Raw genomic sequence first — 72,089 nt, 5'->3', positions numbered from 1 at the left:
ATTATTGGGTGCGTGTATGGCACAAAAAGTGTCATACCCCAAACTCCAATCTCACATTTGGCTCGTTCGACTCTTTAGCGCCCGAATAGAAGAATTTCAACATATGTGATCCACACCGGCAAAGCTTTGTATGCGTCTGATAGTTAAATGGAAGATTTGAGTAACATGTCGATGTAATCCGATCAAAAGCGGTGAGTGGTTCAAACAATTACACCTAGGCTATATGATCCCCGACAAATAATGCTCGACAAATAAAGATAGAAAGTAAAATCATTGCATCTATGGTCTCTTGGGGCCTGCAAGACCGAATACATGCTCTAAGGCGGTATATATCAGGAGAGTCATATATCTGAGGAAATTAATGATAGAGAGTAAAATTTGTTGACTTTAGCTCTACTTTTAAGGGGATAGGGGAGCCATTGAGTATGCCATCCTCTAGGCTTAAAAGAGAAGCATCGGTTTTTGTGTTAAATAGGTTGTTAGATTCAAATATCAAATGAGAGCTTCCTGAACACGCCACGGGAATGGATAGGACAGATAAGTTTAGGTATTTGTTACTGACGGACCCCAATTTGTGTTGGGCGGACTCCCAAAGCAAAACTATTATTACAAGTATGCCATTGGTCTCAAAAATCTAAAAAACAATTATTACAAGTATGCCATTAGTCCAAAAAGTTGAATCGAAAACCCAAACTTAAACGACTTCGGCTAGGTCGTTTGGAATAAGTCCCAAACGGTGTGGCCAAGTCGTTTGGGACTTAGTCCAAACGACCCGTCCGGGTCATTTGGACTAACGGTTGAGTTAGAAGACATGCTCAAATATTAATTAATAAATGCAGAAAACTTCTAGGCATTGAGAGAACATCTTGAGAGAATATAGGTATTTGTTACTGACGGACCCCAATTTATGTTGGGCAGACTCCCACAAAAAAAACTATTATTACAAGTGTGCCATTGGTCCCAAAAAATCTAAAAAAAAACAATTATTACAAGTATGCCATTGGTCCCCAAAAAATGAATTCGAAACCCCAAACTTAAGGCTCCAAACTTAAACGACCGGTCTAGGTCGTTTGGACTAAGTCCCAAACGACTTGGCCACACCGTTTGGGACTTAGTCCAAACGACCCGGCCACACCGGTAACGAGCCCAAAAAACAGAACTTTATATTTTTTCAAAGTCCAAATCCCAAACGACATGGCCACACTGTTTCAGTCCAGACAGTGTGGCCATGTCGTTTGGGATTTGGACTTTGAAAAAAATGGCCACACCGTTTGGACTTAGAAAAATCCCCAACGATATGGCCACACCATTTGGACTAAGTCTAAATCCCAAACCACATGGCCACATCGTTTGAGATTTAGTCCAGACGGTGTGGCCATGTCGTTTGGGATTTGAACTTTGAAAAAAATATAAAGTTATGTTTTTTGGGCTCTTAACCGGTGTGGCCGGGTCGTTTTGGACTATGTCCCAAACGGTGTGGACAAGTCGTTTGGGACTTAGTCCAAACGACCTGGACACATCGTTTGAGATTTAGTCCAGACGGTGTGGCCATGTCGTTTGGTTTAGGGTCCTTTTGGGGGACCTTGATTTGAATTGATTGAGCTTAACCACTGCGTGGCTGTTGTTGTTTAGTCGTTTCTGAACTCCATCTCTGGTATCCGACCTGACATTGTGATGTCTTAAGCCGGGCTGCGTAGTGTGAAATGCAAGGTGCTCATGTAAAGAAAAAAAAAATGATAGCTGCACATAAAATGTTGATGAGATTTCATTCATATCGACTTATGTACTTGGAGAAAAACTTATTGATAAAAGCGTTTGAGGAGAGCTGTATTCCAAGGTCGGGGAAGCCTATCACCGAGCTGGGTTTTGATCCAATATGCGCCATTTCGAACGACTTCGTCAACAATGTAGGGGTCCTCCCATGTTGGGTCGAGCTAGCTTGGCTGGTGCTAAAGTGTTTTTGAGGAATAGGTCGCCAGCTTGGAAAGATCTTGGGACGACCCTCTTGTTGTAAGAACGTTGGATCGTTTGGTGGTACCGAGCTAGGGATATTACGGCAGTTCATACCTATTGTAAAGTATGAGCAATGATTGTTCATACCTACTGATACCTACTAGAGTATGAACAAAGCGTGTTCATCCCCATTGGAGCTATGAACAATGGTTGTTCATATCTCATGACTACGAATAATCCTTGTTCATAGTCCAATTGTGGTATGAACGTAGAATATTCATAGCTCATGACTATGAACTATGAACAATCACTGTTCATAGTCTAGTTGCGATATGAACAAAGAATGTTCATAGCTAATGACTATGAACAATCATTGTTTAGAGTCCAATTGTTCTAGAGTTTGGTCGATCGGTTGATTATCATATCAAAGACTAAAAATCTGTTTTGATTATCATAATATCGAAACACGGTAACAAACTGACAAACCTGTTTTTCGGGAGATTGTTCATAATATCAAAATCTGTTTTGATTATCAAATATTGTGAAGAAAAATAGATTAATATTTATGGACAAGATTGAATACAAATCTAGTTATTAGTTACATCACAAACCACACGAAAATGGAGTGTAATCTTTGAGACTGTATTTGTGTAAATTAAGTGTTGCAGGCTCAAGAGAATTAGAGTGATGAAAAGGAGTCGTGATGTTGCAAGTTGGGTCCTGCAATGAGGGCTTGAAGTACCTAGAGTTTATTGCTCAAGTTTTTCTTTTGGCCATGGATATTGAAACATGTTAATGGACTAGGCAGTAGTAAATACAAAATGAGTAACAGAGTTGGTTGTTCGAAGAATCGAAGGTGGAAGTTGTAGTTGCAGAGAATGGTAGATATGCACTTATTATGCTACTCTTTGTTTCTTCTAAGAAAGTAGGCACTAGGAAACAAAATATTCTAACAAAATATCATGGGATCTTGTTGTAAACCTCTCTCCACACCCCATTATAATTCAAACGAGCTCTTCACCGTGATTTTACTACTCCACGAACACTCCTACCACTCATGCTCTCAGAAATTTCTCCCCCTCCCTCTGTTGTTCTCTTAGGTTAGTCTTGAGTCACCCACAAAATTGTTGTTATTCCCACCAAATTTTCACTTTAAGAATGGACTCATGTGCTGGAAGCAACGTTCAAGATAAATTCTCCGCCAAAATCAAAATGATAACTTTGATTAGTGTTAAAATGACATGGAGTCGGCTTTAACAACTGCTGCAATCAAATTATTATTCGATGATGAACTTTACAACAATGTTGAAATTAGCTATCCCGATATGACCGAATCATTTACAACAATTGAGGTAATAATGTAATTTAAAAGCTTGTATTTTTATTTATTTTATCAATAACTTAGCAAAAACAATTTTCGTCAATAGTATCTAAGATCAAGGGTTTACGTAGGGTCTTGAAGATCGTCACTCGTTGATCCGATGGTGTTAAACAGGTTGGTATGATTTGTTGGAGTTGTGGTTGTGATATCAAGGTCGATAATTCGGGACTTGAAGACCTAGAGTTTTCTTGAGTTGCGAAAAGGAGTGGAAAATTTAGACCATCCGTAAAAGCCGAAAATATTGAACAAAAAACCAAAGAATATAGGCAATCCAGTTCGAAGAAATGTGGTCGCCCATTTGTGTTGAAAAGGGAATTCTGAAACGAAGGTGGATGGATCTTGAGTGTTATGTGTGGAACTCATAATCATACTATTGGGGAGCATCTTACAGTCGTGCATTAAGGCCGGAAGGTTAAAAGTGAAGAAAAATTGATTGTTCAGATTTGTCTTTGAGTGGTGTTAAACCGCGTGAAATTTTTACCCTCTTGAAAACAGAGAGATGACAATAATTTGTCAAACAAAAGCACTTTATACAATTATCGTCACAAGAATCAGTTGGTTCGGTTGAGTGGAAGAAACCAAATGCAAGAATTTCTAAGAAATTTAGAAGAATTTGGGTACACAGAGTTTCATAGGGATAATCCAGTAACAGGTGAATGTAGAGATTTGTTGTTTGCACATCCCCAATCAATTCATTTGGCAAAGTGTTTTATCGAGGTCATTGTCATGGATTGCACGTACAAGATGAATGTCTTCAAGATGCCATTGTTTGAAGTTGTTGGGTTCACATCCACGATGAAGACATTCATAGTCCATACTGTACGTACTACGAACAATCAATGCTCATAGTCATGAGCTATGAATATTCTTTGTTCATACCACAATTCGACTATGAACAATGATTGTTCATAGTTCTGTAGCTATGAACACTCAATGCTATGAACAATGAGTGTTGAGCTATGAACAATGAGTGTTCATACCACAACTGACTATGAACAATCTATGAACAATGATTGTTCATAGTCATGAGCTATGAACATTCGTTGTTCATACCACAATTGGACTATAGACATAACAGAAGGTTGGAGCGCTTGCAGAGGAATATGTCATATGTTAACATAACATTCTAGTATGACCAATATAGTGTTATATTTATTTGTGATTCTTATGATATACTACCAAACGAATATATTATAAAAACTGACATAACATTCGAGTATGACATATATAGTGTCATATCTATCAGCGATTCTAGCGCTAATAATACTACCAAAAGTATAAAACTCTTATTAGCATATATAATAAATAGTGACATAACATTTGAGTATGATATATATAGTGTCATATATATGTGATTCAACTACCGAACGTATAAATATCTAATTCACATTTATTATAAAAAGAGACATAACATATCATTGAATTATGTTATAAAAAGTGACATAACATTAGAGTATGACATATATAGTGTCATATATATCATATAAAACTCTTACTAGCATATATTATAATATCATATATTATAGTAACATAATATTCGAGTTATGACATATATAGTGTCATATCTATCTGTGATTAGACCCAACATATAAAACTCTTATTGACATATTGATAAGAGCCCAAAACTGTAGTTTTAACCCTGTAACAGTCATACTTTTAGACCAATTATGTGAGTAATAATTAAGAGTTAACATTGATTACGTGTTTTTATGCATTTCAGGCTTCAAAGTCCATTATGTGCAGAAATGTGCCACTTTAGCGAGATAAAGGAGCAAAGGTCGGTTGCTAAGGAGTTCTGTGATTAAAATCCAAGATTCAAGAAGACAAAGCCTCTGTAAAGCCCGGTCAAAAGATGAAAAGTCAAAGTCCACGGGGGTAAAATTGCACAAAGTCAACAGAACTTCCGAAGACCATATCTTTGGACTCAGACTTCGGAATTGGGCCTACCTTACGTCAAAACGACCGGCTCAGAAAGAGCTTTCCAATGGTCTAAGCCTTGGACAAATCAGAGGAGGAGAAGTGGACGAAACGTTTGTCGAAGTCAACTGCAGCTGAAGAGGCCTTTTTGGACTGAAAGTATTGGGTTTTGGGCCTGATTCTCTGGCCCAAAACATGGCTCCAAGCCCATGCACGATTTTTGGATCTGAAAGTATAAAAACCAAAGCTTAACTCTTTGTTAGGGGTAGATATTTAGACCTAGATTAGAAATTAGATTAGTAGCCTCCATTAATTAGTTTTAGATCTTAGTTTTAGAATTTCATACCCTGTTTTAGATTAAAACTTTAAATCATTGTTCTTTATTGATTAGATAAATAAAATAGTTATTCTTGTCAATTTCGATTTTTGTCATTTACAATTTATTAGATCTAATTTCAATTCTTGTTATCATTCAATTCTTAGTTATTAATTAGATTTCGATTATTGTTTAGTTAAATTTCATAAAGTTAGAATCTTTGTAATATGTTGTATTCAATTTCAATGGGAAATGATGGTTTGATGAATCAAGGCTAAAACCTCCATTAGAGGGGTTGATGAAGCCTTGATGAAACTTTAGTTGTATAGTGTAGAAGCGTTGTAGAGTCTATTCCATTCTAGAAGGTCGTACAAACGCCATGAGAATGGGTGGGCGACTCACATGCTAGTTATAATTGGTAGAAATGCCATGTTAATTAGGGATTAGATAAGCAATTCTTACCGTGAAGAACGTAAGAATTGGATTACAACAGTCTATTCTAGGTGATTAAGTCGGATTCGAGGTGGATTCAATTCCCCTCTAATTCTTTATCTAGATTCAAGAACATTAGTATTTCCATATATTTCGTAGCGACATTCAACATAATGCTTTTCATATTGCATCGTAGTATAATTCCCCCTCGTAAACCTCTCATTAGACTTAAAACTGACTAATTAGATTAGAAAACATTTCATGCTAGAGCACTAGGAGTGGAACGAATTTCATACTCCACTCTATTTCGATAGAATTGAGAGTAGAACTTTGATAAGCAATCTAGGTGATCCAAAGGCAACTTTCAGGCGAGAGCCTCGGGTCAACACCAATGTGAGGGGTAGGCCACCTGGAATAAAAATTGGTGTGAAGACTTGTAAAGATAAAAGGGACACAAAGAGAGAGCCTTCAGCTTTTGAGTATGCACAAACAGTTGAGGAACAAATTGTAACTCAAGAAAGCAAGAATAGTAAAGCCAAGAAGTTGGTACCATGCAAAAGAAAACCAAGAAGAACTCATATTCAAGTGTTTGTAGATTTACCTGAAATTGGGTCTAAATGGGATGATGGGCTATGTGACTTAAATCCATTGATACGAGACTTCATTGTGGATTGGCAAGATGTTGAACCGAATGGACATTGTAGATTTAGCGCGATTGCATGATGCTTAGGGTCTAATGGAGGTGATGCATGGATTCTTGCGGAGGGCTCTTATGTTGATGAGTTGATTTCCCATGAGGCAGATTATACTTCAATGATGGGTGGAGAAGAATGAAAAGAAGCGATCAAGACAAATCTACGATGTACAGTTCCATATAAGATGAACCCCAAAGAATGGTTTGAACTTCCTTCAATGGGATTTTTAGCCGCTAATACTTTTCAGTGTGTCCTTGTCGTCATTGGAGAGAAAGAATGTATGTCATACTTTCCTTTGTGGACTACTCCCTGATCCAACTTCGTGTCGGATAAGCGGCAATAGGCCACATTGGAGGAGGCACACATTTTGTGAAACTCGTGCTTGAAGATGATAGTCCTATTCCGCCACTTGCTCAAGGGTGGGAGTCATTTGCATGGACAGAAGCTTGGGATTGGGCAAATATAATGGAACCAAGGATCGTGAAGTGGTATAAAAGGGTTCCAAAAAATGTTATGGATTTAGACCTTTCGTAACTATCCTTATCTTGTGAGGGTTTTTGGCTTTAATATCTATTTTGTGTATGTGTATATACTGTCATAAATTGCAGAATGTATTAGAATATGTCAGAAATGGTATTAACTAGTTTTTGTTAAGTGCTCTGTAAATAGCTTTAAAATGCAAGAATATGGTAAGTGCTTTGTCAGTTTAAGGTAGGAACCAAAGCCGTGATCGAGCTTCGGGCGGTGAGCTTTATCACTTGTGTTGTGACAAAAGAACACCACTGCCTTTTACAAACACAAAGTGAGCGAGGGACTGATGGGTTCTAGAACAAGCTATCTTAATTCGTGATAAGAATTCAGGATGGCGAACTAGCAAGGATATTCTGTCATCATACAAGAAATGCAAAGAGATTTTTTTTTTTTTCTCTTGTAAAACACAAGTCGAGTATGTTTATGATGCTCTGCAGTGTACTATGAATCTGTTTTATAGCTAATTTTGGCACTTGTTTGAACTTGCATTAATTTAGTGAATTGGCAATGGAACGAGCAACCCGTGAGTCCAATACACATCTTAATCTCGACAAATGTTTCTTAATCACGTTTTGCACAAACTTTTGTTTTTCAAACATTCTCTTATAACATTTTTATAAAGTTTGGGACATCATATGTAGCAATGACTTCATGGAGATTACAATTATCATTAAACCCTAACTATCAATGTTCTAAACCGTCATTTTAAACATGCCTCCACGAACACGAGGAGGATCAAGCACCCAAACCCGAAAAAGAAAATGTATCGAAGTGCCACCAATTCCCATTGTTGACAACTCCTCCACTAGAAATTTCATTGCCAACCATCGTAGGCTTAGAGTAGGTTCATCTCTATTTCATTTTGATTTAGTTATGACATTTTTAGTGCTTGTTGAATGTTCTTAGAATTTGTTGTTCTCTGCCAAAAATTTGTAACCGGGTGAAATATATTTTATGGCTATACCCTTTATCTTATCTTCACTCTCTTATCTTATCTTCAATGCTACTCTATTGTCCTCCATACTACATAGTGGAATTTAAGTGTTCATACTCCTAGTGGCTCAAACAGGGGGTATCTCAAATTAACCCATGAACATTCGGTGTTCATACTCCTAGTGGACTATTTACACTGAATGTTCATACTCTTGTTGGACTATGAACATTCAGTGTTCATAGTTGACGCAGTATAGTTTGCCAATGCATATGTCAATGAACTTGGCATATGATGCATATGTCAATAATTAACTGGAAAAGCGGGCAACAAAGTCGGAAAGACATGGACGCGGCCATATTTGATTGGAAACGTCAAAATAAGCATAACCCATGGCGAAGCATCCATCGTTTAGGCCTTCAAAATCACGATTTTGCCGTTTTAGGAAAGTTTTGTTTTTTCTATATCTTTTGATAAGAGAGTCCATTTTTTGATTAGTAGTTTCTTAATATGTGGTTATCCCAAAACTTTCCATTTTTGGAAAATTTTGAGTTTTGTGGTAATTAGGGTATTCCGCCTATACAAAAGCTGGTAGTCCGTATTAGGGTTTTCCGTTTTGGTTAGAGTTAATAATATTAAGAGTTACTTCTCTTGTTTCCATTGTTTGGTATTCCTTGTGTGTGAATCCACAAACCTTGAAGCAATTAATCCCTGGTATTTTACAAGAAATCAACAGGCTTTAGTGTAGGTTGTGAAAATCTGCAACTTATAAGTTCTTCTCTACATCAATAATCCTATTGGACTACGAAAAATGAATGTTCATACTCTTGTTTGACTATAAACATTCAGTGTTCATACCATTGAATTATGAACAGTGAATGTTCATACTCTTGTTGGACTATGAACAGTGAATGTTGCAAAAACCCTTACCTGCACAAACCTCGAAAACTGACAAAACCTTTCATTCCATTCCCATGACAAAGAATGATAACTTAAACAAACGCCGCACATTTTCAAAACCTAATTAAACAAACCAGCTGTCCAACAAGTGTTCCAAAACTTTATTTTACCCTTCCTTTTTTCCACAACAGCTGTCCAAAGAACGGATAAAAGGGGGCTGTGTAAGTACCCTCCGTTCTACACCCAGTACACATGTCCACACATCAGGTCGTGTTCTACCAGTTCGTACCAACTCATCAGGTCGTTGTCCCCTAAACACCAAACCTCTACAATTGATTAGGCTATTTCATTATGACTGCTATTTGATTAGGACTGCTACAAACAAAAAAATTGATTATGTTCTCTTTTAACTGCAGTATAACCATACTACATTGGCGTATAACCAAACTACATTGTTTATTTAAAGAACAAGCATCGATTGTAAGAACTAGAAAGATTGATTATGTTCTCGTTTTTCCAAAACTGTTGTTGGGAACTGCTGACGTATCCAACTAATCAAGGCTCGAGAAGATCGCTTTCGAGCGATCCGCGCCATTTCCCAAAAAGGTAATGATGGCGGTTCAATCTTATCTCCTCGTACATAAGAGAGATGGTGAGAGAACTTGCATTATCTCTTCTGCTACTTTTTTCTACATACTGAACCTTTTGATCTCCCGTTAGGGTTTGGCCAAAGCTTGAAACTTTTCATCTTTCTTGACCATGAACCACTGCTGGTCACTTGTAAACTTCGGAGATCTTTCCTCCCTGGACTTGATCCGCTCAAAATTTCACATCCCTAAAGATGTTGGTCTGGAGTGGGGGAGGTTATCTGATGAGTTGGCCTACAAGGAAGTGGCGCTCATCACCAATTGGTCAACTTAGGGCCGGACTCACTCTTCCCCCCATCCATTGCTACGAGAGTGTCTGATTCACTTTAATCTTGCTCTTGGTCAGGCAGCACCCATGTTTTACCGAACTGTTATGTATTCTGCCCTTCTTGCCAAGAGACTTGGATTCGCTCTGAACCGTTGGGTGTTTGGTTATTTTTATGAGGTCCGGCGTATTCGAGGTTAGTTCTTCTACTATCTCAAGACAAGAGACAATAACTCTCCGATCGTTTTTTTTGATGGAAAGCAGTATGACAAAGGCTGGACTGACCACCTACTCCATGTGTTGGGTAATGCGTGGGTCGTTCGTCCTTCTGATGATGATGGTGAGCCTGTGGGAATTCCTGTTCCCAGTAAGTTTTCTTACTCAGGTACTATATAACTTGATAGAAGAGTCTTTTGCCTGAACTTCTTTGCTATTATTCCTTAGATGACTCTTCCTGAAAACAATTAAAAGCAAACCGACGATCTTTACGGTGAAGTTTATCAAGAAGATCCCCAGGGAACAACGGATGCCTTGGGTGATAGTTCCTGATCCCACCCGTCTTTCTGAATACTTCAACATGTCTACTGAAGAATTGCTGCAACTTGTTCCTGGCTTTTCCCCTTTTGGGATATGTACTGTGCATTCTGGGCGAACAATACTTCCCCCTCCTGTGGATCAGGGTGCTGGATTTCTTCCTCCTTAGTTACTAGAAGAGGAGGAAACCGCAAGGAGAAGAGTTCTGTGGCCGCCTCTAGTGATACTGCGGCATTGGGCCCAATTCAGGAGCCTGCTGTCGGTGATGATAGTGTAATCACTGGTGGGAGAGGCCCTGAACTGCTGGCTTATAGTAATTTTAAAATGGAGGTGCGCGTCGCCCAATCGTCATAAGTAAAGAAGAGCTGATTCTGCCGATATTGCCCCATCTGGTAAGAAAATGAGATTTCCTCCTCTTATCGTGTATGAAGAAACACCTTTTAAGGTTCCTGCTACTATTCCCCCACCTGTTAAGTCTTGTAAGAACATAGCTGTACCCCTTCTAGTTCCGGATCCTACTACAGGTTCTGGTCAAACTGGTGAGAATGTCCCTGTAACTGTTGACCATTCCCTCCCTGATAATCGCAAGGGGCAGGGTATTGCTATGACCACTGCTGTAACTGTTGCTCTCCCTCCTCCTCGATCCAGTGATAGGAGGGGGGTGAGTGACGACATTCCCTTTTCACCAAGATCTCCAGATTCCCCTGAGAGGGAGATGATTGTGGAGATCTTGGCGGGACGACTAACCGATAAACTACATTTACCAACAAGCACTCTGTTAAAGATGTTGATATCGCTTGGAGTTCGAAGGCTGCTGGCGTCTTCTGTTGACAAAGTTGAAGCCAACATAGTGGGACCTTGGACCGATCCTATTGTCAATCTCTTTGTTCACCTTGCCAAGGTAAGACTTTTCTTCTCGTTCAATGTTAGGTTTCTCTTATTGTGTTACTTACACATCCTATATTCTTTTCGGTTAGTGAATAACTTTTTGGCCATGAAAGATCCCATCTTTCGCCACCGCCGATACATCCACCGATACATCCATGGCTACCGGTGAACATTGCGGGCAAAAGCTGGCGAGAAGAGGCTGCGGAGCTGCAGATCCGGGTTGACCAGCTCTCGCGAAAAAGAAGAAATCGATAATTGGCTTCAAGAAAATGAAAGATACTATCTCCAACCTTAGGGAGCTCTGCGAGAAAGCCCACGAGGAGGGCTGCCGATCTCGGCACTTGGAAAGTGAAGTTCTTGAACTGGCCAGTTCACCACCCATCAAGCAAAACTTGACCAGTCCAAATGGAGCTTCACGGAGGGACACCGAGATGAAGACCCTTGGTCAAGCCATTGCCCATTCAAATGAGGTCATGTCGGACTATGAGGCCATTGCCCATTCAAATGTGGCCATGTGAGGAAGTTGAGGGATATGGCAACCATCTTGACGACCCGACAAAAGGAATTTGGATGCCGCCAAAGAGGCCTATGACAATTTGGTGGCTCGCAAAAGTTTGGAGGGTTTCGGGAGGGCTCGTGCATGATCCGGCTGGGGATGTGGCCTTGTTGCGACCTGCTCTAGATGCTTCAAAGCTAGAGACTTCAAAGATCGGGCTGGTGAGTTGTAAAGGCAATGTGGATTTGCTGAAAAAAGGTCGCCGTGATAAAACGACGGGTTGATTCTTTGGAGAATGGGGATGAGTGCGTTCGATAGATGATTTTATGGAGTGGATCGTAAAGTACAACGCCTCGAAAAGATCCTGTCGAAAGTGGAGTTCAGATGGTTTGAGTTCAAGTTTGTGTTTGCGGGTTCTTTGAAGTTTGAACAATATTTAAACATTTGTGTTTTGAGCCTTGTGTTTTGTTATTGATGGGGATACCGAGGGTCGGTTTCCCGAGAATAATCTGGGGGCCTCTAGTATCCATCCTAATTTGTATTTAAGTAGCAATATTTAAATTACTTACTTGGCTCGAGATTGTTCTTGATGTTTGCATGTAGATGACGCTTTTTCTGTTTTTGATTTGTTGTATGACGACTGTGTTCCGAATTTGATGAAACTGTTGGACTTTGCTAGGTCGCTCTATTTGTATGTAATCGTGGAGCATTCGTGTATGACTACGATATATTTGCGTAGTTGACACCTAGGCTTTCTAATGCCCTCGGTGTTTAATTTAGCCGAAGTCGTTCCTTCTTGGGGAACTTCTTATCTAAATTCTAAAATACTTTAATTCTCGCGACCACCATTTCTGATGCAATAGTGATTTAATATTTTTTAATCTATCTCTAAAACTCATTGTCTTTTTGTATGGCAAAAATTGTTAATATCGTCGACTACAGGGGCAATCACTACGTCCTTTTGTCTTTTGGTATGGCAAAATCGTTAATATCATCCACCACAGGGGCAATCACTTCGTCCTTTTATCTTTTTGTTTCCAAAGTCAACAGTAGCTGCGTAAAGTAGAGAGACGTGAGAGAGAAAAAGAAAGACGGTAAAACAGAGAGAGAAAGAGAGACACGTGCGTAGCACGTGCCACTGACTAGTTGATATAATTAGCCTTTGACCGACCATTATACTTGAGTCTAAACTTAAACCATGACGAGGTCCTAAGCTGGCTTGGGGTCCTTTTGGAGGACCCCTGGATGGTATTTTGTCCGATAATTGGCATTTGAGTGGCAATTCTGGATGAATCATGCTTAACCAGGCGTTGGTATTAAGTTGATTTAGGGTCCTTTTGGGGACCTTGGGTTGAATTGTTTGATAACTAACCACTGCGTGGTTGTTGTAGTTGAGTCGTTCTTGACTTTGCCTTTGATGTACGACTTGACATTGTGATATTCTTTGTTCATACCACAATTGGACTATGAACAATGATTGTTCATAAGACGTTTCAAGACGGACTATGAACACTCATTGTTCAGTATGGACTATGAACACTCATCAATTTATGATGAAGGGGTGGGTGGTTTATTATGTTCGAAGGATTCTATCTACTTTTGTCTTAAATATTGACAAGTTATCGCGAAGTGTAAATTCAATTGTTTTCACCTCATTTGTTGTTAAGCTCAAATGTTGATTTTGTAGAATGCGGACATGGATACTACTAACGATTAAATGCAGACGGTCGAGTGCTCATTACAAAATTGGCTTAAAAGCCGAGTGTGGGTAGAGATAGTATGTCTTGTTACATCAATTTGATTTGCAATAAAGGTAAGAGGATCTTGGTGAACTTTTAAACATGTGAGGAATGAATCCATAACTAAAAGTAGGCTTTACACCGCTTTGCACATTACGGGGTAAGAGTATAAAGGAAAAATAAACGATATTCCCTCGTGAAAAAGAAAGGGTTATGTATCAAACAATGATTGGCTAAAGAAAGTGAGTACGAAGCATTGGCTAACGAAAGTTCTAGATTGACATAAGGTTACTTGTTTGAAACTTTCCACTATTTAGAGTGTGTAGTGTTCACTCACACTTATTTGTACTAATTGTATCCTTATTTTCTTCATCTATTAATTAGCTACTGTGCACGTGGTACTCACGTAGGATCTATAGATTTTTTTTTTTAAATTTATAAATGTTAAATTACTGTTTCATCTCTTAAAAATTAAAAATAATAAAAAAATGTGAAATGACCAAAATTCCCTCACGTCTACACACACATTCACTATTCACTTGACCCCTCGTTTTTCTATGTATTAAAGATAGGGCCAGTCGCGGAGAAGCTGAAAAGGTTGATGATGGTGACAACCGTGATGATCTTGATAACGAAAATATTTGTTTAAAAGTGGAGCACTTTTAAGTTTTAAGTATGCATTATAATGTACTTCCCAAATGCAATTATAATTACGGATCCTTATATTTAAGAGTAAACATTACATTATAAATAGAGAGCTCGCTTTAATTGTGGAGAAAAAAGATGGACTAATTTTAAACTTTTTAAATTGAATAAGCATTTAATTATTAATTAGAAAATAATGAGAATGCTCTAATTCTTTGGTTAACGCCCAAAAAATCGCGTAACTCGGCCCGTGCCCCCGAATCCAGCCAACCGGTTCCGTACATTCCCTAAATCCTAAATTCAAAACAAAGCAATTTGTCCGGACCGTGCTTTCGAACTTTACTTTTTAAACCGTTCTTGTTCCACGCATGACGGTATCCAAAGAAAGAACATAAAGGGGCGTGTAAGTACCCTCCGTTCTACACTTCTGAAGCGCGTGTCCACAAAGCGGGGCGTCTCACTCCGGCTCGTCCCCACAACACGAGATCATACCAGCGACCCTATCCGGAGCTCCGGTCAGCGCAACAATCAAGGAGACATTTACTTTGTAACATTATAGTCGTAGTCCCAAAATAAGCAACATCTACGGTCATTAGCATATATGTACCACTCTCTTCATTGATTGCTCCCCGGCCGATATTAGGTGCTTTCGACTAGTTAGGGGAGTCTAGAATGACAACCTCCTACGTTGGGGTGCAAAAGGCGATATAAACACTTGAATGTTCATTGTCATTATGTCTCAAACGACATAATTTAGGGTCTTTTAACTAAATAACAATGATTGTTCATAGTCCATAATGTACCTACTAGAGTATGAACAAAGCGTGTTCATCCCTTTTGGAGCTATGAACAATGGATGTTCATATCTCGTGACTCTGAACAATCATTGTTCATAGTCCAATTATGGTATGAACATAGAATATTCATAGTTCATGACTATGAACATTGATTGTTCATAATGCGGTATGGACTATGAACAATCCTTTGTTCATAGTCGATTCGCGATATGAACAAAGAATGTTCATAGGCGATGACTATGAACAATCATTGTTGAGTCCAATTGTTTAAATTTTGGAACAACGTGATTTCAATTTTCCAAAATTTAAATCCGATTTAAACCACAGAAATTTGGGTTGAAATGTTGGTTGAAAAGTTGACTTCAATTTTCATTTGGAAAAGCAATTGTTTTCCACATTCGACAAAGATGAAACCAAACATTTCAAAAAGTTTCCATTTGGTTTTCTCCTTGATATGAATTCAGTTGATGTGGAAGGCGGTGAGAAAACTCATTTGGTTACCCACCCAAATTTGATTGTTGAGGTTTTGGAAAAGAAGATTTTGGCAATGACTTTCAACATTGGAAACCGATATTTGACTATGAGTGAGTGAGTGCGTCAGTATTCTGTATATATATCAGTTGTTATGAAAGACAAATAAAAAATCCATATATTTGTTTATCAGTTGTTATGAAAGTGTAATATCTATAATACAAATAGGTTGTTGAAGTAGGTAATAAGCATTACCACTGACACAGAAACCAACATAAACCTACAAAGAATAAATTCCGAAGGTAACATGAACATCAACGCTTGCATAAACTAGAAAGATTGATGTCACCCTAAATATATGTAGTACATTGCAAGATATTACTTAATTTTAAATAAAAATATAAGCTCCGATAAATATAACATGAATGGTGACATCAACTATGGGTTAAACCGAAGTTGCGATTGAAGTCGACATGAATGGGAGAATGGAGTGATTGTTGAAGGTTGGGATTTTTTGACAAATACCAACTTCTAGACTGAAATCGTACCAAAGGATCCTGCCGTTACATTCAAAACTGCAATATTTTTACGAGTAGGTCGTGAAATACGGGTGGCGGTAATTGTAGTGGTAGTATGGGGGCCGAAGTATCGAGGGAGGATCGCCGAGTCGGCGAAAGGTATTGAGCTGCGCGTCTGAGGATCAGTGCTAAGGCACATGGTGTGATCTGGAAACCCTACTTGGAGGAGAGAAGGAGACCACGAGATGGAGGGACAGTGGAGGGCACGGATGGAGTAAGAAACCGATATAAAGAGAAAGAGGAAGAGGAGAGAGAGGAGGAAGAAAAGAAAACGAGAAAAGAGGGAGAGCGGCCATCGAGAAGAAGAGGGGAATAGTGCTTTAAGATCTAGTGAATAGTGACAACAACAAGGTGTGAAGTGCGTAGGCAACGAATTGGTGCAGCCGATCAAAATATAGAGTGAATTTGAATAAAGTTAGAACATTATCGAGATTGGGCGGTAATGTGGTTGTAACAAATGGCGTAGATGCTGTAGGGGACCCGATTTCAAACATCTAGCCGTCAAGTTCTAATAACAGCTCACTACTATTCACTACTATTCGGTCATCATGTCCAATATGGAGTGATCAAACCCATCAAAAACTAGCCCAACACTCACTTGGTGATGATCGACAAAATCCACTATCCCGTCTTAGTTTCCATAATCGGCGGACATTTCATACCCATCTTCACTTTAAACCTTTTTTTGAATCAAAGCGTGTCGGTACATCTTGGCATTGTAGATTTATCCTTTTAATAAATCCAAGCAATTTGTTTTAAAGCGTGTTGGACCGATTAGTCTTTATATTGACGGTTATGTCAATTTATGTGAAGCTGGTTGAGTTTATTTAGATGTATGGGGTGAACCCGAGATTATGAAGAAAATGGAAGTGAACAACCAAGTTTATACAAGCTTCCACAACATTCTATCATTTGATTTGTCCATACAATTTCGACAACATTTTATTACTATATTTGTCCATATTCTTAAATATGTGAAAATCTAGAAAAAGTCAACATTTCATAGTCAACGTCAATGGTCAAAGTCAACCCACATTGTCAAAGTCAAACTGCTATTTCCATGTTCAATGTTCAGTGGTCATAGCCATGGTTCATGGCTAAGGGCAAAAAGGTCATGGGTTCATGGGGTCATGGTTAAGGTCATGGTTCGACCCACTAGCCAAGCCCAAACCCCAAACCTTATAACCCAAAAAGTCTAAATGTTGAAAGACCCATTTGATCTCTATTAAGTCCTATGGACTGGCCCCAAACAATATTAGAAATTGGCCCCAACACTTAAACTAACTGCCCAACAACTTAAACTAATGTGGACCGCCCAAACAAAACAATCTAATGTTGGCCCAAACAACTAAAAACTAAAAGTCCAAAAACTGAAACCGCCCAAGGCCCAAATCATCTTCCCATCAGCTACCACCAAAACCAACCACCAACCAGTAAACCACCAAATCGACCACCATCAAGTTCCAATGCCCCACCCATTTCATCCAACCGATTTTAACCCCCATAAAAACCCCCTACAACTTTAACAAAACCAAAACCTCAAATCATTCAATTCATATACTTCATCAAAACTAGATCTAGAATTCACGCCGCCATTAATCCACTTCCACAGGCCCCTCGATAGCCCACACCCAATCCTGCATTTCAATCATACATCAACCAACCATACCACAACAAAAAAAGAGAGTTCAAACAATAATCCGGACGGTTTGATCTTCAAGGCATATTACACCCTTTTTAAAGCTTCAAATGTAGCCCACCCATTCAAACCTCCATAACCAAACATAAAACCCTTTACCCCCGACATCAATCAATAAATTCCAAACCACAAAGAAAGAAAAAGTTCAAATGTACAAACATGCCGATTTCTTTTTGTTGGGCTTTAACCGCCATTAACGCCATAAAGCTTCTCATAATCAATACAACATAGTTTCAGATTTAACTGGTATGAGATTGATCCTCTGTAGTTCTGTAGATTGACACATCTCAATTCCTCTACACACACACAATATCTCGGAGCAGCACACACATGATATCGAGGCACACACACACATCTCGGATTCGATCAATCGGCGAGATAACATTCATGAGATGATCTCATCCTCGTTATAGATCTCGAGTCCAATTTAAAAATATAACCACTCACCTTTAAAATATATAACCACTCACCAGTATTAAAAGCTCGGAATTTAATCCTCCTATCCGAATCGTCAAGGCCTCCAACGCCTAGCCAACAAGCTTTTATCTCCCTCTTTTTTATTTTATTTTATTTTTCTAAGAACCCTATTATCCGAAAAGTATGAATATATATCTTTGGGTTTGAAACCCAAGCCTAACACAGATTTCGGGCCCATAAATCAGCCCACGATCCCAAATCCAATTTAGCTAATTTTTAAATAAATAATCAAATTAATTAATTAATAAATAAATACATATTTTTTGATCAAGATTTCTTTGATGCAATACACCCTCACCTCTGGTGTGAGGGCCCGTGATGTGAGGGCTGTACCATACATCTCACAAGACAATAGATTTTAGCCATTTTAAATACCTAAGCTTTACATAAACTCACTTTCATTTTGGGTTCTTAATTACTCACGTGAGAAGGCTAAAAAGGTGGACATTTATGTTTTGAGGTCAGTGCGATGCAGTTACATCCGACTTCCGATTTCTAGTTAACTATTTTTTGAGGTTATTTCAATGTATTTGCATCCAATTTCTAATTTCCCGTTAGTTAATCTCTGATTTTAGTTTAATACAGTTGCATCCAGTTTTTTATTTTCTATTAATTATTCTTTGAGGCTAGTTCAATGCAGTTGCATCCAATTTCCGATTTAATGTTAATTGTTCTCTGAGGTTAGTTTAATGCATTTGCATCAAGTTTCCGATTTCCCGTTAATTATTTTTTGAGGTTCGTTCAATGTAGTTACATCAAATTTATAATTTCCCATTAATTATTCATTTAGGTTAGTTCAATGCAGTTTCATCCATTTTTCAATGTTTCGTTAATTAGTCTTTGAGATTAGTTCATTGCATTTGGATCCAGCCTCGATTTCCGGTAATAACTTTTTTAGGCTAAATCTATGGTGCAGGCGGATGTATGGTGTGCCATCACATCTGGGCCACTCATACACAGGCCAAAAGTGTATTGCAATGCAAAAGTATCGATCCAAAGGCCCATACGGACCTGCAAGACTAAAGACATGCTCAACTTTTAAGGTTAGTTCAATAGATCTGCATCTAGTTTCGATTATTTATGATTTGAGGTTAGTTCGATACAATTATATCCGGCTTTTGATTTTCCCGTTAACTATTCTTTTGAGGTTATTTAAATGCATTTGCATTTAGTTTCCTGATTCCCCACCAATTATTCTATGAGGTTAGTTCAATGCAGTTGCATTCGGTTTTAATTTTCTATTAATTATTTTTTTTGAGTTAAGTTTAATACATTTGTATCCAATTTCCGCTTCCCATTAATTATTATTTGAAGTTTGTTTGATGTATTTGCATACCGCTTCCGATTTCCGTTAAATATTTTTCAAGGATTTGCATCCAATTTAAGATTTCCGTTAGTTATTCTCCTCGACGTTAGTTTAATGCAATTGCATCCAGCTTCCGATTTCTAGTTAATTATTTTTGAGTTTAGTTTATTGTATTGCATTTGCATAAAGTTTCCGGATTTCCGTTAATACTCTTTGAGCTTAGTTATGTATTTGAATCGAAGCCTCCGATTTCTTATAATTATCCAATGTGGTGTGTAATACCAACTTCTACTAATCCATTTGTAGTGCATGCCCTTGCAAACATGACATAAAAATTAAATTATGCTTAATTTACTACTATGTGGGATCATCAAGATTATCCAGCCCCCGATTTTCCGTTAATTATTCTTTAAATTATGCATGGCTCGCTATGTGGAATCTTCAAATATTATCTACAAACGGGTGTTGTTATATTAATTATTCTAAAAAATATTTGCAAATATGCATAACTATTATATATTAATATTATATTGATTACTCAACCAAATTTCTTATAACGTGAAAATCTCACTCTCCATTAAAAAAAAAAAAATCACCTTTGATAAAACCCCTCAACTTCATTTTGTTGTTTAATAATAGAAGTTTGATTAAAGTTTTGTGAGATTACCTAATAACGCGAAGTTCATATATATTGAAGCTACTTGAATAGCAAGGATATCCCAATCATACGGAAAGAGATAAGATAAACACCATTTTAAATGCAAAACTATACTTATCGAGATATTCCCACAACATATAACCCAACTATGTTTTGAGGTTAGTTCAATGTATTTGCATCCAGTTTCTGATTTTCCGTCGCTATTTATATTTTGATGTTAGTTCAATGCAGTTGCATCCAATTTCCAATTCCTCAAGTATTTATTTTTTGAGAGCAGCTCAATGCAGCTTGCATCAAATTTATGATTTCTAATTATTCTTTTTTCGGTTAGTTTAATACATTTGCATCCAATTTTCAATTTCATGTTAATTGTTCTTCGAGGTCAGTTCCATGCATTTGCATCCAGATAACTATTGTATTAATCCAAATTCAATAAATGTAAATTATTATTTGAGGTTAGTTATTGTTTGAGGTTAGTTCAATTAATTTGCAACCAGTTTCCGATTTCCCATTAATTACTTCTTGAGGTTTTGCATCCACTGTATTTTTTTAGATTAGTTCAGTGCAGTTGCATCCGGTTTCTGATTTCCCGTTAATTATTTTATGGCTAAATCTATGGTGCGCGAGATGTATCGTGTCGTAGATACATCTGGCCACTGATCACACACACAGGGTGGGTGTATTTCATCAAAGAAGTATCGATCCAAAGGCCCATAATCGCATGCATACCATACAAAGATATGACTGAAGACTAACTAACTTTATTTTATAAGATTAGTTCCACACATTTGCATTATATGTTTCCAATTTATAATTAATTTTTCTTTGAGGTTAGTTCAATGCAGTTGCAAACCAGTTCTCGATTTTCCTAATTTTAATCTTCGAGGGTTAGCAGCTTAGCTCAATGCATTTGCATCCAATTTTTCGATTTTCCAACAATTATTTTTTCATGTTAGTTTGATGTATTTCCATCCAAGTTTTGATTTCATGTTAATTATTCTTTAAGGTTAGTTTAATGTAGTTGTATCCATATTCCATTTTATATTAATTACTTTTAAGATTAGTTTAATGCTTGCATTTGCATCCAGCCTCCAATTTATCGTTAAATATTATTTGAGGTTAGTTCGATACATTTGCATCCAGTTTTTATTCCCCATTAATTGTTTTTGACGCTAGTTTCATTTAGAATACATATTTTAAAAATATTTGTCATTATTGTTTTGTTGTTATTTTGTGATGTTATTTTTTGTATAATAACTATGTTTTGAGGCCATGTTAAGGATATATTCACAATATGTCGGTGCTTTATCATAGACATTAAAATTATATGATTTGTAATAGGGAATTAGTTTCTACAAATCACCTAATTTATAGTATTTTTTTTATTTGATCAAATATATAAGAATTGGAACACTAAAAGTGTTTGATTCGTAATAGGAAATTACCTTCTACAAATCACATATTATCTAGTATTTTTTTTTATTTAATCAAATAGATAAGAATTGGAAATACACTCAAACTCTCTAAATATAAAAATTGGAAATATACTCAAACCTTCCAAAGAGATCCCATGTACGTGGGATTGTAGGATAGAAAATACAATAGGTCTCCGCTTTAGTATATAGATAGTAGATTGCTTTAGATATATCTACTTATATTTGCATATCAAACAAGGGAGGGTTCTAGGGACATTTTTAGCTTAACACGTAAAACAAACTCAAAATCGTTAGGGCATTTATAAGTTTTGAATTAGGCTAATTTTTTGTTGATATGATCTCCTAACTATTCTAAACATTTTCACAAATAATAAAAAAATTCAAAAATTCAAAACTTGTTTAATGTAGTTAACAATTTACAAAATTTGGCTAATTGTATACCATTCATTTTCACCATTGTTGATATTGTATTTAGCAAGTTTATAATATATATATATATTTAAATATTTGTGACAATGTTTAAAATAGTTAGAAAATCATATCCACAAAAAATTAGCCTAATCCAAAACTTATAAATGCCCTAACAATTTTGAGTTTGTTTAAGTGTTAAGATAAGATATGTACCTTGAACCCCTCCCATCAAACAATGTAAAATGTCCCCAAAGATGGGGATATATCCACGATACATATCAAGAAATTGAGTATCGATAAACACTCATATCCCCGATATTTTGTACTATGGTTTGAAGTTTGAACCGCCTGATTCAAGTTATATGAACCGGTGAACCGTCAACTCGTTGTTCAAATGTTAAAAATGTGTTTAACTTTGGAGTTTTCAATTAACCCGGCCGTTGATTCAACCAAATACTTCCTTTAGTTGCCTCAATTATAAATTGAGCCATTATAATTACAGTTATATAATCATATCGCTAAATCTACGATGTGTCGTGGTGCGGGCTGTACCAAAACTAATGGCGCGATTTTTCTCTAACAAAGAACCGCTCCGGTTTTTATTTGAACTAGTGGTCTAACCTCGATCCGTCAAAACCCAGGTTTTAACTTTGACCCAAATCGGGTAAGGTTGACGAAATTTAGTCAAATTTCCATCGATTCTGACTTCTGATACTCAAATTTCATAGGGTCATACTAGTCAATGCAAATTTCAAAATTTTGCGAAAGAGGGAAACCAAAGCAACCCGAAAATTTGGCGAAATTTGGAAACCAAAAAATCTCGCTCTATCATTATTTTGAATCCTTTTGGAAACCTCAATATCCCCGCCAATCGCTTCATATATGAGGAAACAAAACCTCCCTTTCTCTCTCTCTCCCTCACTACACCTCACCGGGCTAGTACACACCTTTTCTAACTGTCATTGTAGGCGATATTCTAAACTAGCTAGGGTAAGTAGAATACTCCACTCATCTCTCCATTAATTGTTAACAAATTGTTTTTCATCTCTCTTTAATTTATGGTTTTTCGCTTCGTTGCTTAGATTTTGCTTTGCATTGATTCTCTTTTTGATTTTCTTGCTTCAAAGGTATGTTTTACTTTAGGATGTTTTATATTTTGTTAGTTATTGATGTGAATTTAATATATCGATACTATTCGGTTTTGCTTGGTTTGAAGATACTTTTATTTTATCTTATTTATTTGAAATTAGTATCTTCATAATTGCTATAATTTTGGTTGGTTCAAGGGTGTTTACTTCACAATGATTTTATTTCGCTTTGAAATTATGGGGTGTTTCAATTTCCGCATAAACTCTAAAAAAATAATAGAGCTAAAAAAAAAAGTCTTGTTTCTTGAGTAAATTGGACGTATTTTCAAGTGAGCGACGAATGATCTAGGTCGGGGGTTACGCTGACAAAAGGGAGTTTGGTTGGTTTCTCGTCCATCCTCAAGCCGTCCCACTTTGGAGCATTGGTACTGAACGGACCTATTCACTCACAAGAACGAGGCCTCAAGATAGTAGAACCAAATACTTATTCACTTTGCAACCCATGGTAAAGAAAAAATGTATAGCTATATTAAAATGTGTCGTATTTAAGTTAGTTAAAATTCACCATCCGACCAAATCATGTCATATACATTCTACATATTTGGTACAAAAAGGTTTAAATTCCAAGAAAACTAGATAAATTTGTCCAAAGTATACATAGCAAAAATAAATATGCAACCCGCGATAGGGTACTACCAAAAATATCTACAATATTTAGCCAATAATTAAAAAAAAAACTATATATATGCGCAGATCGAGTCCGATGCGCACTAGGACTACTTCACTTGGTCATCTATGTTTGCTTAGTGGGTTTACACTTAGGTGTTCATTCTGTGTCCCACCATACTTCTCAGAATTAGAGTAGGACTACATTAAATATTCCGATCGTGTATAATTTTGTTGTTGTTCATCATGTATTTTGGACAATTTGTAGTTTCTTTAAGTTTGTTATATATATTAACTTGTGTAAATGGCACCACACGATGAAGCAGTGGTGTTTAGTTTTGTTACAAAGCTTTCGCACTTGTGTTATCTTTTGTGTTGTGGCCTTGTGGGTGGCAACTTGGCTTGTTCGGAGGACTCGCCATCGAGTCACCACAAAAGCGCTCCAATAACTAGTATGCCCCAAAGGGGACCCTGATAACTTTTTCTATATAAATGATGCATAAATTGCTTAGGCTTAAGAGTCATGGAAAATAAATAGATTGTTCCATGTTATGTGATTTCATTGCTACAGCTGACCCAATCCCCATATGTTGACCGGATTGGTACACATCGGTTATGTCATGGTGTTATATCCATGTCAGGATACAATACCACTCTCGCACCAAACATTTTATACTAGGTGCACGGGATGTGTTGCATTGCATATAGCCACGTCTCAAGTTTGTGAAGGTGAGATTAGGTTTGTTTACTTGTCTTGTTAGTGAGTTGTCTCTTTTGAGAGAAAGAAAAGAATGTGGGAGACGGAGCAATTGAGACAGACCTGGGATGGTTGACCCAATTATGGTTGGATATAATATCCCCATTTGTTTGAATTGTATCTAAATTTCTTGATTTTGATGTACATTCTCTTTAACTTAAGTTACTTTTTTTCTTTTCTTTTTTAATCCTTGGGCAGTTCCTAGTATCTCATACCCATCATTTGGGATACGTGGCTAACTTACTAGAGTAGTTAGGGTTTCAAATAGACTTAAAAAGGTAAATTGATGATATTGAGGATAGTGTTTTGGGAACAATGCTAGGTCGGGCTTTTGCTTGGTATAGCTTTAACTAAAGGCAAGTGATTCTACATTGGTAGAAAATGGGTATTAAAACAATAAGCTTTAATGCTCTATTGTCATGCTGCTAAACTATCAAATACTCAATATTGCTTATAAATGCAAAGGGGAGCTGGGAGTGAGCTGAGATGTGGAGAGAGAGAGAGAGAGAGAGAGAATTGGGTGATGCAGGGAGAGGGAGAGATGGGTGAAGGAGAAAGAGAAAAATGAGAGAGAAGTGAGATAGATTACGTAAAACCAACCAAGTTGGTTTTTGTCCGCATAGCCCCCTTTAAAAAATCATTAAATATTGACATCTTCCATATCGCTCATCTCTTTTTCAATTTGTAATGTATTTGAGTATGCCCTGGGATGCAATTTTGTACTCTACTCTCCACTCAATGAAAGCCTACAAAGTTGTATCAGGGGAAAAGACTGCCTTGGGATACAACTCATTGAATGCAAGTTTTGGGTCAATGCCTCAACCCCTAACCTTTTCATAACAAAAAGAACAAAAACATTACATTTACTCGCATTCACACTTCTTAAACAAGTCATTGAGCTTGCTGTGGTGCTCGATTTGCAGTTTTTAGTTAACTATAAGAAAATAAGAGGTCGATCTCTTAACACCGATTTTGACTAAGCCTTTCCCATTTACCGCCTCAACGTAATTTAATTGCTTGCACGAAAGTGTTCTTTTGCATCATAGCATTGTACTTGATTACCTCCATCTCTATGGAATCGTAAAAACTTGAAATGCTTATTACTTGCATCTTTCCTTGCATTACCTTTGTTACTTATAATAAGGATATTTAGGTCATTCTGTAAGGGTATTGTAATCAACTCCAGGGGCATATATTTGGGGTATGTATATATTTGTATTAGGTTTCTAGGGTTATTGAACAAGTCAATAGAATGTAGCCTTTAGATTTGTAATACCTTAACACTATTGTCTTTGCATCGGTGTTGGTGAGCTCTTACTATTGATTCTAAACATGCACATTTCATATGTTCTTCTAAATGTTGATTTGCTAAACCGTAGACCTACTAGGGCATTAGATCTAGCTCAAGACTCTTCTTCAGGAATTTCCATGGTTATGACTTCAATTAGTTACCCGGAGTAAAGTATTTTACTTAGTTCATGTTCAAGAATTAATATGTTGCAAAACGCTGCGCACTAGTGATAGGTAGAGCAATAAAAACAAAGGAGATAATGATTGTAAACAAAAAATCGATAAGTAAGATTAACTACTAATTGTTTACTTGGACTCGAGATTAGATGCCATTACTTGGGATTTCATTGCTTCTCTTTTTCGGATTCCACTATTTTCTTCAAATTTCCTAAGAATCATATGAAACGAAAATTTGAACCAACTAACAAAATCCATATTCAACCAAATACTATATTTTGGAATTATTTATGTTCCGAAGTTACACACTTATCCAAAAAGCTTGGTGCCTAAGTATCATCTAAAATAGATCATCATATTTGTCCATCACTATCCAAAATGCTATTGTGTAGCTATTGGACTCCACCCTACTAGAAAATTTTCCTAACTCGTACCATTCATTATGTGTGCTGTGTGCAACATTCATTCCTCCAAGGCTCCATGGAAGCTGCAAAATCCTAGCTCACTTCATTAACACTCAAAACTCACAAAGCATTATACATAGTAAAGTATGCCATTAAAAACGCTTCACTAAAAATTAGTATATACAAATAATTGTCTATATCAATATGTTTGACATACATGATAGTATGTCATATGAATAGTCATATCCAAGAAAGTATGTCATGAGTATCAAATCATACTCCTAGGGTTAGATTCTTTATAAAATCCCATGGAATGTTGGTGAATTCAATGGAACCATTATGTTTCGACTGCCAGATCCCAAATTCAACTCTGTAAGGCCTACCCGAGCAGATAAAACGAAGCTATCTCGCATCAAGTATGTTGAATTGTTTGATTCCCGAAGTTTGGAATGGAGAAGGTTGAACGACTTGGACTTGGCATTTTATGATGAACGCATCAGGAAGCAGCCCGCGGTGGCTGCAAAAGGATATCTTCACTGGTCTCTTTATGAGGAAGGCATATTGGTATTTAACATTGCCCTCGAATCTTGGACGAGGATTGGGCTACCGTAGACTAAATCCCCACCAAAGTCGCATAAACCGCTTCAGTTTAATGGTACTATTGCTATTATGTTCGTGTTCGGGGTGAGGAGAACAATGCTACCGAAATTAGAATTTAGGGTTTTACATGATTATGACAACAGGTTGTGGAGTGAACGAGGACGATTCGTTGGACAAATTGTATTCACTATTCACTACATTACCGTCACCCATTTTTCGTTGACCTTCCCACGTAAAAAATATTGCAGTTTTTGAATGCAACGACAATATCCTTAGATGCGATTTCAAAGAAGAGAAGTTGTTATTTGTCAAAAGAATCCCAACCATCGGCAATCACTCCATTCTCCCATCATGTCGACACATCAATCTTTCTAGTTTATTATCGATTCTGGTTTCTTATGCTTGTTCTTTAAATAAACAATGTAGCTTCGTTATACGCCAATGTAGTACGGTTATACTGCAATTAAACGAGAACATAATCAATTTGTTTGTTTGTAGCAGTCCTAATCAAATAGCAGTCATAATGAAATAGCCTAATCAATTGTACAGGTTTGGTGTTTAGGGACAACGACCCGATGACTTGGTACGAACCGGTGGAACACGACCTGATGTGTGGACCGTGTACTGGGGGTGTAGAACGGAGAGTACTTACACAAGCTCCCTTTATTTTAGGGCTAAATCTACTGTGCGCGAGATGTATGGTACGCCCTCACATCTGGGCCACTCATCCACAGGGGTTGTGTGTGTATTGCATCACGAAGTACTGATCCAAAGGCCCTCACATCCTGCGCACGATACATCTTAGAGACCATAGATGCAGTACTTCGTGATGCAATACACGCTCACCCCTTGTGTGTGAGTGGCCCAGATGTGAGGGCGCACGATACATCTCGCGCACAGTAGATTTAGCCTAAAATAAAGTTTTGGAACACGTGTTGGACAGGTTTGTGGGCGAGTTATCATTGCTGTCATGGGAATGCGAAAGGTTTTGTCAGTTTTCGAGGTTTGTGCAGGTAAGGGTTTTTGCCTTTACGGTTTGTGAAAGGTTTTCGTCCCTTCATTCTTCAATCAAAGGAAAGGCAGAGCGCTAGAAAGAAAGAAAATTTTTCCATCCTTTGCTATCAAGTGCGTGCTTTTAATAAAAATTTGATCTTTCTTCTTCTTTTTATTTTGCAATGTCAATGACCAGTGATAGTTTGAGTGGGGAAGTTTATGTTGATCGCTGGATTGAGAGAACTTTTGAGTGATGAAGATGTTAGGGTTCAGTAGTGGAGGTGAGGCTTCATCGTCTTTACCATTGGTACTAATCGTGCAAGTCCTCATCCTACGAGGAGGAACCAGCCAGTATATATTCACAATAATTTTAGATCTTCCGAACTCCTGGATTAAATCAAGAATCAAAAATTCTAGGTAAATTTTCTTCCATTAACCAACGCAGATTTCCCCACCAAATTCTCGACGACATGATAATTTCGCAAAATTTCCTTCCCTCAAATCGAAATTTCACTCCTCTCTCTCTCCCCACCACGCCACCAAACTTAAGTAATATATCATTTTGGAAATCATTTTATTTTGGAGCATTTGTACATCTTTATAGAGCTTTAGTCCGGCTATTAAATCGTTGAGTACTCCCCGAAAGTAATCGGTGAGTACTCGCTACTACGCCGCTTAGCCGAATTCGACTAACAATTTAATCCCCCCGATCACAATCGGGCTCAAAACTCCTCAAGTACTTTCGGCCGATTAGGGCCCGATTAGCCGAGTAATTGTGTTCACTATTTCAATGTTAAACATTGAACTCAACATTTTGCTGATTCGACCAACCCTCGATTCTGTAAAGTTCTACACTTTAATCATATTTATTTTAGTTGATTGAGTGTTTTAATTGTTTATTAATTGATTGGGTTCTTAATTGGCTTCATTATGTTGGTATTTCAAAGTTAAATATATTTAATAATTATTTGTAAAGAAATGTAGTGTTATGAAAAATCATCCAATTAATCCCCGACCGATTACACCTACTCACTACTCGCTCTTCAAGCGAGTAGCGATTTAACTGCATAGTCTTTAGTAGAGGTAGGGTGGTTGATTGGCACCTCAGAGAGTTATAAAAACTTTTTATTTCAGGTTTAATATGGCTTAGACAAATCGAAGTGGAAATGGTCTGAACTTTCAAGAAAGAAATCAACGTATCATGCGTATCATGCGTCGTTCTAGGCAATCTAGGTACGAGGCGCAAATTCTTCTTGAATCAATATATCAGATAGAGGCAAAGAAGAGCGCCCGAAATGAAGCAGAGCCATCGGTGGACTCCTCCCCCAAATGCAGCAGTGATCAACTTAGTAGATGAAGAATTAGTCGCTTTGGGCCATGGTAAGGATCAAAATGGTCACCTTTTCAGGTTGTCATTTTGGTTTATGGATTATGAATAGGATAAATGAACTATACACGCACTTAGTTGGTAACTTGGTAAACACATGTATTGTTGGCGCCATTTTCTATGTCGTACTACCGCCGGTATATTAAGGTTATCAACTGATCGATTAAGTAAATATGTCTTTTATTTAGAACGAAGGCAAAAGGTGATGAATAATGTTCAAGTCCCATCAACTAATGCTAAGAGGAATCGATCAACGCGATCAAGCAATCAATCCAATGCTAGGAAACTGCGAAAAATCAATCGGGAGAGGTATGGAAGAGGCAATTCATGGCATGGAAACCGCTTGCATTCTGAAAAGGGTCGTAATATGAAGAAACAAATTACTGGTTCTAGTGTTGAACATACAAAAGAAGCAAAGATCATTGCTGAATTAGAAAATGTGCCTCACCTAGATAGCATTACTTTCATTAAAGCTTTAGAGCTCCTTGATGATGACAAAAAGCAAGGGTGTTCATGGTGTTAAAATTTGAGAGAGCGAGGGAATGGTTGCTATATCATCTAGCCAAAAAATGATTTGGAATGTGGGAACTAAAGTGGTGATCCATTTTGTGTTTGTTCTTTAAACCGCATATCTTTTCGTGGGTCATTCGTGCTTTAGTTAGTTTTTGCCTATAAATTTAGAATGTGGATACCGGATGCTAATGTGATTATCCATTGTATATGGTGCTGAAAATGTATATTTTGTTCGATCATTAGTTGCTTTGGTTGTTTATGAGTCCCATTTAGATGACTCATCGGACCCCAATTTGTGTTAAGCGGACTCCCACAAAAAACAATTATTACAAGTGTGCCATTGGTTTCAAAAATCTAAAAAAATCAATTATTACAAGTATGCCATTGGTCCCCAAAATTGAATTCGAAACCCCAAAACTTAAACGACCCGGCTAGAAGCGTTTGGACTAAGTCCCAAACGACTTGACCACACCGTTTGGGACTTAGTCCAAACGACCCTACCACACACCGGTTAAGAGCCCCAAAACAAAACTTTATATTTTTCAAAGTTCAAATCCCAAATGACATGGCCACATCGTTTTGGACTAAGTCCAAATGGTGTGGCCATATCGTTGGAGACTTAGTCCAAACGGTGTGGCCATATCGTTGGGGATTTTTCTAAGTCTCAACAGTGTAGCCATTTTTTTTCTAAGTCAAATCCCAAACAACATGGCCACATCGTTTTGGACTCCGATCCGCATCTGGTATGGCCATGTCGTTTGGGATTTGAACTTTGAAAAAAATTTAAAGTTCTGTTTTTTGGGTTCTTGACCGGTGTGGCCGGGTCGTTTGGGACTTAGTCCAAACGACCTGTCCGGATCGTTTGTACTAAGTCTCAAACGACTTGGCCACACCATTTGGGACTTAGTCCAAACAACCTGGCCGGGTCGTTTGTACTAAGTCTCAAACGACTTGACCAAGTCGTTTGTACTAAGTCCCAAACGACTTGGGCAAGTCGTTTGTACTGATTCCCAAACGATCTAGCCGGGTCGTTTAAGTTTGGGGTTTTCGAATTCAACTTTTTTGGGACCAATGGCATACTTGTTATAATTGTTCTTTTTGAGATTTTTTGAGACCAATGGCACACTTGTAATAATAGTTTTTTTTTGTGGGAGTCTGCCCAACACAAATCCGTAAGTAACAAATACTTTAGATTTTAGAATGTGGGGACAAGAGTGATGATCCATTTTGTCCATGTTGCTGAAAATGTCAATTTTGTTAAGGATAATTTCATGAGGATTTGATTACTCATTAGGTGCTTTGGTTTTTATGACTATGTAATTATTGGGAGATACTCATGACTTAATGAAGTTAGAATTTATTTTGGATTTGGTACTTCTTGTTGTTATGTTCTCTCTCAAAAGACCTCAAAGAAACCATCTAAAAGTTTTTCTCTAACTCTCTCACAAAGGAAAGAAAATGTCATATCTAACTCTCTCACAACGAAAAAGTCATTTTTTCACTCTCTCTCTCTCTCTTAAATTAGATGCCATTACATGAGATTTCATTGCTTCTCCTTTTCGGATTCCACTATTTTCTTCGAATTTCCTAAGAATCATATGAAACGAAAATTTGAACCAACTAACAAAATCCATATTCAACCAAATACTATATTTTGGAATTATTTATAGTTATTTATAAGTTCTGAAGTTACACACTTATCCGAAAAGCTAGGTGCCTAAGTATCATCCAAAATAGATCATCATATTTATCCATCACTATCCAAAATGCTATTGTGTTAGCTATTGTATTGGACTCCACCCTACTAGAAAATTTTCCTAACTCATACCATTCATTAACGCGTGCAACATTCATTCCTCCAAGGCTCCAAGGGAGCCGCAAAATCTCAAAACTCACAAAGCATTATACGTAGTAAAGTATGTGATTAAAATTCACTAAAAATTAGTATAGACAATGCAAATGTATATATATCATTCTGTTTGACATACATGATAGTATGTCATCCGAATAGTCATCCAAGAAAGTATGTCATAAGTAACACCTTCCGTAGGTACTATGTTTCATAACGTTATATGTGATTATAAACAACATACATAGTATCTACATACCCAACGCGGTACGAATGTATTATGTAAAAATAATTAATGGAGCGATAATTAAGAGGATAATTAATTGTTATATCTTAATTGTCTGTAGTTTATATGGGCTTATAAATAAGAGTTACTCGTCACACTCCGAACTATGATCAATCACTGTTCATAGTCCAATTGTGATATGAACAAAGAATGTTCATAGCTCATAATATGATTAACTCTTAATATCACTGTTCATAGTCCAATTGTGGCAACTCTTAATATGATTAACTCAAAACCAAAACTGAAAACTCTAATACAGACTACCAGCCTTTATATAGGCGAAATACCCTGATTACCACAAAACTTGAAAATTTTCAAAAATGGAAAGTTTTGGGATAACCACATATTAAGAAACTACTAATCAAAATATAACTAACACAGCTGGCCAAATAAAAAACGGACTCTCCTATCAAAAGATATAGCAAAAACAAAACTTTCCTAAAACGGCAAAAACGTGATTTTGAATGCCTAAACGATGGATTTAAGGCCCGAGAGGGTGGTGCGCGCCCACGGCAAAGCAGTGGGTTATGCTTATTTTGACGTTTCTGATCAAATATGGTCGCGTCCATGTCTTTCTGACTTTGTTGCCCGCTTTTCCAGTTCATTGACTTATGCCAAGTTCATTGACATATGCATTGGCAACCTGTACTGCATCACATATGCCAAGTTCAATGACATATGCATTGGCTAATGTATCATCAATGGTTGTTCACATGAACAATGAGTGTTCATAGGTCATGTTAAGATATGAACAATGAGTGTTCATAGCTCATATTGGGGTTTGAACAGTGATTGTTTATACCCCAAATAGGTATGAACAACCACAGCATAATCACTTTCATATATCAAGTAGAGGGTCAGAAAAATACCAAAATGCACAAAGCATCTGCACCCTTCTAACACATATCATAGATTATGTATTAACCTACAAACCAAGCAACCTAGCAACCAAAAATACTTACATTTCACAAATTACGTCTTATTTTTCTCTTGGACAATTTCTCGAGTCTTATTTTCCATAGTTTCTACACATTCTTCCTGGATTGTTTAGGGCTATTTCTCTGGGGGATTTCCATCTCTCTGCTTTCTTCTTCCTCCCTTTTGTTTGAGAAATGTTGGGATTCAAAATCAATATCTGAAATAAAGATTTGGAAGTCAAAATATATATTATATATATTTTTTTATCAAATTAAACATTATAATAAATCAAATAACATTAAACACTAAACCTATATCAAATTAAACATTAATATCACAATCATAACCTGTGAGCTGAGGTATCAAAGAAAGACTCTTCAACTTCATTATCTTCGTCTCCTTCGTTCAAAGCTATATTCAACGTTGAGACATGCTTAGCCATTTCATCCATCTTTTCTATAAAATATGAATAAGCCTCAACACTACTCCCCGCGATCGTAAGCCACTTGAGAAGCAACCTTGATACAATGAGCCACTCTCAAAAGTTCATGGTTTTCATGGCCGGCCACTAATCCAGTATGAAACTCCGCTCTATATGTGTGTGCCTTTTGCATCCACCGCTTCAAAAGAAAATGCCTTGGAATCTCTTCGATTTAAATACGCTGAAAAAATCTTTAACATGTGACCACAAAGTAACCCCATAAACTGAAAATACTTACATTCACAGTCTCCTCTAAGGTTCCTCTATTGAAACTCACTTTCCAAACGGACTTCTTCCTCAAGTCTCTCAATTTCACCATGTAGCTTCGGTTCCATTGTTGACAATCTCGTCCCCATCAATTTTGTACTCCATCTTTGCCTTCTCTAATTGCTCCTTAAATATATTGAATGCATTAATCGTTATAGACCTTCGCAAGATGCATAAGGAGGAAAGCATCTTTAGCCACAATTGAACTATGCTTCGGTCATGTAATTAGCATCTCTTTCATTCCTAGCAATCAAAGCCAAAGATCTCTCATTACCATGTACAAACTCCATCAGCATAGTGCTCGAATTTACGAATTGGTCGTAACGAGAATTCATCGATTCACTCCTCCCAGTCATATGCATACCAGCAAAAAATGTGTCACTGAGATAACAAGGAACCCATTTCTCCCGCATATTATACATTTCTATCAACCAAGGATTTGCAGACAACTCATTCTTCTCTATTATTGTACACCATCTTCTTTCAAAACCAGCAATCTTATACGAGGAGAGACCCTAGCAAAAGGCCAGAAGCAATGGTGGGAGAATAGACCCAATTTTGTTTATAGGTTAGAGAATCAACACTCTACTTATTTCAGATTTATTTCTTAAAAATTTAGGAAATGTATGTTGGAGTGGTCTACCTAGGGCCTTCACAAAATGTATACTGTTTTTTCTTTGCTATCTAATACAATTACCCTTTAGCAAAAAAATATACGAGGAGAGAAATAGTGTTATTCAGGTCAGTTACCAGTGTCTCAATTTTAGTAAAGGATAGCTTCTCTTGAAATTTCTGCATAATATGTCAAAGACAGTAACGATGACGAGTATCAGGGAACACTTTTGCAATGGCTGCAGTCATCGCTCTATCCCGGTAAGTGATGATTGCAGTTGGTCGACGACCACCCATGGCTGCAAGCCGGCCTTAAACAACCATATGAATGTATCTTACGTCTCATCAAGTAACAAATACGCAACCAAATAACTAAATCGACTACATGCTGATTGACTCCAGTAAAAGGGGCAAAAGGCATAGAGTATGCATTCGTACGTTATGTGGTATCAAAAGAGACAACATCCCCGAAATACTCATACTGCACTCGAGACCTCCCATCAACCCAGAAAAAGTTTACTGCAGTCCCATTTTGATCTAGATCAATAGCGTAGTAAAACTGGGGATTCTCGGCACTCTTCTGCATAAAATATTTAAGCACGGCAGTTGCATCACCTTCTTTAGGCATCTTTCTAGTCAAACCATAATGATGGTTCCAGCAATCCTTATTTATAATGCTAACCCAACTTCTTCCCCACTAAAAATAGTCTGCAACTTTACCGACGGTAAACCGTGTTCACCAAAAAAATCCTAGCTCATAATGTAGTAAAGTATGTCATTAAAAACGCTTCACTAAAAATTAGTATAAACAAATAATTGTCTATATCATTATGTTGATGATAGTATGTCATCCTAATAGTCCATAGCCAAGAAAGTATGTCATAAGTAACACCTTACGAAGGTACTATGTAAAAATAACGATGTATGTGATTATAAATAACATACATAGTATAGTATGTCATGGAAAATATCATAGCATACCGTCATACATAACAAAGTACATACCCAACGCGTGCAGATGTATTATGTAAAAATAATTGTAAATCTGCTTTTAATTAACATACATAGTATAGTATGTTATACAAAATTTCATAGAGTACGAGTAATGGGGTCTACTACCCGGTACATAAGAATTAAGGATAGTTTTATAAACATAAAGTATATCATACTTTATGCCAAATATATGCAACTAGAAATGGCATTGTGGAAGCATGCGACATATGCAGTGAGATGTCAACGATTGGAGTTTTACCTTTATAAAGTATGTCACTTAAAGTAAGTGACATACCGGCCGAATTCGATTTTGTAAGAAGTGACATAACATATAAGTATGACAGTTATAGTGTCATATCTACTCATGAGCTTATATACGACATTATATGGACGACAATCAATAAGCTATGCACAACACTATATAACAAAGAAAGTTTATATAACGACAATGTATAAGTTGTCCAACAAGAGTATGAACATTCGTTGTTCATAGTCCGACAAAGAGTATGAACATTCATTGTTCATAGTCCAACAAGAGTATGAACATTCACTGTTCATAATTCAATGGTATGAACACCGAATGTTCATAGTCCAACAAAGTATGAACATTCAATGTTCATAGTCCACTGAGTATAAACACCGAATGTTCATGGGTCAATTTGAGATACTCCCCTGTTTGAGCCACTAGGAGTATGAACACTTAAAGTCCACTATGTAGTATGGAGGACAATAGAGTAGCATTGAAGATAAGATAAGAGAGTGAAGATAAGATAAGGGTATAAAATATATTTCGACCCGGTTATAAAATTTTGGCAGAGAACAACAAATTCTAAGAACATTCAACTAGTATAATTGCATGGCGTGGGGAGTGAGCGGACTCTTGGAGAGAGAGAGAGGGTGAAGGAGAAAGGGTATTGGGGGCGAAGAAAAATGAGAGAGAAGTTGAGGACAGAGGCGAGAAACCAACCAACTTGGTTTTTGTCCGCATACCCTACGCCAAGATCGTTAAGCTCCGCTCACTCGACAAGCATGAAAAATGTCATAACTAAATCAAAATGAAAGAGAGATGAACCTACTCTAAGCCTACAATGGTTGGCAATGAAATTTCTAGTGGAGGAGTTGTCAACAATGGGAATTGGTGGCACTTCGTTACATTTTCTTTTTCGGGTTTGGGTGCTTGATCCTCCTCGTGTTCATGGAGGCATGTTTAAAATGACGGTTTAGAATATTGATAGTTAGGGTTTAATGATAATTGTAATCTCCATGAAGTCATTGCTACATATGATGTCCCAAACTTTACAAAAAATGTTATAAGAGAATGTTTGAAAAACAAAAGTTTGTGCAAAACGTGATTAAGAAACATTTGTCAGAGATTAAGATGTGTATTGGACTCTGGGTTGCTTGTTCCATTGCCAATTCACTAAATTAATGCAAGTTCAAACAAGTGCCAAAATTAGCTATAAAAACAGGATTCAAAGTACACTGCAGAGCATCATAAACATACTCTGACTTGTGTTTACAAGAGAAAAAAAAAATCTCTTTGCATTTACTATATGACAGGAATATCCTTGCTAGTTCGCCAGTCCTAAATTCTTATCACGAATTAAGATAGCTTGTTCTAGAACCCATCACCCCTCGCTCACTTTGTGTTTTGTAAAGGCAGTGGTGTTCTTTTGTCACAACACTAGTGATAAAGCTCACCGCCCGAAGCTCGATCGCCTTTGGTTCCTACCTTAAACCGACAAAGCACTTACCATATTCTTGCATTTTAATGCTATTTACAGAGCACTTAACAAAAACTAGTTAATACCATTTCTGACATATTCTAATACATTCTGCAATTTATGACAAGTATATACACATACACAAAATAGATATTAAAGCCAAAAAACCACATCACAAGACAAGGATAGTTACGAAAGGTCTAAATCCATAACATTTTTGGAACCCTTTTATACCACTTCACGATCCTTGGTTCCATTATAGTTGCCCAATCCCAAGCTTCGTCCATGCAAATGACTCCCACCCCAGAGCAAGTGGCGAATAGGACTATCATCTTCAAGCACGAGTTTCACAAAATGTGTGCCTCCTCCAATGTGGCCTATTGCCGCTTATCCGGACATGAGTTGGATCGGGAGCAGTTCCACAAAGGAAAGTATGACATACATTCTTTCTCTCAATGACGACAAGGACACACCTTTGAAAAGTATTAGCGGCTAAAAATCCTATTGAAGGAAGTTCAAACCATTCTTTGGGGTTCATCGTATATGGAACTACATACATCATAGATTTGTCTTGATCGCTTTTTCGTTCTTCTCCACCCATCATTGAAGTATAATCTGCCTCATGGGAAATCAACTCTGTCAACATAAGAGCCCTCCACGAATCCATACATCACCTCCATTAGACCCTAAGCATCGTGTAATCGCTTAAATCCACAATGTCCATTCGGTTCAACATCTTGCCAATCCAATGATGAAGTCTCAGATCAATGGATTTAAGTCACGTAGCCCATCATCCCATTTAGACCCAATTTCAGTAAATCTACAAACACTTGAATATGAGTTCTTCTTGGTTTTCTTTTGCATGGTACCAACTTCTTGGCTTTACTATTCTTGCTTTCTTGAGTTACAATTTGTTCCTCAACCGTTTGTGCATACTTTCGAAGTGAAGGCTCTCTCTTTGTGTCCCTTTTATCTTTACAAGTCTTCACACCAATTTTTATTCCGGTGGCCTACCCCTCACATTGGTGTTGACCGAGGCTCTTGCCCGAAAGTTGCCTTTGGATCACCTAGTTCTACACACTTTTCAGCATCAAAACCTTTTGTTCATCCGAGGCGCGGTGAAACTTCTTCCGAATCACATTGCAAGCTTCGGGATGAATATCAAAGGACCCACCCATTAGGAAGATCAATCGAGTGCTACTAAGGCTGTCTCCACCTAGTGTGTATCAAAGATAAGGGGATGCTTCCCCTACCAATTAGAACAATTTCACATAACTCATGCGCACAAGGAAGCCCATACATACTCTTGTAAACACAACGACAACGAATTTCATCTGTCCCGTCCCAACTCTAACGGACCTTATTAGCTCTTTTGCTATCAAATCCAATGCATCTCTAGAAATGTACCCTCTAAGTTGCACATATGTGTTTTGTTTGTAATGATGATCCCGGAGATTCAAGCTCCTTAAAAAGAACTTTCAATTTACGTCACTTGGTTTGTCGAGAGATTATTAATCAAATTAAAGTTTCGCGCGAAGTTACCATTATTGCTAGAACGCAAATGCCTCTTCAAAGAGGAATGCATACTTTCAATTCGATTCTTGCTTTCGAAGTACCAAAATGCATATGGAGATCTATCCAAGCCGAGACAAACCTTTCTTTGTACTTCCGAAGCCAATCGGTCTTCTATGTATTCCATAACACCATAATGATCTCCGTTACTCAAGTTTAAAACAACGTAGGTGTTCCAAGTACTCAACTTGATGCGACGAAATGTTATCACTGTTTCGAACATAAACATAAATTGTTCATACTCAAAAAATTTCTCAAATGTTTTTTTGGCCTTTGTCTCGATGTTCCTCCTGATGTGAACTCGACACAAGAAGTGTGCGACCGGGAAACACTATAGCTATCGCGATTCATAAGTGCCAACTCACAATCGGTCGTAATTATCTTTATAGAAGTAGCTTTGTAGTCCAGAATATCACGTAACCTCTTCAAAACCCATAGGTAAGAACCTTCTTTCTCAATCTCCAAATACCAAAAGCAATACTGAGAATGTCTTCATCGTGGATGTGAACCCAACAACTTCAAACAATGGCATCTTGAAGACATTCGCTTGTATGCGATGCAATCCATGACAATGACCTCGGAAAACACTTTGCCAAATGAATTGATTGGGGATGTGCAAACAACAAATCTCTACATTCACTTTGTTCTTTGGATTATCCCTATGAAACTCTGTGTACCCAAATTCTTCTAAATTTCTTAGAAATTCTTGCATTTGGTTTATTCCACTCAACCGAACCAACCGATTCTTGTGACGATAATTGTATAAAGTGCTTTTGTTTGACAAATTATTGTCATCTCTCTATTTCAAGAGGGGTAAAATTTCACGCGGTTTAACACCACTCAAAGACAAATCTGAACAATCAATTTTTCTTCACTTTTAACCTTCCTTCACCTAATGCACCTATAAAGATGCTTCCCAATAGTATGATTATGAGTTCCACACATAACACTTTCGGTATCCATCCACCTTCGTTTAAGTAATTCCCTTTCAACACAAATGGACATCCACATTTCTTCGGATTGGATTGCCTATATTCTTTGGTTTTTTGTTCAATATTTTCGGCTTTACGGATGGTCTAAATTTTCCACTCCTTTCGCAACTCAAGAAAACTCTAGGTCTTCAAGTCCCAATTATCGGACCTTGATATCACAACCACAACTCAAATCATCATACCAACCGCCGAACACCATCGGATCAACGAGTGGCGATCTTCTTCAAGACCAAGTAAACCCTTGATCTTAGATACTATTGACGAAAATTGTTTTTGCTAAGTTATTGATAAAATAAATAAAAATACAAGCTTTCAAATTACATTATTACCTCAATTGTTGTAAATGATTCGGTCATATCGGGATAGCTAATTTCAACATTGTTGTAAAGTTCATCATCGAATAATAATTTGATTGCAGTAGTGTTAAAAGCTGACTCCATGTCACTTTTAACACTAATCAAAGTTATCATTTTGATTTTGGCGGGAGAATTTATTTTGAACGTTGCTTCCAGCACATGAGTCCATTCTTAAAGTGAAAATTTTGTGGGAATAACAACAATTTTGTGGGTGACTCAAGACTAACCTAAGAGAACAACAGAGGGAGGGGGAGAAATTTCAGAGAGCATGAGTGGTAGGAGTGTTCATGGAGTAGTAAGTACGGTGAAGAGCTCATTTGAATTACAATGGGGTGTGGAGAGAGTTATTTAAGGTTATAATGGTCATATTAACAAAAAAAATGGGGTGTGGAGAGAGTTGAGAGTTATTTAAGGTTATAATGGTCATATTAACAAAAAATGGGGTGTGGAGAGAGCAGCACCAGTTTTTTTTGAATAAATTTGCCGTGTGTAGAGAGACAATCGGGGTGTGATGAGTATTACTCATAAGTTAATATTTCATAGAGTACAGAGTACGTGACCTACTACCCGGTATTGCATTGTAAAAAGCATGGATATATGTTATAAAAATGTCATATAGGATGTAGTATATCATACTTTATGGTATATCGTACTCATGTTCTATAAAACGAACAGAAAGTATATCATACTTTATGGATGGTACAATAAAACAATTGTTTAAGAGGATAGTATGTCAATAAGAGTTTTATACGTTTGGTAGTAGTATGTCATAAAAGCTACAATCATCGATATATATATGACTATATGTCATACTCAAATGTTATGTCACTTTTAATAAGCTATGTCAATAAGAGTTTTATCGTTGGGTCTCATAAAGCGTAGCAATCACAATTAGATATATGTCATACTTTCGAATATTATGTTACTTTTTATAATATATGCTAGTATGAGTTTTATACTGATTGGTAGTATGTCATAAGTTCTACAATCATCGATATATATGATACTATATGTCATACTCAAATGTTATGTGAATCGTTGATAGATATGACACTATATATGTCATACTTTCGAATGTTATGTCAGTTTTATAATATATTAGTTTTGTAGTATATCATAAGAATCACAGATAGATATAACACTATATTTGTCATACTAGAATGTTATGTTAACATATGACATATTCCTCTGCAAGTGCTCCAACCTTACGTTATGTTCATAGTCCGATTGTGGTATGAACAAAGAATGTTCATAGCTTCATGACTATGAACAATCATTGTTCATAGTCAATTGTGGTATGAACACTCATTGTTCATAGCTCAACACTCATTGTTCATAGCATTGAGTGTTCATAGCTACCTAACTATGAACAATCATCGCTCATAGCTACCGAACTATGAACAATCATTGTTCATAGTCGATTGTGGTATGAATAAAGAATATTCATAGCTCATGACTATGAACATTGATTGTTAAGTAAATGCGTGCGATATCTGAAACATACCGAAAGTAGAATTGTTCATAGTTCGGTAGCTATGAATAATGAGATGTTCATAGTCCCTTTCTCCCCACGCATTACAATCAAGAATTGGTTTCTTAATCTCATTCTTGTAATTAGTACTAATCGGGTAAGTCCTCATTATACGAGGAGGAACCAAAGTATATTCACAATAATTTTAGATCTTCCGACCTCCTAGGAGTTATGTCATATAATTTTAGATACTCAATCGATAGATATGACACTATATATGTCATACTTTCGAATGTTATGTCACATTTTATTATATATGTCAATTAGAGTTTTATAATGCGTTCGGTACCAACAATCATCACGATAGATATGACACTATATATGTCTTACTTTCGAATGTTATCTCACTTTTATATGACTGATAATGTTATCTCATATATGACACTATATATGTCATATTAGCACTCAAATCTCTATATATATCATACTCGAATGTTATGTACTTTTTGTTACTTTTTGGTTGGATTAACTTGTTGACCCGGAATAGTAGTTTATGTGACTTTTTTGTTGCATTGACTTGTTCACCCGGTTTGTTCCGGTTCTACCCTCGCAAATGTGTGGCTAGAAAACGCGCGCACCATTAGTTTCAGTACATCTCGCGCACGGTAGATTTAGCCTTAATAGAAATAGAAAAAAAAAAACATGTTGGTGTTTTTATCAAAAAATCGAGTTGTTTCACACATCTGCGATATATGTCGTTCCATTAGCCAGTATTGTATTGTAGCATTACTACCGACACCTATTTTGGCAGGACATGTGTTGGTTATAAAAAAGAAAGAGGAAACCGAGTTCAAATTTCACACCAAAATGTAAATCCGTTTTCCATTTAGAAACCCAAACAAAATTACTTTCCTTTTATTTATTTATTTTGTATGTATGATGATTCCGGAGTGCTGATATTCGGTTTCGTTCAATAAGGTTAGAATTACTTCCTCTGTTTATTTATTATTGGGTTTTCTTAGAATTAAACTTTAATTGAAAAAGATTAACTCTTTCGTGTTTTATTTTTTTAATTGGGAAAGTAAAAAAAATTATGGTTTCATTAGCTGAATTTTTCGATTTTTATTGGTTTGGATTAATCTGATAGGAGAAACAAGTAGTGGGGAAGTGTCTCTTAGTTCAAATTTGAGTGTAGAGGCTTTGTTTATGTTCGTTTCGTCGCTTTAAAACAGCTGGAACGAGTGCGTTCACGTTTTATTTCTTACAATGCTCCCTTGTATTTCACCTCTATCACCGTGTTAATGTAACAATCTAGTTTGGTGAATACAATTGGCGATCCATTCATTATCCTATAATAATTCGTCAATGCCATCGCCCCAATGGTTTTACAGTTTCATTTTTCAGGAACTTCTTCTTCATTTGGTGTGTTGCGGTCTACTAGTTAGTTAATTATTTATTAGTCTGGCCAAAGGTGTTGCTAAAAAATAATCTCCGTCAATGCTATCGTAATCCTGCTCTAGCTCCCACATACAAATCTCAGCACACTGCAGCTTCTTACGCTGTACGCTCTCTCTCTCAATAGTTCTAAGTAAGTCGTAAAATGAAATGCAACTTTTGACGAGGCTGGCATATCAAAATGAAGTATTTTTTTCATGGACACGATATGCATGGTAGCGAGATTGTGTCCTCATTATGTAAGCCCACTTTTTTCTAGGGATGTCACTGAGATTTGTCAACGTCACCTTCCACACACACATGCACACACAAATGGTTATAGTTTTGGTCTTGGATACATGTATTTTGGTATTATTGACTCATATTGGCTTTCACTGATAGGACTGTTTGAATGTATATGCAGGTACAGACTTCGTTCGTCTAAAGAGATCTTTCTTAGATGTTCACATTAAAGAAACATAAACCCACAATTTCTTCTTCATCCATTACTAGGATCACTGACTTAGATGACTATATATTGGCGGAGATCATAACCAAATTGCCTATAAAGCATATGATTGGTTGCCAATCTGTATCTAGGTTATGGCACAACGTGATTTCTAGTATATGTATTCCAAAGATAACATCATCTCCTGTGTACGGTTTGCTTTTCAACACTCTCGGGATTTTCTCTGACCTTCAAATCGAAAAAGGTCCTTGGAGTTTTGCTTGCATAAATTCTTTAGGTGAAAAGGTAGGATTGCCAAATGCCTCTTTGGTAGAATCTTGTCTTGGTAGAAGGTTACCTTTTGATCCTTCTCCAAATAGTTTCCTCGATTGTTGCAACGGAATGCTCCTCTTCTTTGATCGATCTTCTATGCAGTTTTATGTCTGTAACCCTTCCACTGAGCAGTATATTGCTATCCCTAATTCACCTCAAAGTCATGTCCCTTTGGATGGTGCTTTGTGCTTTGATCCTCACTTCAAAATTGTACATATATCAGGCTCATATCCAAGATTAAATATTTACTCTCAAGCTACTCGCAAGTGGTCGGTATATAATCTAAATTTGGATCCTTGTGTCACCAATTCCTTTTGGTCCCTGCGTTATGTTTTTTTAGATGGATTGCTCTATAAGCTATCCATGTCTGGACATTTGTTGATAATTGGTTTACAACAGATAGATTCTCGAGCAATCAAACTTCCGGATATCGTGGTAGCAGGTAATCTTATTGGGTGTTTAGGGGTGTCTCAGGGTATTCTCCATTATTCTTGGTCCGATAAACACTCAAATATGAGTGTTTGGATGCTCGTTCAGAGAGGTGACACCAAAGAATGGGTCGTGAAGCACACTATCTCCCTCGACTACTGCTACGAACATCCATCATTGGCATTTGATTCGCCGTGGTTTTCAGTCTTTGCATTTCATCCAACTTCAGATATTCTTTTTGCTGGTAGCCTTGGGGAGTTATTTTGTTACGATCCGAGCACGAAGAGATTGGAGATAATTTGTAGAGTAAGGGAAGACATTGTCATCAGCAGCGGCCAGTCTTTTGTTTTTCCTTTCTCAGTCAACCTGACTCCTCTATGTGCACCCCTAAAAGAAATAGCTGGTGAGCCAACACATGCTTTAACCTTTACTTTTCTTTGAACCTAGTCCTTGCTTTCTTACTTAACATGCTTCAAATTCTTTTTCTTAACTATGTTGGTTTGTAGTATGTGCAATAGAATATATATATATATATATATATATATATATATATATATATATATATATATATATATATATATATATCTGAAAGAGTTACATTTACCATCTTGTTTATACTACACCCTTACAAGATGAGCTAAGTGCTAATAGTTTGTGGATATGATCTACTAACCATATATATATCCAACACATGTTTTAACCTTTACTTTTCTTTGAATCTAGTCCTTGCTTTCTTACTTAACATGCTTCAGTCGAGTGTTGGTTTGTAGTATGTGCAATCAAATGTATATATATGGGGGGAGGGATAGAGCCACTCCCGAGCCACTCCATCAACTTACAAATTGAATTAAGACCCCATTTTTGTGGATATGGTCTTCTCACAATGGATAGCATGCCCACAAAATTTCATCCTATTTGGATATGTCCAATCTTGCGAAAACTAGTGTTCAATTTTGAACATTTATCTAACGGTTCAGAATTTTTCGATCTTATAATAACATTTGATTAGGTTAGATATATTTGAATGAGTCGAAATTTGGTGGGCATGTTATTCATAGTGGGGAGATCATATTTACAAAATATCAGGCCTTAATTCAACTTGTAGATGAGATATAGCTTTGTACGTTTTGGGAGTGGCTCTAATGGGAGTGACTCTATCTCTCCCCTATATATATAGTTAGTAGATCATATCCACAAACTATTAGCACTTAGCTCTAATGGGAGTGGCTCTATCCCTACAAGATGAGCTAAGTGCTAATAGTTTGTGGATATGATCTACTAACCATATATATATATACATTCCGAATCTTAAAAGTACATATTTATTTTAAGTAAAACTTTACCTAGAAAATGAATTCAAACCCAAATTTTTGTGCATATCATCCACTCACCATAAAGACCATCTCCACAAAATTTTAGTTCATTTGGAAACTTCTAACCTAGATAAAAATTGTTGTCATATTTATAAAGAAATCTAACGAAATCTATCGGTCTAGAAAATAGTGTTTTTGCAATAATTTTTTTCCTAGGTTAGAGATTTCCAAATGAGTTGAAATTTTATAGAGATGATGTTTATGGTGAGTAGATCATAGCCACAAAAAATTTGGTTTGAATTCATTTTTTATGTGAAGTTTTACTTACGCACTTATTTAATATATATATATATATAGTCTGGATTTTAGAAATATATATTTATTTTAACTTAAAATAAGTATATATTTCTAAAATCCAGACTATATATATATATATTATGGACATCTAACTCAAAACCAATTGGTTATGAGTTAACAGGCCTAGGAATTTATATACTTTGATAGCTTTATGGAATGTGGGACTAAACATCTCAACACGCCCCTCACGTGTGGCGTTACTTGAGCCTCACACGTGAACAAACATATTTGGGTCACGTGTGGAGTAAACAACAAGCCCTTTGGGCCAAACTAAATAGCCCGTTTGACACCATATTAAATCTGGAAGTTTCAATCAAACCCAATTTGTTATGAGTGGAGAGTCCCAGGAACTTATACACTGTTATGCAAAATTTTACATATCCCATGGGGAACTAAACATCTAAACAGTTTTATTATCATGTGTATTGTGTTGTAAAGTTTCAATTTAATTTGTCTAAACTACGTAGTTGGTATATATGGGTAGTGATTTGTTGTCTCACCAAGAGTCCAAGAATGCCATCCAGTGGACTGAGTTAATATAATCATATCTGGACCTAACAAATAATTTAGACCCTTGATTCCTTTAAGGCTTTAACTTGTGGATGGTTGAATATTTTTCGCTAATGACATCATTCCTAAAACCATCTTCATCGCTACCAAACTTCTTAATTCAGTTAGAAACCAAAAACTTGTCACCTCTTTGGTACGTGCTTGAACCTTATGGTCATAGTAAGTAAAATGAGCACCTTCCAAAGACTGACATCCATAAAACCAAAATTACTAGCAAATTACTTGTAAGAACTCATGTTTCTATTTAGACGGCCACTTCCTCGATTTTCACCAATGTGTCTGGTACTCTGGTGGCGTTAAAATCCCCGCCTATGCATGAGGGATGATTGTAGTAGCCTCAACCATCTTCCAATTCGACCACAGTTGTTCTTTATCACCACCAGCAACACACTGATATACATTTGTAAAACCAACTTATAACCATATCCAAAGGAACACGCGAAACAGAAAATTGAAGGCACTTGTAAGAGATTCTTCAGTTTCCAACCTATCAGTATCCCATACTACAGTCTGCCCAGCTAACCTACACACACCTGACTTCTAACTCGTTTGTAAGTACAATTTTACTGATTTCTGGATCTAAACTAATTTTGCTTCAAATTTTGGAATTTTATCTTGGGGGGAGGGGGTGGGTGGGGTCACTGGAGTAATGAATGTCATTCTCCTATGTAAATATGGTTGAGTTTTGAATATTTTTGGTCCACTTGGAACTCTGGCAAGGTGGCATTAAAGTCAGTATTTCTACATTATTTTTTTTTTTTGATTGGTAAGTCTGTTTTAAATGAGATCAGTAACTCTTTGATGTTGGCGGGGTTCGAGGCCCAGGCCTCTGGTATCATCACCCAAAGATTTTACCGACTTTGCTAGTCGGCACCTGCGGTATTTCTACTTTGAAGTGGTGGGTTCTAATTTTGAGGATCTGACAAACTTTTGCTTTACAAAGTGCATATGTCCCGAGTTGGTATATCTTTCCATGAACTGGGAAGTTGTATATATTTTGGGTACCTTATGTTTTTGATGGACGGATTGGACGTCCAAGTCCTAATAACGGAAAGTGGTCATCTGTATGCAGACTCATCCTAGTTGGAGCAATATGGCTAAATTGTTTTCGGCTTATATAATAGGCCTTATCTACTTGGTCAGTTGGGTAAATAATAAGAAAAGGAGAAGACAAACAATGATATGAATTGAATTTTCACCTATGATTGATAGTCAGTTGGCCATTCTTTTTATCAATTCCTTTTACAATTTTATTAGCCAACTAAACTGTTAATTTACTTATGTTTCTTATAATTCTTCGTGCAGGGAAGGAAGAGATACATAAGAAGTTGCGATTTGATTGACTCTGAGGAATTTTCAGTGGGCGGCTATATTTGTTCCATTACAGTATTTTGTTATTGCGCCAGTTGTAATAGCATTGTTGTTTGTTTTGGTTCGTAAAACCCATGGGCTCTGCGAAAATCACTTTTGAACTGTCAGATATTTATATTATCAATATATCTATATCTATAAATCACTTTTCTCTATATTAAAGCAGACTACATCTGATGTGGACAGTGGTTGTCTTAGGTGACACTCTCCTACAAGAAAATGATGACTACGTGTTTCTGTTTTCTTAGTGGAAAAACTCAATTATTAAAACCCTCTCAAACCCTTCGCCAATTTACCCAAAAAAAAACCTTTGCATTTTTTAAAACTTCTCAAACACCAAAAGAATCTCTAGGTCACTCTGTTTTTCATGAATACGATCTCTTATTCAGCAAAGTAAGAAAACTTCAATGAACAATACCTCAACGGGCTGGGGTGAGATGCCATTGCTAACTAATAAATAATTTCTACTGTTGTATTGTTTGTATATTTTAGCGAACTCGAATCAAACACCACTGAGAATTAAGACTTGTTCTATCGAGGAGTTTGGCACAAAGGTACCACCTCTTTATTTTCTTTTTACTACGTTGTTTCTTAATTTTAGTATCTTATCATGCGTTTGTTGTCAAGATTTTGATTCGATTATCAATTACTTAGTTATATTTCCTTCTCCATCCAAGTATCATGAATATATAGTTGGTTAGATCCACTACGTGGAATATGTTCTAACGTATATGACCTACATACAGTTGGTAATCTCCATTAACAAATTTCCAATTCACACCCGTTAGCTCCGTTCCTTTTGAAGTCCAATTTCTAAGTCCAAACAATATTGGACTTTGAAACTTCACTACAATAAACTCCAAAAACTTTATCCATACCTTCTCTTTCCTAGCATGAAACTATTGATGAAGGATTTTTTCTACAGTTGCTAAACATTCTACTGGAAAAATTAACGATTTTGTAACTGATGAATGACTATAACAATCTAGATTCTGTGTTCGGGTATCATCGAACAACGAGCTGTTTCCCAGGGGAACACAAATCAACTCAAAGCAAAATGGTATTTTGGGGGGGGGGGGGTAAAGACTAGTTTTTTTTTTTTTTTTTTTTTTTACTTGATACTTCCATTGGATGTCCTTGGGCATAGTGCACTGCACTTAGCTTACACTGTCACACCGACTTCACATATTACACTCGGAAAATCTTTTGCAAAGTGATCATTGGACTTAGCTCTAGAGTGGCCAAGTGTAACTCATGTTGCGAATCCCATAATTGTTATACCACATTAACAGATGATAATAGTTTGTATAAATATAATATAAGACTTGGATTGTAGATAGATGAGAACGGATCAATATAATGTTGTCTTCTTCTTAAACCACCAAACTTATTACCCCTGTTTTTTGAGAACATATGCACAAGGAAGAAGTCTATCGTTGCTGGATAAACACACAAATGGAAATATGTTAATATTTTGGGAACATCTTTCTTCTATAAAGGGTTGACAATTGACATTGCCATGTTTGATATTCTTTAGTATGATGGTTGTCCTAGGATCTTCTAACCAACATTGGTTTACTCTGCTATGGCTGTCGTTGAATGTTTTGGCATAATTGTTCTTAGACCTTTACTAGATTGGAATCTATCAAGTATGATATCCTTCTCTTTATCAATGCTAAGCTTGCTATCAACCCCGATCATCGTTCTGCCTTTGCGTGTCTTGGGCAATCCGCTTCTTTGCCATTGAGAAAACTACCGCTGAAAAAGGTAGTCTAGAGTCTAGACCAGCAGCGAAAGCTTTGACATGTACACGTAACTGGAGTTCCGCGAGTGTGAACTGTTAGTTTGACACTTGGAAGGAATATGGGAATGTGGATTGAAACGAATTCTGGAGTTCTAGAGATGATAGGTTCTTATATTGTCCATACTCTCAATGAGGACCTTTTATGAATATGGATATGGACAATTTGGGAAGAGAGGGGCAGCCTGTAGTGTAGCTTTGTGGTGTATGTATGTTGGGAAGTTACTCATCCATTGGAGGAGGAGGTTAGCATCTTTATATATATAATAGCAGTCCCTTTTCCTGGTCTCTGAGGGTGTCCACATCAGCAAATTTTAAGTACCCTATTTTACTCACGAGAAATCAGGAGAGGGATTACGTAAACAATGGAGAAAAAAACTCCATGGAAACCCGCCTAAAAAACCCACGACTGTTAGTTCCCAAAAAAAAAAGCAAACAATCCTTGAGATTCTCTGTTCCGCCTTCTTTTTTCTCATCACCCACTATTCATTCTTCTAAACTCCCTCACATTCTTTCACAATCTAGCCTTTCTTCAACTCCACCACCTCAAAAGTTTAAACAACATTCAAAACTGTCTACTACTTATGATACTACACCTTCACAATCTTCTTCAGCTTGGAACTGGGAAAATTTCTACCCACCTTCACCACCAGATTCTGAATTCTTCCAACGACCCAATAAGAATGAAACTCATCATTCAAAACAAGCCCATCATCATTTGGACGAAGAACAACGAGAAGAAGTACATTGTAGTGAATGGGATGATCATTATAGTAGTACTACTTCATCATATACTGAAGAAACAGGGAATGATGATGAGGATGAGGATGGGGATAGAGAGTCGAGGCCGGAGAAGTTTGATGAAAGTGGGCCATCTGTTAGTTGGAATGCTGGGAGTGAAGTGACTGATAATGATATGAAGATGGTTGTAAGACATAGAGATCTAGCTGAAATTGCTGCTGCTATTAAAGAGTATTTTGATAAAGCTGCTTCTGCTAGTGAATCTATTTGTGATTTACTTGAAACGGGGTGTGCTTAGCTTGATCAAAGTTTTCGACAGTTAAAGAGTAAGATAATTTTAGTTTAAATTTTTAATTAGTCCAAATTTTTAGTTAATTTTTATTTGTTATTTTGGTTTGGGCAGAAACTATTTATCATTCAAGTAGTGTGTTGAGTTATTTGAGTTCAAGTTGGACATCAAAGCCACCATTGGCAATTAAGTATCGGCTCGACGCAGCGTCGATTGATGAATCAGGAGGGTTAAAGAGTCACTGTTCAACACTGGAAAGGCTTTTAGCTTGGGAGAAGAAGCTTTATGAGGAAGTGAAGGTAATCAATTATTATTATTTTTATGACTTATCTTTTTGGTGTATCGGCAGAAAAAAAAAAAAAAAAAAAGGACGGTGAGTATCGGGCCTTTGGAGATCACTGCGGGTGGTGCTAGATTGCAAAGGAAATATGAAATTACTCCAATTCCATCAGGAAAGAATAGAAGGGGCATTAGTCTTGGGCCATCGGAGATCGCTTCTGGTGTGAGATCACAGAGGGGAAAGTAGGAAGTGACGCCAACTCAACCGGTGAAGAACTGAAGCGGTATTAGTCTTGGCCCATCAGAGATCATTGCTGGTACAAGATCCCAGCAGAGAGCTCATCGAGGGTGTCCACTAATAGCAGTCCCTTTTAGAGCTCATTAAGGGTGTCCACGTCGATAGGGGGATTACGAGAAATCAGGAGAGAAAAATCGAGTTTTACATTAAACACCTAAACCCAAAAAAAAAAACAATTCGGTCGCCATAAAATAACCTTTCTTCCCCGTTCAAAACCTTCGTCACTTCTACCAAAAAAGAAAGAAAGGGGGTTTGAATGATCGGTTCTTCTCGAACACGTCAAAAGAAACCCGTGCAAAAACCTAAAAAACCCATCATCAAACCCCAAATATTCATCCCCAGCTTTTTAAGTCAATCGGTGCCAAGCCCCCGAAGGGTATTTTACTTTATGGCCCACCAGGTTCTGGAAAGACATTGATTGCTAGAGCTGTTGCAAATGAAATTGGTGCCTTCTTTTTTTTTGCATCAATGGCCCTGAGATTATGTCCAAGTTGGCTGGAGAGAGTGAGAGTAATCTGAGAAAGGCATTCGAGGAAGCTGAGAAGAATGCACCATCAATAATTTTCATTGATGAGATAGACTAAATAGCTCCCAAAAGAGAGAAGACAAATGGAGAAGTTGAAAGGAGGATTGTTTCTCAGCTGTTGACGCTTATGGATGGATTAAAATCCCGAGCACATGTTATTGTTATGGGTGCGACTAATCGACCAAACAACATTGATCCTGCATTGAGAAGGTTTGGGAGGTTTGATAGGGAAATTGATATTGGTGTTCCAGATGAAATTGGACGTCTGGAGGTTCTCCGCATTCACACAAAGAACATGAAGCTCTCTAAGGACGTAAGTCAGCCACCTAGCTTTCGTTCTCTGCTAGATACTATACACTTTACTGTTTAGTTAATTTCATTTTCCTCAACAAACAGGTTGATTTAGAAAGGATTTCAAAGGATACTCATGGGTATGTCGGGGCAGATCTCGCTGCTCTTTGCACTGAATCTGCACTTCAATGCATTAGAGAAAAGATGGATGTGATTGACTTGGAAGATGATTCAATTGATGCTGAAATTCTCAACTCCATGGCTGTGACGAATGAACACTTCAAGACAACCCTTGGGACAAGCAATCCCTCTGCTTTGCGTGAAACAGTAATTTCATATTTGTTCTTTATATATATAAAGAGTTCCTAATACATTTTTTTTCCCACTGAATTTGGCAGTTGTATAACTTCACAGTTAGCAATTTAATAAGGTTGCCATATTTTACCATTTTGGTTTTATTGATAGGACTCGCTGCTCTTTGCACTGAATCTGCACTTCAATGTATTATAGAAAAGATGGATGTGATTCACTTGGAAGATGATTCAATTGATGCTGAAATTCTCAACTCCATGGCTGTTATGAATGAACACTTCAAGACAACCCTTGGGACAAGCAATCCCTCTGCTTTGCGTGAAACAGTAATTTAATATTTTTTCTTTATATATAGAAAGAGTGCCCAATATATTTTTTTTCCCACTGAATTTGGTAGTTGTATAACTTCACAGTCAACAATTTAATAAGGTTGATGACATATTTTACCATTTTGGTTTCTCTGACAAGATGGCATTGGCATATGAACCCTAAGCACCTTACAGCCTAAGAGATTGGATCCAAGGTATGTTTTTTGGTTATTTCTTTGCTATAAAAGGATATCTATTATAGACGAGTTGCGGCATTATTATGTCAGATATTAACTGCAATACCAACAATCAAAGTATCCTTGGGAAGCTATGGATTTATGTTGTTGTGGTTAGCTCAGTGAATTTGAGTTGTTGGTTAAGGAAGCTATTTAAATATTCGAGTTAGAAAAAACACAGATAGATGAAGTTATTTTTTTTTCTTGGGTATTTTTTAAAATTTAGTATAGGTATATGGAATGGATTTTCACATGACCTCTTAATAAAAAGTCTGTCTCCGCCATGTTTGAGTGTTTAAAAAGCTCCCATAAATGTAGGCTGATCGACTACTTTCCATGGCCAATTGTAACTGATACTTCCACTACGAACATAACAATAAAAGCTTTTAAGTTAAACTTTTTTTTTTCGGTGCTTCACTAATGACACTCTCTCTAAAGTAGTTGATCATCCATGTATGGCTAATGGCCCTAATTATTATATCACATTGTTCTTTTATCATATATTGTGGTTCTATGCGATCCTTTGCTGTAAATTTCAATTTTTACTTATTAATTTGACTCTTTGTGTGTTTCTATCAGTTTTTGTTTTATCGGAGATTCAATTCGGCACCAAATGCTTTTTCGCGAGATTATCACCACTTGATTGTCGCGAAAAGGTGTGTTATGGTTAGCTTCAACTTTCTTAACTCCAATGGAATTGCTTCCTCATTGTTTGTGGAATTGAGAATTTAATGTTAACAACCTATTGTGTTGATCTCTTTTTAATACTATGCTTAAGCCAAGAGCTTCCTCAAGACATGCATCACTCAATAAGGTGCACTTATCATAACCTAACCCTATCTATCAAGTAAGCTAAAGTCCATTTCCTCAACATAATACATTCAGGAGCAATGTCAAAAATCCCCAAGTACCCAACCACGACAGTGGACAAACGGGAAATAATAACCCCGAGTAGACACCTACTTAATGCTTCATATATGTATTACAAAAATAAATCATTGTTATTTTCACAATTATTACTTCATTGTCAATTAGAAGAAACCAACAACTAAGTCAATACTATTGTCTTATTCTTGGAGTTTGCAAGAAAATATAGCCACTTCCACTGCAAAGTCTGCTCGCCTATTACTTTCTTTTCTATAAGAAAATCAAAATATAGACAGAGATGTATGTTCGCTTCTCCGTAATGACTATATAAGATATATTACCACTTACCATACATTGATGTATATTTTCAAATGCTTTAAGAATATGCATTTGATAGGACGTCAGCTAAAAAACACTCCAAAAGCTAATGTGTTTAGTCATCAGTTTGTTTAGTCTTTATGTATATACACTCTAGATCAATGTTTGGTCTTATTATTTGTGTTTAATCATCAGTTTGTTTGGTATCAATGATGTTCAATTGAAAAGTTCTTCACATGGATTATTAATCCATTATACTTGGGGGTGATTAACTTTAATTTTTCTCTGTCCCAATTATATATATTCCACGCGTTGTCTTCTTAATTAGCCTATTCAGTTGGACGTTCTTATTTTTTTTTATTGATTGAGATACACACCTAATCTTTAGCTAATATTATTTATTAGGAAGTGAGACGCTTGCTCAACGAACTAAACTCTAGAAAACCACTTGAATCAGTTGGTCTCTATGATTCTGCAATCATCTATTTTCAAATTATGGCTCTGACATGCAAGTAAACTGTGACTCTAAAGTACTTCCATTTGTAGCTTAAAGTAGCTTTTGTGCCGCATATGATAAAGTAGATGGTAACACACACATGGTCCAGTTATAGCTTAACCACATTAATGATATTATAAAGTATCATGTTAGGGCTCAGATCTTTATGAAATTCGGGTAAAAAGAGGTGTCTCACGGGTAAGAAAGTTGTAATTTTTCTGTGTAGTTGCTCCAGCATTAGTCTTATAGAGGTGTATTTTTTCTAGAATCAATAGAGAAATGATAAAAGAGGCTAATAAAAGAGGATAGTATAAGAAAGTATCCTGTTAGAAACTCAAATCAAGCGTGGAATCAACCTCCATTAGGTATAATTCAACGACTTTTTATATTACCTTAGTAAAAATTAAGGAATAGCATGCTTGAAAGAAGTGCTAAAAATTATAAGCTATGGGGTCTAGCAGTGGGTACATGAAGAAAAAGAAGAGGTAGTAAACCCATCTCTCTCTCTCACGTTAGTAGTGGGCACTTCATGTGATTTGTAGCTATTCCGTTGTTGTTAAGGTCCTCTACCATATTTTTAGGGGTATAAAAACAACTCATTAATAATAGGCTAGCATGGTTGAAATGCACCAAATATTGATAGTTTGGTATAGGAGAAAATGTGTACTTTAGCTATTCGTCCTAATTATTTACATTTTTTTTCCCTTAATTTTGGACAGGTCCTCCTACCTTGGAGTTAATGTACGACAATGATGGGGGTTTGCATTTAATTTGAGTGGTTGCTTTGGATCACTTCATTCAGGTATGTCGGATAAAATTAATGGAAGTCGTACTTGAGCTTATAATTAATTTGTCTGTAGGATGCCCACGAATGGAAAATAGCTTAGATTTCCATTAGTTACCAAAATAAAATAGTTCAGATTGCCATTGCTTTTTTATTTTTCTTCGTATAGTACACCATGTATCTTATAATATTGGTTGGAAGAGGAAAGTAGGAAGAAAATGGTCTATTCCAGTTGAGTACAAGTTCTTGATGGTGGTAGACCTTATCTCTGAATAATGTGATTGCATTAGTCTCTAAAGCTTGGTTCTAACTATCACGATCCCTCCAATTTAATTAGCCAAATATACGTACGTTGTGATTGAATTTTGTTGTTTAAGTTATTTTTTTTTTCAATTACCAATTGAATCATGTGCTTAGCTGTGACACATTTATTAAAAGGAGTAAAAGAAAACCCTTTTGTAGCTAATCTTATTGGGAAAAATTGTAAGGCTCAACATGAGGGTAGAAAACGGTACAATGGTAACTTGGTCATGGGGATCTACAGTTACACCCGCAATATATGATCAGCCATGCAATTGTTATTCATAATGAGAATGAACATTTGCCTAGAAAACAGTTTGGCATTGTTTCTTCTTAAAAAAATTGAAATGCCAAACTCAAATCACAAGTGATAAGTGATAAGTTCCCACAAGTGATAAGTACTTTGTTTCCTTTACTGTAGATACGAAGAAATCGATCTGAACATATCACCGTCTTTCATCTAGAAGGGTCGGCTGTGATTGTGGTTTGCTTCTATGAGGAATTTGTTTCTATAAGACCTTTAATTTGTATTTGCATATAATGTAGAAATCAATTTAAGCAGTGACAACATAGTGTCATGGAGATTGCCAGTTGAGAAGTTTGATAACTAATTTGCACATGTCATTAATAATCCGCTCTTAATAATCATCTCTTTTTATTTCATTTATCGGTGGCTGCTCACTCCTTTTTATTTGTTGTAGGTATGATACTAATGGAATTTACTTATGGTATCACGAGTTTTTATAACTTATAATTTTGGGGTAAAGCCACTTATCCAAAGCAAAGGATTATTGAATTACTAGAAAGACATATACAAGCCGCTAACATTTGATCTAGACTACACCATTATTCATAGGATAATGCTTGGGAAAACAATACAACATCAAGCTCATTTTCTTTCTATACTCCAACAAGATGTCATCTATTGAACCACATATAATTTGCTATTCATCTGCTAAACTATGTAGAGCTCTATTGCATGGGTACGCCCTAATTTCCTTTGTATCGCGTACCCATGTTGTGCGGACACGGATACGGACACGGGCACCCGGACACAAGCAAAACAGTACCCTAATTCTCAGATCTCGCCGTGTCCAAATCGTTGTACCCGTGTCTAAACTAGACACTCCATCCCGTACCCATGCAACACAGATGTAGAGCAACTCTCAACATCAAAATTTAGTGAGCCATGTCCTGGTATGGTAGGTAAACTAATGGACCCAGTTTCTATGCATGGCATGTTTTTTAGAACAAGGACCCTTTCTTTTTTCGTCAATATATTTAAAATAGAATTCTATTATTGCAACCAAAGTAGCTATGTGACCATGGCAAACTTTTTGTCTAAAATATTCAATCAAATGGTGTTTCTTATTATTTAAGCTCCTTATTCTTATAAGAATATAGCAATTCATTGTGTGTTTTTTTCTAAACAGGTCATCTCCTATATCTTCACCATGAGAGATAGTGGAAATTGGGAATGATCAAAGCTATATAGCAATTCAAAGGTAATTTCAGTGCGTCTTTCTTCATTGACATTGGTCTTTCGAGTTTATTGTCTACTACTATAGACCATGAAAAATATGCAAAAAGAGGTTTGATTGAGCATAATGTGTTATGGCCCATTTATATTTGATCGAGCGTGGTTACATGCTGCTTAGTTTTTTACTAGGTTTTCTTATATATGTTGGAGCCAAAATTTTGTTATGAGAAACTAATATAGACAAACGAACAAACTAAGTGCATATGATACCCAATTCGATGAATAGTGGTATCTATTGCAACCTAAAGGAACTTCATGAGACCGTAGGTCGTTATATTACTTGGGCCAGTACAACTGATCAACATATAAATTGCTATGATAATCTTTTTGGGTATTATATACAATATTGGTATTTGTTACTTTGGGGAATTTTTATGGTTTGTGGTATTGATTGTAGCATATTCATAATAGACGGGTCTTTGGTAGTAAGGTCAAAAACTAGAAAGACTACTGTCACTATAACTAAGTTATGTCAGACCTACAATGAATTTACAAGTTCCTGAAATGTTTAGGTCGTCGGAGTTAAAGTTGGGAAAAGATATTGGTATTGATGCGGGAGGCTCGGTAGTTTGAGAGCAATAGGATTTTGTCTGAAATGAAAAAAGATGTTAATCTTGAAGATGATATGATCTCAAATACTACGTTTGGTGAAGACTAGGAGATGCTTAGATTGCCAAAATATTAAGCCTATTATACAAAGGTGTGAGAGAAAAAAATATAAAGAATAGGGTAGCATTCTCAGTAAAATGTCCATGTTTCACCCTTAAAAAACGTTTGGAAAGTAACAACACGTACCTTTGCACTCATTGGTATTATGTAGTAACAACAAACACTTGGTTTTTTGGATTGCTTTGAACAAGCGTCAACAATAACAACCTGGTTTTCTGGATTTCTTGAATCAACCAAATCAAGTGTACGTTACATGACCATGAGTAAATTTGTGAAGAAGACCTTTATGACACTAAAAAATCAGCTATCTATTCCAGTTAAGTAGGATGGAATTGCACTCCAGGCCTCTCTCTTTTTTCCTATCTTTCCATGGATCATGGATACATATAGTAGGAAGTGACTGTCTGGCCCACCATAATGGACACTACAAGTGACAGGTTGACAGCTTAAAACATTGGAAAAAATAGGTTACTCATGTAAACTTTGAAACCAGCACGAGCTCATGTAAACTTTTTACTCACTGGAAATCAGGAATTCAGGATGACAAAAAAACAAAACTACAAAAGTACTTCTCTCTGGAAATCAGGAGAGAAATAAGGAAGATTACGAGGAAAAAAATTGCTGATAAAAAAAAGAAACAAGCTGCGAAAAAAAAACTAAATAGGAGTTCAAAAAATAGGTCTTGCAGAACGACCTAATGAAGGTAGTATTACAAATAGGACTAAACACCCACCACAGGCTCACTTTGGTTAGGAGAAACGCTCGCCACAGCTTTGGCTTTAACAACTTCCAACATCCTCTTACTAATTTCTTTAGAATAGATCTGAAGAATCACAATCCCATTGTCTTCTTCTTTTTTATCTTCTTCACCACCCGTTTTTGAATCAGATAAAAAAGAAGAATTAGTGACAGTAAAAGCTTCTTCTTTGATTATTTTAGTGGCTGAAGAAGCTTCGTCGGCTGATAATGAGCCGTAACGCTTGGAGAGAATAGAGGGTTCTAATAGGGTTTAATTAATTGATTTGTTACAGCCTCACATGTGCGTTATGAGGGTGGCCATATGCTTAAGGACATGTTCATTTTTCAAATTTTTGTGTTATGTTTTAATGTTTTATGCTTCTTTTGGTTGGTTTTGTTTTGGTTAAGGAGTTTCTTCGGTTTCTGACATTGTTTTTGTTTGCTGTTGAGGTTGCTCTTCTTCTGTAAAGGTGAAACACTAAAATGCTAGCAGTTAAGAACCTAAGAAAATCAGTTGGGTTCTTGCAGCTTCACTGTATTATCTTTCTTGAGACGCTTATGTGTTTATAGTTATGCGAATAGAGTGACGATGATTCCGTTATGTGCATACTATCCGAATTATGGATAGAACGTGTGAACAATGCTGGGAAATTTGTTCATTATTGATTCCTATATTCCTAATTTCTTATGTTATTTGACTGATTATTATATTCATGTTGAGCTTTTAGAGTTTCGCATTTGATTTTATCTCGATTTCATTAGAGTGTTATACTTTTGATAGATCGAGTTTGCACTGTTAATACAAATACATCGTTAGATTTTTACTCATGAAAAATTAGGAGAAAAAAAAGGAATATTACTAACTTACTTCTCTAAAACATGTTCCTTTTAAGCCTCGAAAAAGAAACCCCTTCGGTTAAACCTTACACCGGAACTCTATCAATATTCGCCGGTTACTTTGAACTTCAAATTTCTCCCTTCAACCTCATTAGACTCTAGGGGTTTGGTGAGGAATTTTTCAGGTGAGATCTTTTGCTCTTTTACAGTTTTTATTGATTGCTTGAGAAACCTACACTACAAAAGTCTCCATCCATCGTGCCTCAACAATAATTCTTGAAGTTTAAAGCCATCAAACAATTTCAAGCAACTATAATCGTGCCTTTCGAAGCTAACACCAACATATATACAGATTTATTATTGTGAGTTCTTACATGATTCCTTGCATTCTCTTAAAAATATGATTTCTTCCTTCCTCTTACAAGTTTTTCCTTTGTTCATTGGTTAATTCCTTTGTTTTTTTGGCTTAAATTAAAGTTAGCAATTTGGCATTGTATGGAGTAGACATTACTGGATTTTGCTTCAAGTTTCCTTTGCCTATGATGCATGTTTTATAAGAAATTTGAATTGTATCCAAGCAACCAACTCAATCGACACATGAATTGGAGCCCAAAGAAATTAATTTTCAGAGTTAGAAGTGGTGACTTAATTGAGCAAGCACACTGGACTTCGCCTTTCTATCATGACAAAGAACTGGAAGTGACCATAAGACGTTTGAGGTTTCCTAATGCTTATGTAAGTGCTCCATTACTATGATTAATAAAATAATGACATGTTTTCAACATTAATTGCTTGAGTTTAGCATGTTATAGTAACTGTGAATTTATCATTGAAAGCTTTGCGTGTGTTAAATACCATATAAAGCATTGTTGGTGCAATGTGACTATTATTTAATTGACCCCGAGGGCAATTTTAAGCTTGATTATATAGACTTTATAGTATGTTCTCAACTTAGAGTGTTCTCATCTTTTTTCCAGTTTTAATCAATTGAAAAATACACCAATGATACATTTTGTAATTTGGCTATGATCTTTGATGGAATTTTATTGATTTTGGTTTATGAACATTTTATGTTCTTTCTTCTTTTTGCAGAGAAAGAGTTGTGATGAAACTTTGCAAGCCATCTTTAAGATCAGTTTCTATGTATAAAGTCATGCCAAAAACTTAATTTGAAATTATTTTGTAGAAAAATGCCATAAAGCCATGGCATCTTGGCGTTCATACAACTTAGTTCAAGGTATTAGTTTATGAAATTTAGAAGAATCAAGTTATTGGGAAGTAACAATTAGATGTTTAAAGTAGTCCATGTCTTTTAGATGTTGCCATAGCGTCTTACGTTGATCTGGTTTCGATATCTTTACGCATATATCACTGACATGAAAGTAAAGGAGTGATTTGTGGGTAAATCTTTGTAGTGTTTCATGTTGTTTTACATGCATGTATGCTGAATATACTAATTGTTGAATCAGTGCATATCACTGAAATGAACACTGGCAAAATTAAAAGTGACCGGTTGATTTCTTTATGGAAATGTTTCTTGGCAAATTTTGTTTCTTTACTTAATTTTCAGCAGTAATAAGTGGCTTCAAGAATATAATTGACTAAACTTTCTACATAACAGCTCAAGGGCAATATGGCTAGCACAGTCAACATTCGCAACATAGGTAACATTTCATCCGTAATAAACATTGATATTTTTCTTTTCAAGCCATAAGTAGTTGCCTTCCTTGCAACATTCTTATTGTACTATTGCTTAACCGGTATATATATATATATAGCAGTCCCTTTTCGAGCTCTCAGCCTATCCACGTCGATAGGGGTATTATGAAAACTCAAGAGACTAAGTAGGAAGTTTACCCGTTTTGAGCTCTAGAAATCAAAGTTTACCCTTCGTTAAACCCCTCCCCCGAACACTACGAATCAATTTCTTTCCTCTCTCTCTCTCTCTCTCAATAATTTCATAAGCGAATCAGACACCTAGAGAAGTCATTAATTTCTCTCTTCAACCTCATTAAACTTTTGGGGTTTGGCTAGGAATTTTTTCAGGTGAGATCTTTTTGCTTCAAACCCCGCCCAGAACTCTATCGTCTCAAATCAAAATGTTGAGAAACCCTGAACACAACTTCCATAATCGTGAGGTAAAATCAAGCTATTTTATTATTAATATTATTTTGAAGTTGTTCTGTTAGGAGTGTTGATTTTTATTTTTTGGGTTTGGTTCCGAACTTCTGATGGTGAAGATTAGTTCCTCATATTCGTTATTTATTTCAAGAAACGGAATTTGAGATCTCTGCAATCGAAGGGTTTCCAACACTAATTTTATCGTGTTCAATCTTAGTTAGAAATCTGGTAAGTTATCTTTTCTTTCGTGAACACCATAATTCAGCTATTATTAGAACTGCAACAGTTTATTTTCTTTACACTGATTTTAATTAATGCGTCCTACTTTCTTAAAGCAATTTATCGTTTGTTAATTCGCCACACTCAACCACTGGAGTCTATCATTTGAAATCTCGATCTGCAAGTATATTTAGTATTTTAAGTAAATTAATTTGACGAGCACGCTACCCCTTTAGTTTGCCATCAATCTATACCAGTCAGGTGTTGAAACTTTTGACCTGTTAGACAAAATTTTTGAGCTTTTTAGTATTTTGTTTTCCATTGGGTATGGTGTTGTAACGACATTAGTATTGAAATGAAGATTGATTTTATCAAGTTGGGTGTTAGTTGTTAGTTTAACTGTTTCTTATAATACTTTCTATTTTAGTTTGACTTTGTGGGTTGTGCACTATCTGTGCTATTTTCTACGCACCTAGGATTTTTGGTGGTAGTGGTATGTTTGGATCACTGAGTTGGGTGGTAGTGGAATACTAAGATGGTCTGAGTCAGACGCCCTCTTTGGATCATTGAAATTTTGAAATGACAATCAGCCACCATTGATCATGTTGTAGAAAGTGAGAAGCTGATCCTAACAATATAACAAAACCCGAAGGGCATTTAGATCGTTTTGATTGTGCCATTATTAATAGCCTATTAGAACATAGTACCTTGAATTAAATGTTGATAGTGTTGAGTGTAATATCTCAAATGCTCTATCCCAACTTCGTATTATGTTTACTACTAGGTATTAACACAATATAGAAAGTTAAGAACACTGACCACTTATGAATTTAGAAGCACAAAGAAGCAAGGGTAGTACAAATAAGTCAGTGGAGATTAGAAAAAAATTGGGAAACTGCTAAGAAGGAAGCAAGAGGGGAAGGAGCTCAGTTATTGTGCATTCCAAACTTGAAAATTGTAAGAAAGCTTGCAGCATACTCGGAGTTCACTTTGTTTTTCGAACAATTGCATAAAACACCATTTGAAACCCGTTATCACATTGTCACTGCAATTGGTTTCTTGCATATAGACACATATGCAACTGACCAAATAGACATGAACTTCCTAGAACATCTGCATTACCAAGTCAGGTGTTGTCTTGAGTAATCCTGAGCATCTTAACATTGTTGTAGACTGACATTGTTTGCAAGTCTGTAACAATGCCAATAACATATAAGCTTACATTAATTAGAACTCACATGACCATATACTACTAGATAAGTAAAAATGATTAGGTTGCAGGTTATTTGTAGATGAGGCCTCTCTCCAACTCAAATATTGCATAATTTCATCAATTTCAGATTGTGTTGGAATCAATGACCTTTTTTTTTCAAAGGTATCCAACTGGTAGAAGCACTTAATTGGGTAACCAGGATATCGTTCTTCGAATTGTAAGTGTTACATTTGATTACAAGTATTTGGTTTCTTCTCATTATGTTCAATTTATAAAGTTTTGTTCCATTGCGTGTATCCCCTTTTGAAAATCTAAAAGAAAGTAAGTCTTCTAACCTACCTATCTGGCATGATGCTATATTCATCAATTACAGCTTAGTATTTATCAAAAATAACAAATGTAAAAATGTAATTTATCAAAAATAACTATAATGGTTATATTATTGCTTTACCATACAGCTGTATAGATATTATATATTTAACTTTTGGCTAAGTGTCTTGGACATGACACTTCGTCACCTATTTTCCATACACTTAGACATGACTATTGAATCAAAGATAGACTGATTTGTTGAAACATCCTATTGTCCAATGTAGTTTTACTATGAACAGCATAACAATATGATTTCGTTGTATATGTGTTAGACCAATTTGAGTGGAGCGTACGCATTTTATTTTTTCTAGGATGAGTTTGATGATCACAAGCCATGAGTGCAAGCCAATGTTTGTGTCTGACTTTTAGTTCAAGTAATAAGTGTTCTTCAATAAATAGATATATTCGGGCCTATTAGTGGTTTGGATGCCATAAAAAGAACGCTGATAGTGTTAACACTTTAATAAATAAATCACTTTCCTAGAGTGTAATGAATTTTACTCATACCCAACAAAGCCTTCACAAGCCACATAAAACAGAGACATACAGGGCAAGGCTGGACAACGATAGACTACCTGTACCAAAGATCTTGGTACAAGATCAACTGTACTACCTTACCTATGGATGTGATTCTTTCTGGAATTCTGGAAAGCAAAATCCCCTAATATGGGATTAGTCTCCAATGCTTGCCTTTGGTATTAGGTCACACCATTAGCCAAATACACTTACATTGTGATTGGGTGTTGTTGGTTAGGGTATAAATGATGTGCTCGAAACTGTTTTGCATTTAAATTTAACTATTTGGTTGGGCTGTTTGTTGTTAGTTGATTATCTATTTTGGGAATGGTCAATCATAATTAGAGAGGAATTTCAGACTTAAGTTAGCTTGCTATTAATATTACTATTCGTCATAGTAATGCACCTCCCAATTGAAGGAGGAATTTCGGGATCAAGTAAGCCTACTACATGTATACTGAATACTATATATGTACACTTAGGTAGTGAAGTAATGTTGTGGTAACCTTTTAATGTGGACATTAAATTCTCTAATGACATTTGTGAATATTGAAGGTGGATCAAGAACTCAATTTGCTCTAAAAGGATATAATTTGAAGCAACATATATTAATTATTAGCAATTTGCTCACTCATTTGAAACCCACCTTGCAATGTAGCAACTTCCTGGTGTTTATTAATTTTGTATTTCTGATTTAGAAATGAATTGGCGATATCATACATGAAGTTATAATGCAAGCTATTCTCCATTCAATCACCTTAAATTTCATATCAGTAATTCAGTGCAAGAAATTTGATGATTTAAGAAGTTTATTTATATTACAAGGAAATGAAATAGGCATTGATAATTATTATGTCCTAGCATTTGTTTTCAGCTGTGAGTTTTTTGTTATGAATGTTTTGCAGTTTTTTGTTGGGTCATTACCGATTTTTGGTTTTGAAGTGGATGATTTTGATCAAAGGGAAGCAGTCTTAATTTCCTATAATGCTTATAGTCATCTAAATTTATCCCTAATAATATTCATCAGAGGATTGTTGAAGTACAAGCATTATGTAAATATGAAGAGAACAAAAATGAGTTTGGGTTTTCTTTATTTCTTTTTCTTTCATGCATGTTTGCTTTTCCAATCAATCAGACTTCAGTGAATGTACACAGTACTACACAATAACACATACAAATAGTGAGAGATGAGATGGTTGAAAAGATAAGAGAGAGAGAGATGTGTTTGATTGAGGTGCGTGAAGAGTACAGTTGTTGTGGGGTAACCTTTACTATAAGAGTCAAGTTTTAATGGACTCACGAGGGTCTCTCTCTGTGCTTCTCTTTCTCATTAATTCTGTACATTTCCTACAGCATCACCTGCCCAAACCTTACTGGTTACAAATAGGATTCCTGTTGCTACAGTAAGTCCCTTCTTTTTTTTTGGAACCAACTAGAGCAATTCAATCACAGTGGTTGGAGCTAAAATTTTCGTATCTATTTGTTCAGGAGACCTTGGGAGTTTACCAGGTTGTGTTTGATTCAGTTTACACACCAAGAAAAACGCAACTCTTAAAAGAAGTAGAGGCTACTGGAGCTATTGTTGTGAGTGGAGTAGAAACGTTCCTCCGCCAGGAAATGGGCCAGTTCAATCTTTTCACTGGATGAAAAGGTGAGCTTAGAATCTACCTCCAGCTATTTTAAAAGCACATAAATACTCTAGAGTTTAGATTGATACTTGATCATTAGCCAGTATTTCTAGCTCAAGTTATTAGCAATATGTGCTGCACCAGGCTAAATAATTTCCAATAATTTTCTGATATATTTTCATGTTCAATATTGCATTATGTGAACGAATATCTAACATAATATTATATATGTGTTTGCAGCGCCAGAAGACTTCGTGTGGGAAATTATTCTTGAGAAAGTCTGATTTAATGAAACAAGAAAAATGTTGTTTCATATATCTTAATCATTGTAAAACTGTTTACTGGTCTGAAATCGGATCCTTAATTGAAATCGATTATTTTTATACAAAGCTTCCTTGGTTACATTTCATGTATATGCGCAAATCATTCTTTCTACTTATATAAGAGGCGTGGGGAGCCGCCGTTTGTACCCTTCGTCCTCTATTTTGTCACCTTTTCTTTTCTAATATCTAGCTTGGTTCCACCGCCCCACAAAACTTTCGCTACTGTTTTTCCTTTTGATTTTTTTAAATGTTATATATACGACAGGGAAAACATAAGTGCTGTTATTAATTATTGTCATTAGTTTTTCTTACCAATATTTGTTTTAATTAATTTTGAAACTCCTGCATGTAAAATCAACTAAAAAATTCTTGATTCCTAACAAGACGTTTATAACTTGGGAAATGCTAGAATGTTACGAATTAAAATCACAAAACATACACAATTTGGAAAAATAATCACAAATTAGAGTATGATGTTATTACTTATCACATGTTATTATATCATTTCAAGGTATTTTTTGAGGATCCCACAAAGTTAGAAATCGGAAACTAGATGCAACTGCTAAACCACAAAAAAGAATAATTAACGGAAAATCAGAAACTGGATACAAATGCATTGACCTAACCTAAAAAAATAATGGTTTAATGGGAAATCAGAAATCGGATGCAAATCCATCGTACTAACCTCAAAGAATAAATAGCTGGAAATCGAAAATTGGATGCAAATGCATAATTAACGAGAAATCAGAAAATAGATGCAAATGTATTGAACTAATCTCAAATAATAACTAACATAAAATCGGAAACTAGATGCAATTGCATTGAACTAACATAAAAGAATAATTAACGAATAATTAACGAATAATTAAAGTATGGGAAATCATAAACTATATGCAAATGTATTGAACTAACTTTAAAAAAAAAAAAATTAACGGGAAATCGAAAACTGGATGCAAATGCAGTGAACTAACCTCAAAAAAGAATAATTAACGGGAGATCAAAAACTGGATGCAAATGTACTTAAATAACATCAAAGAAGAATAATTAATGAGAAATTGATAATTGGATGGAAATGCATTGAACTAATCTTAAAGAATAATAACTAATGAGAAATCAGAAACCGAATACAAATATATTGAACTAACCTTAAAGAATAATTAACTAAAAGTCATAAACTAGATGCAAATATATTGAACTATCTAACTTCAAAGAATAATTAACGGAAAATCAAAAAATGGATTTGCAAATGCATTGAACCAACCTCAAAAAATAATTAACGAGAAATCAGAAACTGGATTTGCAAATGCATTGAACTAAACTTAAAGAATACTTAACGGGAAATCAAAAACTAGATGCAAATGCATTGAACTAACCTCAAAAAATAATTAACATGAAATTGAAAACTGAATGGAAATGCATTGAACTACCCTCAAAACATAGTTGTATTGGGAATGTCTGGACAAGTATAGTTTTATAGTTAAAATTTAGTTTATCATATCTATTTTTGTATGATTGAGAATGACTTGCTATTCAAGTAGCTTCAATATGATTTTTGCCTTATTGGGCATTCTTATAGAACTTTAATCAAACTTCTCTTATTAAACAACTATTAAACAACAAAAACAAGTCGAAATGTTTTATCAAGGGTGAGGGGGGTTTTTTTTTTTTTTTTGAGAGTGGGATTTTAATGTTACAAAAAATTTAGATGAGTGATTAATATAATATTCATATTTTATAACTTTGCATAGTTGAAAATATTTTTCAAAATAATTTAATATAACGGCACCCGTTCGTAAGACGGGTTCGAAAACTAGTGTTCTTCTAAGGGATGTAGCCTATGGGAAGGTGTTCTCCAAGAAATAGATGTTTATGTTTAGGATATACGGTAAGTGGAATTTTGTTTTAAGGTTTTTTCTAATGAAGTTTCTTTGTTAGTTTTACTTCTATTGTTCTTCTTCACTTTTGATTCATCCACCTGTTTGAAACAGTTATTGAGTACAAACACACTTATAACTCAATTGGATTGGTAAGCTTAGGCAATCTCCATTTACTATTTGGGGTGTTTATGTACAATAGTTTTGTATTATCGTTTGGTGTTTTTTTATGTCTTTATTGGTTCACCTCAAATTAGTTGTCTTTATTGCACAACAGCCAAAAATTTTATTGACCATTCAACAAATTTTTGGGTGCTATTCATTTTTCAGATAAAAGGAAGATGTTCAAAATGAATAGCAATTCTTTCGCCGTTAAGTTTCTCTATCCTATTTTTTGGGATCTAATGACTCTTAGGTAAGGCCCCTATTCTTGAGCTCATCTCAAAAGAACTTTGTGCATTGCCATATTTACAATACTATTAGACCCATATAACAATAAGCATGCAATGCTAGAAGATTGCTATGACAACATCATTTAACCTTTTACCAATTTTTTAATTTTTTTTTTAGCTTTAGTGGTGTAAAGTTTATCAGCGAATAAATGTATACCCTTTTTGCAGAGGGAAAATGATCTAGGAGAACCAAAGCTCATTCAAAATTTTGTTGAAGATTATGTGTATACTAGCTAATAGTTAATTCAATATGCCTATATTAAATGTATAACCGGCATGTTTTTTTTTTCAAGTCTAACATGATATGCCTAATTAGGTCTGTTTTGATCGCCCTAATAATTATAATCAATGTGCATAATCAATCTTATTGAAATAAATTAGTGTTTACATACAAGAATTCCATTGAAGCACAAGCTAGAGCTGATATAGGAAATATGGAGTAGCGCTTGACAATCAGGGACCACGAGGAGGTGTCAGGTTGATTGTTGGAAATGAGAATGCTTCCGTTAAACTATTTTATTTCAAAGAGGAGTGCTATATGATCACTTTTCCAGGTTCTATTATCATGGTTTATAAGGTTGTATTTTGATTTTACTTGGGTCTTTCAGAGTTGTCTTTCTGAATGTGCTTGATGTAGTTATCTATAAAATGTGATTGTTAAAGGTGTTTTTAATAGGATGGACATGTTTATGCTTGATTTCATTGCTTCACTTTTTTCTTTTATGGTAAAGTTTTCATTTTTTTTGTGATATCTAAAAGAGAGCCGGCCATATGGCCAGGTCCAAAACCTTGTTAATATTAAAGCTCCCACAAGGGATATTTTTCTAGCTCTCTTAAAATTCCATGTCATCAACTCCTATTAAAATGGGAATTTCTCTCCTATTGAAAAGAAAAATTCTAGTACTTCTAATTAAAATGGGAATCATTCTCCAATTATAATGGGAATTTCTCTCCTATTGAAAAAAAAAAATCTAGCACTTCTAATTATAACGGGAATCCTTCTCCTATTAAAAATGGGAATCACACTTCCAAATTAAAATAGGATCACTCCTCCAATTAAAAAACGGTTTTTTAAAACTTAATTAAAACAATTTGTTGAGAAATTAAAATGGGTTTAAAGACTTGATTAAAACAATTTGTTAGGAAATTAAAATGGGTTAGTGATGAAAACAGGAATCACGATTTGTTAGAAAATTTATATATGTATAGTTATGATTGTTGAACAAGTTTTTAAAAGAGTTGATGTGTATGCATGGGCCTACTTTCTAGTTAATATTAAAGCTCCACAAGGGTATTTTTCTAGCTCTCTTATAATTCCACGCCATCGATCAACTCTTATTAAAATGGGAATTCCTCTCCTATTGAAAAGAGAAATTTTAGCATTTCCAATTAAAACAGGAATCCTTCTCCTATTAGAGCATTCCCAATACAAGTGAAAATAATCCCCCCCTTATCACCGCCACGTAGGCATTCACAAACTTTTCACCGTTTTGGTGAAAAACAAGGTGAAGATGTGCAATGCAAAGGTGAAAAAAAAATCTCGGACGGGATGTTGGATTCCGTCTGGAGGCTTTTTGATTGAGACAGAATGTAACATCCCGTCTGGTATTTTATCTAAAGTTAAAATAAAAAACCAAAAAACAAAGCGAGAGACGGAATGTTTCATTCCGTCCGGAAAAAAAACCAATTTTTTTAAAAAACACACGAGACGGAATCCAACATCCCGTTCGAAGTTAACAAGTTAGCCACTATCTTGGTGAAAGGTTTCACCTTGAAATCAACTGGGGAAAAAAGTTACCAGTTTTTCACCTCTGCATTGCACACCCATTTTCCCCAAAAACTTGTGACTTTTTTCACAAACCCCTCATAATCCCCTGCATTGGGAATGCTCTTATAATGGGAATTTATCTCCTATTGAAAAAGGGGGAAGAACCGATAAGGACTTTATTATGAAATAATAAATCCAAAAAACCACCAACATTTCAAAAACACTTTCAAGGACATTTGTTGACTTTACATTTAAAGGACTAAAATACCCCACAACTCCTACATAAATACAATTATATCCCTTATAAGTAATAACTAATTACAAACACCCGAAACTCCTTAGCTTCAAAAACTCTCAAAACGGCAATCTCTAATTTTCTTAGAGCTAAAAAAACCCCAAATCTTTTAACAAATCTCAATTTAAATGACGTTCTTCACAACAAATTTCAAGTTTAAGATCAAGACAACAACAAAATTGTTGTTGGTTTATGAGAAATCGAAGTCGAAGATAATGGTGAAAAAGAAGATGGATATCCCGTTCTTTTTGTCTGATTGTATCAGAATCTTCCTTGACTGTAAACATGCCATCTTTAGCTGGTTTCCATATTCGAGTGTCCTCAACCTCGCCAGAAGGTGGTAGCAAAGTACTGAGATCAATTCCTGCTCTTGAAGAACGGGAACTGGAATATTCTAGTTATTCTCAAGAATAAGGTCCGACAGCTTCACATTAAAAACCTTCTAGTTGATGCCTTTAATTCTGTCGGCTAGAGCTACTCCTGCCCACTCATCTTGCCATATTCTAATACTTTTGCCTTGACCCATTGCCCACTCAGCTTTCATGGTGCATTTTCATTAGCAAATGCAGCAGTGAGTCTCATTGTGGGACAGATATAGTAAGAGTTTAATTGTCTTAGTATGGAACAAATGCCTGTATCCAACGCTTGCTACAGTTAGCATACTAATGTTACAAAAGTTCTCTTTACTTGGTGGGGGTCGAATTAACTGATGTAGTTTTTAGATAATACCTTTTCTCTGTTAACTGTGTTCCTTGATTATATTTCGGATAAGTGGCCCAAACACTAAAGAGGGGGTCATGGTGGGTTGAGTGGTCGACTTAATTCGCAAACTGTTGCCTATATTTGTCTCAGCCTGCACGAACTAAGTTTTTAAGGAGTAAGACATTGCTAATAAGTGTTCTGTCCATAATCAAGTTCACCAATGCATAGCTAGTATAATGAGGCTAAAGAGTTAGAAGTCTTAGCCTCCAAGAGCAGCAATGCATATCTAGTATAATAGGTTTCCGCTTATGCTTATCCGCTGTTTTATCTGGTCTTTCCTTCGTATCTGATTAGCTAGGCTATTCCTAGTAGCTAGATATCTAGCTATCAAGTAAGTTCTATAATCGCAAACTCATGAGACGCATCTGAGGCTAGATAGGCTAGGTAGTTCGGTTTGAGAAGTCCGCTAGAACTGTCTGCTGCTCGATAACTTCGCGGTGTAAAAAAAGGGAAAAATACACAGTCTATTCAATGGGAGTCAAGGTTTTATTTTAAATTTGCAGAGTGGAAGTTGGGTGGGAAGAAGTGTCATTGCCCATGCAAGAAGTGTCGAAATAGATATTGGTCGACTTAAAAAGATGTTGAGCGCCATTTAGTCATGCCTTAAAGTTTTTATGTGCAGTGGTTAGTTTTTATGTGGTATGTAGCAACCACTTGATTTCTGTTTGGCAAACATATCAATCCATTGACACTTGGTAGTTGAATCTGGATTGGATTTTTGCTGAAAGGATTCTATTGATTTATGACATTTACCTAGTGGTTCTTTTGGGGAATTCAACTAGTAACAGGTCTTAGTTGCTTGACTACATACCACATAAAAGTAAAATTCTAAAAACAAATAATACGTTGATTTGATTTCTAATAATTTTCTTTTGTTTCTTTTTCCCAGTTGATTGTGAAGATCAATAGTTGCTCGCGCATTAGGCCATGCCACTTACTTAGATTCAAGCCACTATCCTCAAGATGAACCACTAGCTGGCTGATATACATGTGAGTTTGGCGAGATTGGGATTGTTTTTCATTTGAATTCAGATGTATTCTTTTATTGGATTAGAATGATTTGGAATTAGTGTTTATGAATGCTATTTTGAAATAAAGTGGGTTATTCAGTAGTTTGTGCTTGTTCAGAGTTGAAGTGCACTAGTGTAGTTTTAGTTCATTG

General features: G+C 36.1%; 2 protein-coding genes and 1 long non-coding RNA gene across 3 annotated transcripts; all 3 read left to right on the top strand.

Moving 5' to 3' along the window:
- Window positions 1–42,295: 42,295 nt before the first annotated feature.
- LOC147480201 (F-box protein At5g49610-like) lies at window positions 42,296–47,909 on the top strand. The gene is made up of 3 exons (XM_086580706.1): window positions 42,296–42,477; window positions 43,358–44,546; window positions 47,689–47,909. The coding sequence occupies exons 2-3, from the start codon at window positions 43,394–43,396 to the stop codon at window positions 47,724–47,726; spliced, it is 1,191 nt and encodes a 396-aa protein (XP_086436832.1). The 5' UTR covers window positions 42,296–42,477; window positions 43,358–43,393; the 3' UTR covers window positions 47,727–47,909.
- Window positions 47,910–51,681: 3,772 nt separating this feature from the next.
- LOC147480200 (cell division control protein 48 homolog A-like) lies at window positions 51,682–52,433 on the top strand. Its single transcript, XM_086580895.1, has 2 exons — window positions 51,682–52,001; window positions 52,085–52,433. The coding sequence occupies exons 1-2, from the start codon at window positions 51,816–51,818 to the stop codon at window positions 52,346–52,348; spliced, it is 450 nt and encodes a 149-aa protein (XP_086437021.1). The 5' UTR covers window positions 51,682–51,815; the 3' UTR covers window positions 52,349–52,433.
- A 277-nt stretch (window positions 52,434–52,710) lies between these two features.
- LOC147480199 (uncharacterized) lies at window positions 52,711–55,320 on the top strand. Its single transcript, XR_015206356.1, has 3 exons — window positions 52,711–52,814; window positions 53,415–53,491; window positions 55,236–55,320. It is a non-coding gene; the product is annotated as an uncharacterized LOC147480199 (long non-coding RNA).
- The last annotated feature ends 16,769 nt before the right edge of the window (window positions 55,321–72,089 follow it).

The sequence above is a fragment of the Coptis chinensis genome, chromosome 8, assembly GCF_015680905.1.
Source record: "Coptis chinensis isolate HL-2020 chromosome 8, ASM1568090v1, whole genome shotgun sequence".
Classification (NCBI taxonomy): domain Eukaryota; kingdom Viridiplantae; phylum Streptophyta; class Magnoliopsida; order Ranunculales; family Ranunculaceae; genus Coptis; species Coptis chinensis.
Note: the sequence above shows the minus strand (reverse complement) of the source record. Positions and strands in the feature narration are given on the sequence as shown.

Excerpts from the sequence above, each read along its gene's own strand:
- LOC147480201 (XM_086580706.1), top strand. The coding sequence starts at position 43,394 with ATGTTCACATTAAAGAAACATAAACCCACAATTTCTTCTTCATCCATT. Across the intron at positions 44,547-47,688 it reads ACCCCTAAAAGAAATAGCTG|GGAAGGAAGAGATACATAAG; the intron begins GTGAGCCAACAC and ends TTCTTCGTGCAG.
- LOC147480200 (XM_086580895.1), top strand. The coding sequence starts at position 51,816 with ATGGATGGATTAAAATCCCGAGCACATGTTATTGTTATGGGTGCGACT. Across the intron at positions 52,002-52,084 it reads ACATGAAGCTCTCTAAGGAC|GTTGATTTAGAAAGGATTTC; the intron begins GTAAGTCAGCCA and ends CTCAACAAACAG.